The sequence below is a fragment of the Mobula birostris genome, chromosome 25, assembly GCF_030028105.1.
Source record: "Mobula birostris isolate sMobBir1 chromosome 25, sMobBir1.hap1, whole genome shotgun sequence".
NCBI classification, from domain to species: Eukaryota; Metazoa; Chordata; class Chondrichthyes; order Myliobatiformes; family Myliobatidae; genus Mobula; species Mobula birostris.
The window spans coordinates 37,097,021-37,169,109 of record NC_092394.1 but is presented as its reverse complement, the minus strand read 5'-3'; the positions used below and the strand labels follow the sequence as shown (position 1 = coordinate 37,169,109).

General features: G+C 42.4%; 1 protein-coding gene and 1 non-coding gene across 2 annotated transcripts; both read left to right on the top strand.

The window, feature by feature from the left end:
* The first annotated feature begins 29,001 nt into the window (after nt 1-29,001).
* Nucleotides 29,002-70,704, top strand: LOC140187861 (eosinophil peroxidase-like). Its single transcript, XM_072243655.1, is given in 13 exon segments — nt 29,002-29,066; nt 38,297-38,472; nt 39,574-39,706; nt 40,132-40,261; nt 41,059-41,265; nt 43,520-43,874; nt 47,315-47,475; nt 48,278-48,533; nt 52,842-53,012; nt 59,282-59,519; nt 60,482-60,684; nt 69,731-69,892; nt 70,616-70,704. Coding segments are annotated over 13 exon segments (2,316 nt in total). The 5' UTR covers nt 29,002-29,031.
* Nucleotides 36,103-36,176, top strand: trnat-agu (transfer RNA threonine (anticodon AGU)). The gene has a single exon. It is a non-coding gene; the product is annotated as a tRNA-Thr (tRNA).
* Nucleotides 70,705-72,089: the final 1,385 nt, after the last annotated feature.

The window sequence follows — 72,089 nt, the reverse complement described above, 5'->3', positions numbered from 1 at the left end:
AGTTAGCCATAACATGACCAGGTTTCCTACAATAGTGACAAGTAGGACCAGAGAGCTCCTCCTTTAATTGTTTCCCTTCATCCTTACCTTTGGCACTAGACCCAGATTTGATTTCTGGTTTACCCTGACTATCAATGCTACTCTTTTGGAAGGTCTTACTCGGGGTAAACTTAAACTTGGGGGTTAAGGGAAACTCTGTCATGGTCCAGTCCATGAAGTCTGCATTCCGGTTCATGGTCCGGTCCATGGACTCAGGACTCCGGGTCTTCCAGCTGTCCCTTGTTTGAGTTAATCACAGGCACCTGATTCCCATTTTGGGGCTTGGAATATAAGTAGCCTTAGGGTTGCGTGTGAGCTGCTGGTTTGTTTTGTCAAGATCCCCTGGGAGCAACCTGCTGGTGGAAGGCTAGAGCAGCCAATTGTCATCTTTAGGCTGTGTTGGAGAACCATTGTTTCATGGAGACTTGCTGTTGGTAGTTGAAGCTGTCTTTGTGGTATGGATTTGGCTGTTTCCTGGGCCAGCTGAGTGGTTGCCAGCCACTCTGAGCTATGTAAGGATCTGGCTGTTTCCATAGCCAGCTGAGGTTGCTGGTTGAACTGGGACTTGGAGCTTCCCCAGAGCAGAGATGGAACTGTCTATTGTTCTTTGGTGTTTGTCTCTTCTTGTCCTTGCCTCTCTGGGGTAAGTCAGGCTGTTTTGCTGTTGCCCTCTGGGGGGGGGGTGCTCTGTCTTGTCTTGTCCTCACCTCTGTGGGGTAAGTCAGGTTGTTCTGTTGCCCTATGGAGGGTCCTGTCTTGTCTTGTCTTTGCCTCTGTGGGGTAGGTCAGGCCATTTTTCTGTTGCCCTGTGGGGGTGGGGTGGGATCTGTCTTGTCTTGTCCTTGCCTCTGTGGGGTAAGTCAGGCAGTTTTGCCATTGCCCTGTGGGGGGATCTGTCTTGTCTTGTCCTCACCTCTGTTAGGTAAGTCTGGCTGTTCTGCCATTACCTGACGGAGGGACCAGTCCCACCTTGGTGTGGAGATGAAGTTGAGTCCTGGCTTGTCTTAGGAAAAGTCCTGGCTCTATGTCTATGTTCTGTCCTGTCTCATGTTAGTGTCATGTTAAAGATGAGTCATAGCTTGTCGAAGGATAAGTCCTGGCTCTGTTGTTCAGTTCCCAGTCTGTCTCCAAGCTCCAAGACTTCAAGCCGCGACAATCCCGCAGCCAAGCTCAAGATCCCAGACCCCAGCCGGCAGCCAAGCTCCAAGAACACTAGCCTCGAGGATCCCAAGCCAAGCTCAAGATCCCAGACCCCAGCCAGCAGCCAAGCTCCAAGAACACTAGCCTCGAGGATCCCAAGCCAAGCTCCAGACCCAAGACCCCAGCCTGCAGCCAAGCTCCAGACCCAAGACCCCAGCCTGCAGCCAAGCCATGTCCTTGCCTGGTTCTGGGGTCTTAGCCTGAGGCAAGACCCAGGTTCTGGGTCCTTGTTCAGTCTCGGGCTTGGAGTCCAAGCCTTGTCTTGTCTCCAAGCTCAGGCCTCTGGACCCCAGCCACATCCTGTCCTGTCACATCCTTGCCTGGTTCTGGGGGCCGAGCCCGAGGCAAGACCCAGGTGCTGGATCCTTGTCCAGTCTCAGGCTCGGAGTTCAAGCCTTGTTTCCTAGTCCATGGTTTCTAGTCCTGGTCCCGCTTTCCCTAGCCAAAGTCTGCGTTCTTGTCCCTGCTCTTGGTCTGAATCCTGTCACGTCCCTACCCTAGTCAAGTCCTGTTCCTTGTACTTTGGTGCCTGTCTTGCATTTGGGTCTGTTCCCAGCAGCCCATTGTGACAAACTCATCTGCTAAATTTAGCAGACTCTTGCAAAGTGGCAGCATCCTTTTCATCTAAATATGCCTTTATATCATTATGGACACACCTTTTAAATCCTTCAATTAAAATTAACTTTGTTTCTCAAAAATATCATCCACATCCTTAGATGTGCACCAGCTTTCAAAACGCAGATTTCTCATAAGCAAGTTCCACATGAGTCTGGTTCACAGATTTCTTCAAATTCTTAAACCTTTGCCTATAGGCTTCTGAAACCAGTTCATAGGCTTAAAGCACAGTTTGTTTCACGGCCTTATAATTAGCTGCATCTTCAATTGATAGGGCAGAATAAGCCTGTTGAGCCTTGCCCTTAATTATACTCTAACAAGAGGCCAGCTTCCTTCTGGCCACTTTCTCAAAATGCTGAAAGTGCCTATCAACCTCAGTTTCATCAAAAGAAGGGACCAATTTAACTTCCTGACTGGCAACAAACTTATCACCAGAGTCAAATGCTAGACCCCTTTGCTGCAACTTCTCTATCTTCTCTAACTCAAACCTGCTTTGAATTTCTGCTTTGACAGCTGCAAACTGCCTCTATTTTTCTGCATCCTCAGCCTGAAGTTGTTTTTGTCATAACTCAACCTTGAGCTGTTTTTCTCTTAAATCAGCCTCAAGCTGTTTTTGTTTTAACTCAGCCTCCATCCTTAATTTTTCCAACTTGTACCAGAGCTCAGGATCACTGGGTTTACTTTCAGGAAACCTTTCTGACACCCCCTCTTTAAACTTCCTCGAAGAACTATAATGCTCAGCTATTCTCCTCTGAATCTGTACCTTTTTCATATCCCATTTTACCACAGTAAGTCCAGGCTCCTTAGCAATGACTAACAAGTCATCCTTTCTGGTATCCCCTAATGCCTTGGGGTCTGGTGATGCCAGCAATTCCCCAATATCCATTGCTGCTGGTTTCCCCATACAAGTCAATCAAAAGTGGAGTATCCAATGAGATCGATAATCAATCAGTAAGATCCAATTTTGCTCATTTTGTGGACGAGCCCCCAATTTTCTTCCAATTTTGTAATGTACCAGCAGCAAGGGATGACAAATTGAGTCAGGTTTTAATATTAAAACCACTATATTTATTTACATCTACTCAAAAATATAGAAAATTAAATAAACTACTTAAACAGAAGTTAACAGTGTTATGTGTCTATAGCTCCCTTACAGTCAAATTAGAACCCGTTCTTAACAAATCTTAGTCAAGCACAGTCGTAAAGTGGCAGCTCAGAGTCCCAATAGCTCACGAAATCGGTGAGAGGAGAGACTTGTGGGTTCCCGGTGCAACGACAAGGTGATCATGACGAATTCCAAAGATTCCATAGCTAGCGAACAAGGAAATGGTTACCAAAGATCCCAGCCGAGGAATACTGTTCTGAAGTCCACGAAGAGCAATTTCATAAAGTGACTGTCACAAGATCCACACCCATGGATCATATGAAGGACAGACACATCTCCACAATGCACAGTGTGCTGCTGATTAACTCAATGCTTTGGGTATGGGTAAGCATTAGACTTTACCCTTCTCGATCGTGGGCTGTTCCCAGATAGCTCGATGACTGCAGTCTTTCCTCTCTCTCCTTCCTTCTATTCCTCCTCATTACTATGTCCACATTTCTTTTATACCATCGGCATACGTCATAAGGTAACGCTCACAGAAACAAAACTGTGGACTCCCAGTAAAATGAAACTGGGGACACGTGATGTCCACAGTAAACAAAACTATGGACTCCCAGGAAAACAAAACTGCGGATACGTAACAGTCCCATCGAGTTAACTCCGTTACTTCATCATGGCTGATTCAATTTTCCTCTCAGCCCTAATTGCTGCCTTTTCTTCATATCCCTTCATACCCTCACTAGTCAAGAATCTATCAGCTACTGACTTAAAAATACATTAAGACTCAAAGCCTTCACAGCTGTCTGTGGCAAATAATTATGGAACTATGAATTGTGTTTCTTATTACACTATAATGATATGAAGCCACACTATTCAAGGCTCACATATCCACCCTTGGTATCACTCAATAGTTCTTTATACATGAGGAAATAACATAAAGAAAGGGAAGCGAATTCAATAATCAGACCTCATGTTGGTGGGAGTGAGGGTGTGGTCAAAATAGCACATCACTCACTGACAGGAGGGTCAAAGGTTTATTTATTATGTATATAAAACCCTGAAGTTTGTCATCTCCAGATAACCATGAAACAAAGAAAGAACATGAAAGTTATTCAGAGAGAAACATCAAACCTACCCCCACCTTTATACTGAAAAGAGGGTGGGCATCCTTTAGTCTTGCGAGACCATAGATCTGCGCCTGGAAAGTCTTCACTCTCCAGGGCGCAGGCCTGGGCAAGGTTGTATGGAAGACCAGCAGTTGCCCATGCTTCAAGTCTCCCCTCTCCATGACACCAATATTGTCCAAGGGAAGGACATTAGGACCCATACAGCTTGGCACCGGTGTCGTCGCAGAGCAATGTGTGATTAAGTGCCTTGCTCAAGGACACAACACGTTGCCTCGGCTGGGGCTCAAATTCACGACCTTCAGGTCGCTAGTCCAATGCCTTGCCCACTTGGCCACGTGCCCACACTAAAAAGAAGGGCATCCCAATCACCAAAAATACCCCCCGGCACAAAACAGAACAGGAGCATCGACCTCCAAAAAAAAATCCCTCCCCACACAAAAAACTAACAGAACATCAAACCCCAAACATCCTCCCCTCGCATGACAGAATAGAAAAGGAACGGTGCGATGAAAAACTAAAAATATAAATACCACAAGTCTGTAAAGGTCCACAGCCCATAAACACAGAACCATGACATAACCTTTGAATGAACCTGTAATGTTTTCTGAACTGGGTCCTATGACTGCATTTGACTCCTCAACAAGTGATGATGAACTTGTTTGTTGCAGTGTTGGTTGCCTTTCCCTTGTGCATGAAGTCATTGTCCTGGCCCCGTAAAGAATACTTTTGTTTAACAAAGTTATCATCCACCACTCAGCAAATTAGCCAGTGCTTTCAAGTCAGATCTTAAGAGACATGCACCAGAGGGCATTTTTTCCCTGTATTTGATAAAGGTCCTCTCTTTATTATATTGATATGAAGATTAAAACACTAAAATATGCATTGCTCAGCAACCTCTTTAAATCCTGTAACAGCAAATTGGGTTCCATTATCAGACAGTATCTCAGGAACTCTTTGTTTTGCAAATAGTTTTGAGATAGCTGTTACAGCCCTTGGATCTTTCATCTGTCTGCTGAATGGGAAATCTGAGAAGTGATTTGTAATTTTGCTGTCTATTCATGGTTGTGAGTGAACAAACCAGTTGGTGGCCTTAATGACATCTCTACCATAATCATCTTCCTGTTGTGTGTTTCTGTATTCTCCGAATATGAAAATTATTCTTTCTTTACTGTTGTACAGGTCCAACCAGTTCACTACCAATCTAGCTCTTAGCTTGTATTTCCTTGCACATGTGCCCTTCATGAACTTTCTGTAGTAAACCTGCTCATTTTGGTAAAGGATAATTCAGGATTTAACTATTAGATCATAATCCTCCAGTGGAGTGTCAAGTCTGATTGGCTAATATATTATTGCTTTTATAATTGTTTCATTTGTTGTACCCTATTAATACTTACTAACTTTCAAGTTAACTCCTCACTGATCATACTCTGTGTCATTCCACTATCTTATCTGCGCCGTGGAAGACACAAACTGGGGAATTTCAATACTACATAATACTGTTACTGTGCTAAAGGTTCAGGTCTAAGATATTCTATCTTACACCTAAATCTCTCAACTCATGTCTTCTGTGGTGACAGACATTACAGTGCATTTGTTGCCACTATTTCTTGTCCTGATTTGTATTTCATATTGAAATCGATATTCTAAAACATCAATGCTAGTTAATGTAATACACATAAAATACTAGAATAACTCAGCAGGCCAGGCAGCACCTATGGAAAAGAGAAAACAGTCGACCTTTTGGGCCAAGGCCCTTCATCTCGACTGGAAAAAAAGATGAGGTCAGAGCAAGAAGGTAGGGGGAGGAGAGGAAGAAGTACAAGGTGGTAGGTGAGATGTGAAACCGGGAGAGGCAGAAGGATAAAGTAAAGAGCTGGAAAGTTGATTGGTGAAAGAGATAAGGGGCTAGAGAAGGCATCTCCAATAGGATCCCACCATCCAGTACATCTTTCCCTCACCTCTGCAAACTGCTTTTCACAGGGATCACTCCCTACGTGACTCCCTTGTCCATTCATCCACCCCCCCCCACCCCCCACTTATCTCTCTCCTGGTACTTATTCTTACAAACAGAATAAGTGCCACACCTGCCCCTATACCCTCTCCCTCACTACCAGGTGAGGCAACATTTTACCTATGAACTGCCCAATAGTAACAGGGATATCAAGGAGCAGACAGGGAAACAGATCCTGGAAAGGTGGAATAATAACAGAGTTGTCGTGGTGGGAGATTTTAATTTCCCAAATATCGATTGGCATCTCCATAGAGCGAAGGGTTTAGATGGGATGGAGTTTGTTAGGTGTGTTCAGGAAGGTTTGTTGACACAATATGTAGATAAGCCTACAAGAGGAGGGACTGTATTTGATTTGGTATTGGGAAATGAACCTGGTCAGGTGTCAGATCTCTCAGTGGGAGAGCATTTTGGAGATAGTGATCATAATTCTATCTCCTTTACAATAGCATTGGAGAGAGATAGGAACAGACAAGTTAGAAAAGCGTTTAATTGGAGTAAGGGGAATTATGAGTCTATCAAGCAGGAACTTGAAAGCTTAAACTGGGAACAGCGCTGGAGGATGAGAGGTGACCTGATAGAGGTGTATAAGATGATGAGAGGCATTGATCATGTGGATAGTCAATGGCTTTTTCCCAGGGCTGAAATGGCTGCCACAAGAAGGCACAGGTTTAATGTGCTTGGAAGCAAGTACAGAGGAGATGTTGGGTTAAGTTTTTTATGCAGAGAGTGGTGAGTGCGTGGAATGGGCTGCCGGCGACGGTGGTGGAGGTGGATATGATAGGTCTTTTAAGAGACTTTTGGATAGGTATATGGGGCTGAGAAAAATAGAGGACTATGGGTAACCCTAGTAATTTCTAAGGCAGGGACATGTTCAGCACAACTTTGTGGGCTGAGGGGCCTGTATTGTGCTGTAGGTTTCTACGTTTCTATGAATCTGCTGGGGTCATCCACAGTATCTGGTGGTGCCAGTGTGGCCTTCAGAATACTGATGAAACCTGATGTAGATTCAGAGAACACTTTGCCCAGTACCTACTTTCTGTCTGCCGGAAAAAAACAGGATCTCCCGGTGGCCACAAACATCAATCCTACTTTCCATTCACATTCCAACGTATCAGTCCATGGCCTCCTTTCCTACAACAATGAGGTTCGAGGAACAATACCTTATATGGTATTCCATCTGGTTCCTCAGAATTTCTCATAGTGAGAGTTCGGCACGGACTAGAAGGGCCGAGATGGCCTGTTTCCGTGCTGTAATTGACATATGGTTATATCCAAATGAGTATCTCCTCACCTTCTCTGAATAAGAATCTGGTTTAATATCACTGGCATATGTCAAGAAATATGTTGTTTTACGGCAGCAGTACATAAAAACTATAAATTACAGTAAGAAATATATAGTATATTCCTAACCACACTGGCATGGGTGTAGAGCAAGTAGAGCAGTGGGCTAAGCATGCATCCTTGAGGTGTGCCAGTGATGATTGTCAGCAAGAAGCAGATGTTATTTCTGATCTGCACTGACTGCAGTCTTCTGATGAGGAAGTCAAGGATCCAGTTGCAGAGGGAGAGTTGCAGAGGCCCAGGTTTTGGGAGCTTGTTGATTATTACTGAGGTATGATGGTGTTGAACACAGAGTTATAATCAATAAACAGCAGCTTGACATATGTATTGCTATTGTCTGGCTGATCCAAGGCCAAGTGGAGAGCCAGTAAGGTTGAGTTCTATTGTGGCAATAGGCAAATTGCAATGGTTCTGGGTCCTTTCTTGGGCAGGAGTTGATTCTGGCCATGACTAACTTCTCAAAGCTCTTCGTCACAGTAGATGTGAATGATAGTCATTGAGGCAACTCACCCTACATTCTTGGGCACTGGTATGATTGTCACCCTTTTGAAGCAGGTGGGAAGCTCTGTCTGCAGCAGTGAGAGAGTGAAGATGTTCTTGAACACTCCTGCCTGTTATTTGGCACAGATTTTTAGTCCTCTACCAGGAACATCATCAGGGCTTGATGCCTTGTGAGGGTTCACCCTCTTGGAAGATGCTCTGATGTTACCCTCAGAGACAGTGATTATGTTATGACTAGATACTGCAGCGAGTTGCACAAGTGTAGTATTAGTCTTCCTTTCACAGCATGCAGAAAAGGCACTTTGCTCATCTGGGAGTGAACTTTTGCAGCTATTCGCCTTGTAGGAAATAATGGCCTTCAAACCTTGCCAGAGCTGACATGCATCTAATTCTGTCTCTAACTTCAGTTGGAATTTTTTTCCTGCTCTTAAAATAGCCTTCTGCTGGTCATACCTGGACTTCTTGTACAGATCTGGATCACTGAATGTCACAGACCTAGTCCACAGCAGACTACAAATCTCTGGGTTCATCCAAAACCTTTCGTTTGTGTATGTCAGCGAAATACAATGACTAACAAGCCACATTGGGTTTGTATGTGGTAAAAACTGGAGGGCTAGCAGTGTGGTGTCATGAGTTGCTGAGATAACTGCAGATTTGAGATTCAACCACTATTTGCATACCACATTTTTTGCAATAGAGTCAACAGACAACAAATTAAGAAAGTTACTGGACGATGCCACAACAGTGTTCAAACATGGCACTGGAAAACTGAAACACATCAGGGTAAAACAGTGTGAACTGAAAGTGCCACACCCAAGTTTTGCAAAACACACTAGGTTCCTTATACCAAGGTAGCCAGTAAGCTAGATTGCATGAAGGCTGAAGGAATTTGTTCCAAGATGGAATGGAGCGTATGGGCAACCCCAGTGGTCTCAGTAACCAAGAAGGATGGGTCTGTAAGGATCTGTGGTGATTTTAAGGTCACCATTAAACCAATAAGGAAGGTAGATCAATACCCTCTGCCCAGGGTCGAGGATATATTTGCAAACCTTTCTGGAAGGAAACGGTACAGCAAATAGACTTATCTAAGGCGATGGAAGAAGGGTCCAAAGTATTTCTCACCATAAACACTCACAAAGGGCTTTATTATTATAATAGGCTTATTTTTGGAGTAGCATCTGTACCTGCACTCTGGCAGAAAGTGATTGACCACCTGCTGCCCGGGTGACATCTTTGTTACTGGTGAGGATGACAAGGAACATATCCAATTACCCTATTTTTGCCAGTGCCGGTATGAACTTGTCCTTGACGGGTGTTGAGAGTTGTTGTACCATCCAAGCTGAGAGCTAATGTGTTGGAGGAGGAATAGGCTGGCCATCCAGGCCATGGTCAAAATTAAAGCCTTGGTCAAAGCTTTACTTGAGGCCTGTGATAGATCAGCATATCGAGCAGCTTGCCATGCACTGTTCAGGATGACAACAGGTCCAGAGGAAAAGTGTCCAGAGCTTTCAGAACCACTTCCTGCAGTCCCAGAGTCAACGCTTATAACCACTATGGAGGGGGACCCAGAACCTGAGATTGTTTCACAGCCAGAAGTCTCACCTACCAAGCAGAGTGACACCCAGCCCCATCAGAAAAGACGTTATCCCACAAAAGTAAGAAATCTTCCATAGCAATTTAATCTTTAGGCCTGAATGGGACAATTTAAAATATGTTATTCTGTGGATGGATGTCTGCATTGTAGTTGCAATATATATATTCTGTGTAAATAAGATGATATATAAGATGACTAGAGAGCAATACATTACATATTTGAGTTGAGATGCATTCTATATTGAGTTGGAGTTTATAGCTAAGCTGGGAGAGTGTTCTATATTTAATATTTTAGTGATATTTGAATGATATTCTAAGTATATTGCAGGAAAATTGTTTGATTAAGCATTCTTTGTTGTTAACATAATTCTTTATAGGTTATATTTACATGAACGGTGTACATTGCCACAAAATCATAAGTGAGCACTTTACTTAAGTAAAACAAAGTAGATATGTCTATCCCTGGCTCCCGTGTTTTTCTTTCGATTAGTTTCTAGAGTTACAAAACATAACAGATAGGTCATTGGGTATATTTAAAATGGAAGTTGATTAGTTCATGATTAGTAAGAGAGTCAAAGGTTATGGAAGGAAGGCAAGAGAATGGAGTTGAGAGGGATAATAAATCAGGCATGTTGGAATAGTAGAATAAACTCAATGGACTGAATGACCTAATTTTACTTCTTTGTCTTATGATCTTATGATCTAAGCCCTTTAAGGAAATTGACTGCAAGTCAATCGAGTTCTTGCCTTGAACTTTGTAAACTCTGTGGATCTGATAGCTGAACTTCCACATGTTATGCATGTTGAAGATTTCAAATATTTTGCTGCAACTTTATTATTTGACTCACATTTTTCCTAGCCATTTGAAAATATACAAGGTTTTCGCTTTCACCCATGACAGAATGCAGTTTGACCGTAACTTTGTCAGGCCTCTCAGAATGGAAAGGTTGCATCCTTGAATTTAAAAAAAATTGCTGACTCGCCAGTGATCACATATACTTTTATATTCAGTTTATTTAAACACTACAGATCCACGTTGTGCAAGGGCCAAAATGCATTGTGCCAATGAAGTAAAAAAAATCTAATTAAAGTGCTTTTAAGTACCATAGCAGATCTTGTCTATATTTATGCCTCTGATTACCAGAAGCTGAACTCCCATAATAGGTGTAAACTAAGAGTCATGAAACACTGTAGTATGGACGTCAAGGGGTGATGGACAGTCTTCTGAGCAGACAGGAAAGGAAAAAACAAAATTTAACAATTACTTCTGTTGATACCAACACTTTATTCAAATTAATATTGGCAGATTATTTAACCATGAATTTAGAAAGGGATTGGTCCTGGGAAAGCTTTATACTTAACATATACATGGAGTAGATTGCCTGTCTCTTCACATTTCTCATCAAGCTTCATTTATAATGTCTGTCCATCCTAGCAGCCTGTTTATATCCTGCTGCAACCTTTTAATAACCCTATTGCAACTTTATAAGACTGTGAAGTTTAGGAATTATGGCCAGCATCCTCAAGAGCTGGTTATGGACACAGATCATAAAAAAAGCAAATGGCTCCAACTTTGACCTTTGAGTGGAGGAAAATAAAAAGCGACATTCTTCAGAAAAAAGCTACTCACTACGTTGTATGTTAAGCCGATTTGATATCTATGAAATCCAAGTGCCCTTTATGTTATATTTTTGATCATTCTTGTTTAGCCTATTAGGTGGCATCTTGCGAAAAATCCTCACAGAAGTCCACATCTATCACATTCACTAGATCATTTTCAACTCTTCCACCTCAAAATGTGAGTTAAAAATGAATTGCCCTTAAAAATATGCTGGCTTCCTGAATTGACTTACCCTTTGGTGACTTTCGGGTCAATGTTTCTAGAAGTTTTCCTATCACAAATTGCTGACCTCATTCTTAATTCTTGCTTAAAGAGTAGTATTTTTTACATTCCAGTACTCTTACGCGGCCACATGATCCAAAAAGCACTGGAAGACCGGTTTCTCTGTAATTTCCTCCTGTATGTCCCTCAATACCTTAGGATCTATATTATTTGACTCTGAAGAATTACCTAGTTTATACATCAATGAGAGGAAATATAGCTTCCCCTTCGTCTGGAGTCTGGCACTCACACATCTTATTTGTGTTGCATAAAACTGTTTGCTCAATTCTTCAGGAAGGATGAGCATAAAAAGGAGTAAAATTGTCAGGCTGTGGAGATTAAAATGTTCCTTTACTTCGATGACAATGTCATTTTCTGCTTGGATCCACAATAATTTTGCAGATTCATTAGCATCTGCAACTAGTTTAAGTTGGCATCAGGGCCAGGAATAACTAGAAGAGCAAGGCCATATGCTTCAACAACTGCCCCAATTGGCACACTGTCCATAAGACCATAACACTTAAGAGTAGAACTAGGCCTTTCAACACATTGAGTCTGCTCTGCCATTCCATTATGTCAGATCAATTATTGCTCTCAACCCCATTCTCCTGCATTCTCCCCATAACCTTTGATGCCTTTGCTAATCAAGAACCTATCATCCTTAGATTTAAATATACCCAATGACTGGGCCTCCACAGCCATCTTTGGAAATGAATTCCACGGATTCACCACTCTCCAGCTAAAGAATTTCATCCTCACCTCTGTTCTAAAGGGAAGTCCTTGTACTCTGAGGCTGTGTCCTCTGATCCGAGACTTCCCCTCTGTAGGGAACATTCTCTCAGTGTCTACTCTACTGTATTTAAGCCCTTCAATAGTTGATAGGTTTCAATGCGATCCCCCTCAATCTTCTAAATTCTATCGAGTACAGGCCTAGAGCTATTATATGCTCCTCATACGTTAAACCTTTCATTCCCGGGATCATTCTTGTGAACCTCCTCCGTACCCCCTGCAAATTCAGCACATCCTTTCATAGATAAGTGGCTCAAAACTGCTCACAACATTCCAAGTGTGGTCTGACCAATACCTTATAAAACCTCAGCATTACATCTTTGCTTTTATATTCTATTCGTCTCAAATAAATGCTAACGTTGCATTTTCCTCCTAACCACCATCTCAACCAGCAAGTTATCCTTTAGGGAAACGGCACAAGGACTCCCAAGTCCTTTTGCAACTCTGATTTTTGAATTCATTCTCCAATTTTCTTCTTATTTCTGTTCCCTTCACTGTCAGGCCTGACTATATGAAAGTGCTGGGGCAGACACGAGGAAATCTGCAGATGCTGGAAATTCAAGCAACACACTCAAAAATTGCTGGTGGAATGCAGCAGGCCAGGCAGCATCTATAGGAAGAGGTACAGTCGAAGATTTGGGTCGGTACCCTACGTCAGGACTAACTGAAAGAAGAGATAGTAAGTGGGGGAGGGGGAGGGGGAGATCCGAAATGATAGGAGAAGACAGGAGGGGAGGGGTGGATCTAAGAGCTGGAGAAGGGAGAGGATTGTGGGACTGGAAGCCTGGGGAGAAAGAGAAGGGGGGAGGGGAGCCCAAAGAGTAGAGAGTAGGCAAGGAGTTATGTGTGGCCATTTTAATTCCATGTCCCATTCCTATTCTGATATGTCTATCCACGGCCTCCTCTACTGTCAAGATGAAGCCACACTCAGGTTGGAGGGACAACACCTTATATTCCATCTGGATAGCCTCCAACCTGATGGCATGAATGTTGACTTCTCTAACTTCTGTTAATGCCCCTCCTCCCCTTCACACCCCATCCCTTATTTATTTATTTAATATTTTTTTTTAAATTTTATTTTTATTTGGATAAGGAATTCACAAATATCATGTACTTTTTTCACACATATAACCTTTTCCATTTTTTATATGTATAAAACTACAATTATTTATATATTCTTAAGTACACATTGGGATGATATAAAAGGAAAATAAACATTTAAGTTGATAATTATTAATATATTTTTATTTTTTTCCCCTTTCTTTTCTTCTCTTTTTTCTCCCTCTGTCCCTCTCACTATAATTCCTTGCCTGCTCTCCACCCTCCAGGCTTCCCTCCCCTCTTCACTTTCTCCCCAGGCTTCCCATCCCATGATACTCTCCCTTCTTCAGCTCTTAGATCCACCCCTCCCCTCCTGTCTTCTCCTATCATTTTGGATCTCCCCCTGCCACTTTCAAATCTCTTACTATCTCTTCTTTCAGTTAGTCCTGTCGAAGGGTCTCGGCCCGAAACGTCAAATGTACCTCTTCCTAGAGATGCTGCCTGGCCTGCTGTGTTTCACCAGCAATTTTTGTGTGTGTTGCTTGAAAGTGCTGGGGATTTGGTTTAGAGAGTCCAAGGAAGGTACTGAGAGGTGAATACAGCAGATAGAAAAAGTCAGACAAAATTTGAGACTATGGAAATAGTACCCTGTATCAACAACTAGGAACAACTTGGTTATCGGGTGTGATATGATCAAAGTTGCTATACTTGGCAAAGGTGGTGCCCATCCCTCACCTTGGAAGTCATCTAAGCCACCTTCCAGCTCATATGGGGTTCCTAGCTGGAATAAATCCAATTGGCCATGATGCAGCAGACCCCAGATAATGGGGGAGAAATATAGACAACATTGCCCTCCTCCTGATTATGACCTTAGCGCATAGCTGCACCGGACAGTGCTCGGAACCAAAATAAGTAGGCATCAATGTCATTTCATGCTGGGGTTGTACCTGTCCCTGGTGTTACAGGGGATGCGTCTGACCTTGTTGGCATACAACCAGCTGGTCATCGCCACACTTCTTCCAGGCAAACACCTTTGACTGTGTCCATCAGGCAGCATTAGCACAGAACATCCTGCAGGTACTGCAGGGCAGAATCTCAGTGGATAATGTGGAGTGGTTCCCCAAGTAAAATATCCAAATCATCTAGCAGGATGCCGCATCGTCAAAACTCACCAATAAGACCTTCCTTGGCTAGCAATTAGTTGGGCCCTCCAAGTCAGATTCTTCTTTTAAAAGGAAAATAGTATTCTCAATTCACACTGCCCTTGCATTAGCATGTAGGAAGAGAAAAAGCTCTTTGCAAGCTATATTGCAGAGAAAAATGCAAGGTCCTCGTCTCTTTTCATCCTGAGCAACTGTGTACAGAGGACTCTTATCAAAAAGGTTCTTCCCAGATGGATGTCAAGTTGAGTCATGATGAAGAGGTGCAAAATGCGACTCTTCATTTCTCTTCATGAATGCTATGTGACCTGTTAAATTCCTCCAGCATTTTTGGTGTATTGTTTCAGATTTCCAGCATCTACAGTGTCTTGAGTCTCCCTTTGTGCGCAGTGAAGGTACTTAAGTAAAGCTGCTCAGCAGGGAGTAGCAGAATGTGACACAGATTCAATGAAGAAATTATATTTTCAGGAACGTATCCCGTGTCCTTGCCCCTCTCCTTTAAGATGGTAGAGATCACATAGATGTTAGCCTTAGGAAGCCCTTTGATAAATCATTGGCACTCAATACCTAGTGTCTGGCCTGCCTTAAAGAAGTTATGGTCTAAATTTACTTTTGTACTCTATACCTCTATTGATGAATCCAAGGTCCCATGTGCTACATACATTCATAATGCCTACCACCAAAAACATTTTCTACACAAGAACCTCAGGTCTCTGTTCAGAACACTGCTGTCATGGTCATTTTAATCCTCCTCCCAACAATTTGCATTATGTCATGTTCCTTTGTCCTACTTGCCACATTTTCTGTTCTGCCCACTGGCAATATTGAAGTGAGTCAAGTGCAGCTCCCTGAACACTCCTTGAATAATTACCTGAAGTTTTTGGCATCCTTTGTGAGAAAATGAGGAACATGTCCAGAACATGTAATTGATCAAATAGTTATGGGATAACCTCACTCACTCTACGTTGCATCTGATGCCAAGAATCCAAATAGTGACAAAATTAAAGATGACTTGATTCTACTCCAGTTCTGTAGATTTCGAGGTGTCTGAAGAGGCTAATGTTGCCCAGGAGAAATAGAAGGTATTTGATAGTATAGGCAAGTGGGTAATTCAGGAGGCAGTGCACTTCTGCAGTTTGCTCCGGGTTTCTGTGCAATTGTAACAAATAGAATTAAGGTTGCAAGGGTTCAGATGGCCTCACAAGTGTAACCCTCCCTCCCACTGGTCTGATACACATACTTGGCTTGTTAGCCAGCTCTGCTAACAGTCACGAGACTCAGTGGTGAGAAGACCACCTTTCATAAACAATATATGTCCAGGGTCTGTATGATTTGGGGTTCAACCAAACAGGAATGTTGTAATGTTCCAATTAAAGAAACCTCAATTTGAGCTAATACTGTGCAAATGCTGCCCAATTGTCGGTCGGCCAGAAATAACAGACCATACACTGCATAAAATTATAAAGAAAGAATATTTACAAATTTCAGCTTTATCAAAGTTAGCAGAAAAAAGAAATGAAAAATACAATAAAAGGGCCCATTACAGTTAAACCAATTCAATGTTCACAAGACTGTTGGAGTTCATACTAGAGTCATCGTTTACTCACACACAGTGCCCATGGTCTGTGTAAAAGCACACAGAACTTTCCCTCAAAGTCCAACTCAAACAAACTGGCTCTCTCTCAGGAGTATTGGCCCTTCCACCCTGGAGCCATTCATCTGCTCTAAGCACTGTTCAACAGGGTCATAGTGGGGAGTGCTGGTGGCAGACCCAAATGCAAGACACAGACACTGAAGTACTAGGAACAGGACTTGACTAAAGAGCTGGGACAAGAACACAGTCTTGGGCTAGGACATTGGCTATGCAAGAGGGACCAGGACAAGGAACTGGGAATTAGGAGCCTGGGCATGGACTCCGAGCCAGAGACTGGACAAGGACCCAGAACCTGGGTCTTGACTCGGGCTCGGACCCCGGAACTAGGCGGGGACATGACAAGGCTTGGGTTCCTCGAGGCGGGGACATGACAAGGCTTGGGTATGGATGTGAGCACGTGACCAAATGGTCAAGGCATTGGACCAGCGACCTGAAGGTCATGAGTTCGAGCCCCTGCCGAGGGAACGTGTTGTGTCCTTGAGCAACTCACTTAATCACACATTGCTCTGCGATAACACTGGTGCCAAGCTGTATGGGTCCTAATGCCCTTCCCTTGGACAACATTGGTGTCATGGAGAGGGGAGACTTGCAGCATGGGCAACTGCTGGTCTTCCATACAACCTTGCCCAGGCCTGCTCCCTGGAGAGTGAAGACTTTCCAGGTGCAGATCCATGGTCTCGTAAGACTAACGGATGCCTTTATTATTATTATGGGTATGGACTCCGAGCCAGAGACCGGGCAAGGACCCAGAACCTGGGTCTTGACTCGGGCTCGGACCCCGGAACTAGGCAGGGAGGTGTCGAGGCTTGGGTTCCTCGAGGCAGGGACATGACGAGGCTTGGGGTCCTCGAGGCGGGGACATGACGAGGCTTGGGGTCATGACGAGGCTTGGGGTCCTCGAGGCGGGGACATGATGAGGCTTGGGGTCCTCGAGGCAGGGACATGACAAGGCTTGGGGTCCTCGAGGCGGGGACATGACAAGGCTTGGGTTTCTTCAAGGCTTGGGTATGGACTCCGAGCCAGAGACTGGGCAAGGGCCCATAACCTGGGCCTTGACTCAGGCTCTGACTTCAGAACTAGACGATGACATGACGTGGCTACAGGACTGGATGAGGCTTGGATTCTTCGAGGCTTTCCTGGGCAGGACAAGGTACTCCTGGGCTGGGCGAGGCACAAGAACAGGATGAGACCCCAAAGCCTTGACTTGGTTTTGGGAGAACAAGAAACACAGAGCCTTGGTCTTAGGAGAAACAGGAACATAGGGACATGGAACACAGAGCTGGGACCCCTCCCTGGGAGCAGGACTCGGGGCCAGGACTCGTATACAGAACACAGAGAGACGGTTCCCAACAGAAGGTAGCGGCAAATGGCTGGACCTACCTAGCGAAGGCATGGCCACAGAGACAGTTCAAAACAACGACAGACAGTTCCTTATCTTGCTCCGGCAGTAGAACTTGACAGCAGTGCAGGTGAGGGTTACAGGCGAGGTGAGGCGAGGCTTCAGGCAGGGCTCCGGAAGGAAGGTGAAGGGAAGAGAAAAGTCCAGCCACTGAAGCTGAACCCAGGAGCTGTTTATGTAGCCAGCCGAAGAACAGAATCATGTGCCTCAATCAAGGCACACACAGGACAAGGGAAAACCCGAAAACCTGGAATATGGATTGATGGACCAGACCGTGAACCGGAATGCGGACTTCACGGACCAGATCATGACATCCCCATGATCCGGATTGGCTGACTCACGTTCCTAAGTTGAACAGCAGGGCTTCTTATTTTAGCTGAAACCAAAACGTTTACCAGCAGGACACACTGCTTTTGCAGACAACTGCTGAAATTAAACACTTGCAGCATAGCAGTAGAAATCTCAACCAGGGTGTTACACAAGATAATGTGGTCTGCCCATCTGAAATTTTGAGTGTAATTAGTGCACAATGCTGAGACATTGATCTTGGAGATGTAGCCAATTTTAGTTTACTTACCATGTGAGTGGATGTAGAGGATTTTGTGAAGACTGCAAAGGTGATACCTCTCCAGTAACTTCAGCAGTCTGAAGGTGCGCTGAGTCTCAGAAGCAAATGGGATGGCAGGGATTACTGATGCTTGTTAACCTAGGAGATTTGTCTCAAGTTTAAGATCTTAATATTTGAATACCATGTTTTGTGTAAAGCTTGAGTTTCACCTTTGACATTTATTTTTTTTGTGAGGTGGTTCCCAAAATGTAGGAAATGATCCCTGTCTTCCAGATCTTGATGTGAATCTTTATTGCTAGTTATGTGCAAGGCCCAAACTCTTGTATGCCGCAATGAATGAATCAAAAACTGTTCTGAAATGTGCATATATACAATCATTGTCAGACCATGGTCAAACGAGCCATACATATAGTAGTAGTGTTAATCTCCAGTTAGCAGGAGCTGAGATTTGGAGTGAGAGGCAGGAAATTTTTAACGTGGTGAGCTTTGGGACTTCGTTCATTTCCAGGTAGCATGGCAGGATAGAATGGGCTAGATGGATTAGGTCGATTGGACTAGCTGGGCAGAGTGGACTCTTTCTATGTCACAATACTCCATGTCTCTATGAGTGAAAGAACTCCTTCACCAAGGTGCCACTTAAACTAGTTGCAATTTCCTGCATTTGGGCTATATCCCCTTAAACCTTTCCTATCCGTGTACCTGTCCAAATATCTTTTAAATATTGCTATTGTGCTTGCCTCAACCATTTCCTCTGGAAGATCTTTCCAGTTCCACAGCACTCTGGTTGAAAGAGTTGACACTCAGGTCTTTTAAAAATTCTTTCCCATTTCACCTTAAACTTGTGCCCTCTGGCATTACTATTATTCCTTTTCGCTGGAGAAGAAAGACTGCATTCAACTGATCTATGTCCTTCAAGATTATATAAAACTTTAAGAAGGTCTCTACTCACCTATTCTCTCCATAGCCACTTTTTTATTCTTAATATACAGTACCTGTAAAGTCTTTTTCTGATTATCCTTCATCTTGCTACCACAATATCCTCTTTTGGCCCTCCAGATTTCCTTTAAATGAATACTTAGAGGAAGAATGAATTGCTTGATCCCAACTGCTTAAACTTGATGTATGCTTTCTCTTTCTTGAACAGAACTTCAATATCTCCTGTCAACCAAGTTCCCCAAAATTTGCAAGGTTTTCCCTTCACCCAGACAGAAACACTCCGCTCCAAAATCTTGACATTGCATTTGAAAGCTTCCCACTTGCCAGATCTTCCTTTACCAGCTAACAGTCTCACTAATCGATCTTCAGACGTTCCTGCCTAATGCCTCAGACATTGGTCCTGCCCCAAATTTAAAACCAATCTACCTTTCTCATTAACTATTTTAAAACTAGGTCCTAATGTGCACTCCCAGTGACATTTCAGTCATTTGCTCTGCTTCATTCCCCAAGAGGATTTCAAGTTTTGCTCTGTCTCCATGTTAAGAAAGTTGTCTTAACCACATTTAACAATACCCCTTCTAAGCCCTGTGCACTATGCTGACCCAGTCAATATTAGAGAAATTAAAATCTCCCACCAAAACTACCCTATTATTCTTACAGCTATCTACTATCTCCCTAGACATGTGCTTCTCCAATTCCTGTTGACTATTTGTGGGGTTGAATAGGGTTAGTGGGGGGGGGGGGGGCGGGGTTACTTTATAACTCAGACCCAAAGTGATCTTTCCCTTCCTGTTTCTAGTAAGTTCTGCCTCACTAGACATTCCCCTAATAATATCCTCTCTAAGCGTTGTTGTTACTTCATCAAAAAGGCAGCCTCCCCTCTTCTCTTAATAGTGCCAACATAGTCATAGTCATAGTCATAGTCATACTTTATTGATCCCGGGGGAAATTGGTTTTCGTTACAGTTGCACCATAAATAATTAAATAGTAATAAAATCATAAATAGTTAAATAGTAATATGTAAATTATGCCAGGAAATAAGTCCAGGACCAGCCTATTGGCTCAGTGTTTCTGACCCTCCAAGGGAGGAGTTGTAAAGTTTGATGGCCGCAGGCAAGAATGAATTCCTATGATGCTCTGTGTTTCATCTTGGTGGAATGAGTCTCTGGCTGAATGTGCTCCTGTGCCCAACCAGTACATTGTGTAGTGGATGGGAGACGTTGTCCACGATGGCATGCAACTTGGACAGCATCCTCTTTATCACCCCTGGAGCACTGAGTTGCCAGACTAGCCCTTCTCTCTTTTATGACTCCTTGATATTTTGCAGTAGCAGTGAACCAGATGGAGTCAATGACATGTTAAGGATAGACTCAATGTGGAGGATTTTTACAAAACACCATCCAATGGGTACTATCTGCCCTTGTCTTTGTTTAGTTTGCTTCTGTTTGGCTCTCCTCATGTTGGTGGGCACCTGGTTTTACGGATGGCCTACTGGCTTTGTCTGTACTTACTCCACATAACAAGGCAATTGTGGCACACAATGTGGTTAAGGTTCTCTGCTATACATGTAGGATTTAGCATCAAATTAATGTGGCAACTGTCTCTCCTGTAGACTGGTGCATCTGCAATGGGTACCTTGAGGGTGAAGTAACCATTTCCCTTGCATTGGTTCTCTGAACATCTGCTTGAAGCTCAGTCAGGGGCTGTGCTTCCCTTATTAGCCAATGTAATCAAGGTGGCATTCAAAACCATTCTCGTTCATGGACTCTGATTGACCTTTGGTGATTGACCTTCAGTCAAGGTCTGTTCTATGTCCATTCAGCTGGTGTTCAACATGGAGAAGCCATAATCCCTTGACTGAGAGAATGCAATGTGTGGAAGTTGGGTTTCCTTTACCACATGCCTGAATGGATGTCACAAGATCGTATGGATTCAGAGTGATTGCTGAATCCAAGGGTACTCCACTGTGTTGTTACCCACCATGTCTCTATCCTTTGAATGGAAGATAACAACTGATTAATGCCAATGAAGTAGCTGGAGTTGAGCGGTCACAAGTAAAGTAATTAAGTCATTATCATAATGCCATGTTGTTTACTCTCTCTAAAATCTAGTTCACAAGCTGTAATAGTGTGATTTGAAGTCAGATCCCCAAATAGCAATAGACAAGTTTGGTTTGGTGGCAGATAGTAAAGATGTTCTGAATATGACAGTGTTAGGTTGTTTGACTCTGTGGATTCAATTTCACAAACTGCATGCTTCAAACAGAAACTACAGGATGTCACAAAGGACATTGACCACAAAAAAAAAAGATTTAAGTGTTTTTCAGAACTATGCTGCCTGACTTGTATGTTTTCAGCATTTTCTGGTTATAAACAATCAGAAGACTTGTTGGATAATATAACCATTATGCTACACTGTATGAACTCACTGTTTCAGTAACATTTTCATCATTTGTGGTCCTTCACTGGTTGCTGTCTCTACAGAACTTGCAACATCACTTCAAAGTTTGAGAGCAGAATTGTAGTCAGAACAGGTAAAGTCAGCAGTCTTCACTAAATTAAGTTTTAAGGCAGTCTGCTTTTGCTACACTCCCAACAACTACTGTACGTACATAAGAATAGTTAACCTGTTTGACCTCAGCAATAACATAGCATGGGAGAATTTACTCTTGCACTGCAGCAAAATTATACAGCTGTCAAATAAACTTATAAAACAAAATCAATTTTATGTACTTTAAATAGCAGCCTTCCTAACCAAAAGATGACAGAATAGTTTTACATGAAATGTTTTTGTTGAGATGTACTCTCAATCTTTTCCAGTGGCCTGGCTGATAAATAATGTCCCAATACCAGAATTAACTTTGAACTTTAAATAATGGCATGTTTTTCCCCATGCGGTATTGAGGCTTGCCTCATTAAATGAGTTGGCAGGCTGATGGCAAAATAAAGGAAACTTCAACAGAAGCAAGAAATGTAAGCAACAATTATCTCAAAATGATGACCTTCATTACATACTACATTGTTCTGTAATTATAAAATTATGGAAGTTTATATATACAGGCAGCAATCAATCTTAGGAGGCTTGAACATATAACCTTCAACTGACAATAGTGTAAACTGGTGATTTGGGGACACATTTCTTGACACAAATATGATGAAATGCGAAAGAAACTCATTTGTGGGGTGAAATGGTTCTTAACAGAATTCAGCAGACCAAGTGGAAAATGTTCAGGCCCTCATCCAGGTCTCACTGTTTTCAAGTTACCTGGTTACCAAATCAGGGTGGTAACCAAACTCTCAATTCCAGGCACTAGGATTATTGTCACGACATGTGACAATCCTTGTGATCACAATTTAATTCCTTCACAATAATTATTTCTTAAAATTATACCTGTTCGATTACGAATGTCCTCGTTCCACGTGATCAAGAATCCAATTATAAGTTTTGAAAATTTGCTGGAACAGGATGCATTACATAAGCATTTAAATTACACTTAAATGCTTTTTAAGCAAGTGCCTCAGATGACTTCTTACAGAAGGGGCTGAGAACCCTAAGGTGACTGACATACAATCTCCTCTCAGGGTGGCTCTTGGCTGGGAAGCTCCAATGTTCAGAAGTTACTGTTTTGTGTTCAATCTTAGTGAGAGTTTTTTCTTCCATTTGCCTCACTTAAATGGGCTGGGAGGACTTTCTTTTTCTAGATTTTGCACTGTTTTTCCAATTACAATTTCAAATGTCTTTCTGTTATACCTTAAGAAAAATTCAGTTGTTAAGTCTGCGCCGCTTCCCCCACTTATTTTCCCTTAGATTTCTTTATTTAAGGCAACATTGTTCTACAAGAAATTGATCCTGGCTAAATATTTGTAAGTAATTTATGAAGCATTAAGTGCAGTCTGTCTCCTTCAGCCAATTTTTTTCCAGACCTTTGATTTTGCATCCAGTTCATGTTGAACTTGATCTTCCTGATATCACTCTTTCAACCCTATGTACAAACGTTTGTAAGTTAGCATCTGACTGTTTCAGATCTTTGTGATATAGAAATTCAGTCTTGTGTTCATGTAGGTTTATCACTACCTTGCGTCGCCACCAAATCTCAGAAGTGTGCCAGGAGAGATCAAATTTTACTTGCATTAAACACATTATCCAGAGACAGCATCTGGAAGAATGCAGCACTCCATCAGTCCTGCACCAGAATATCAACCCAGATGCTTGTGCATAGGTCTTTGGAGTAGGACTTAAATGTACAATCTTCTGACTCCAATTGAAATACCGGAATACATATTATGACAATGGATTAATGCCTTGGGGTGTAGGAAACACACAGTGTACTTAGCACCAGAGAGGGTACACAAATTCCATATTGCAGCACAAAGCCAGGAATGAATCATAATCCCAGAGGGTGCTGGGCAGCAGTGCCAGTGGTCCACCCAAATGATGCCGTGGATTACATGGTTGGGTGTGTAAGTGTTAATGTCTGGCTCTATGCATCTCTGTATAGTCTAGGTATAAAAGTTTAGCTAGATATTTTTGCTGTACTATTTAGCTTTTGAAAAATGTCTGTCCGTCTAGGTACCGTATCCGATGCGGACGTTGGTGACCATGGTTTTCCATGTAGATCTATCCCTTGCTCTTTGGATGACTTCCATTTCCTCGATGTGTAGCCACCTGGCTAGGCTTTTGATGTACATAAACCGAGGTCTTCCTCTAGGTTTGCTCTCCACGATCTGTCCAGAGAGTATGAGTTTTTTCTAGTGCATCTTTCCACATGATGTGTCCTAGGAATCTGAGTTGTCTTTCTCCTCTTGTTGGTACGAGTGATCTAACCTCTTGGGCTCTTCTGAGAACTGTGTGTGTGGTCCATGCTATTTTTAACATTCTCCTGTAGAACCATAATTCAGCTGCTTCTATTCTCTTTTCCATTGCTGGGGAAATGGTCCAGCATTTACTTCCATAAGTTAGAATAAAATAAATGTAGCACTGCAGTATTCTGTTTTTAGTGTACATGCTCATCTTCCTGTTTGTTAATGTGCTCTTCATTTTTTGGAAAGCTTCTTTCACCATTGCTATTCTCTATTTGATATCTGTGTCGCACCTGCCATCACTTGTTATTAGGCTGCCAAGATATCTGAATTTGTTGACTTGTTTGATGTTTGTATTTCCGATCTTGATCATACATTGTGGGATGTTTGTCTTTCTGGAGATGACCATGCTTTCTGTCTTCTTGGTGTTGATTGAGTGGCCTCTGCGATTACTTTCTGCTGCCACTATAATGAGTAGCTCTTGAAGTTTTATTTCTGAGTCAGCTATTAGTATGATGTCATCAGCATATCTGATGTTATTTATATTATTGCCCCCAATTGTGAATCCTTTGATGTCTTTGATACTTTGCAAGATATTTTCACTATATAGGTTGAATAAGTCTGGTGAAAGGACATAACCTTGCCTAACTCCTCTCATGATATTCATATACTCACTCACTTCTCCTTCTATTCTGATGGATACTATCTGGTCCCAGTATAGGTTTCTTAAGAAACGTATATCTTTCCTATCTACATCAAGATCTTGAAGCATTTCCAGAAGATCTTGGTGTCTGCAAGTGTCAAAATCTTTTGTGTAGTTGATGAAACATAGGCAGATGTCTTTTTGTACCTGGGTGGCTCATTCACAGATCATCCGTAGATTTTTGAAGACTGCTCACATTATTTTATCTCAAGCTTCAAAGGCTCATCTCTGATTGATGTAACAAATGTCTTTCTTTCAGAATGGCATCACTGTGGCCCCTGGGTATTCTCCTCCTTGGACTTGTCGTGCTTCATGGAGCTCAAGCAGGTAAGAAAGCAACTCCTGTAATATATTTGTTTAACAACTCACTTATCTTCTACAATATTCCAAAAATAAGCAAATATTGAGATAGCAAGCTTTATCTTACTAGACCTGGAGACCAAATACGTAAATGGGAAAAAAATCACCATCTTCTCAATTTTACGATAAAAACCATCATCTGAAACATGAACCAGTTCTGGAGGGAGCTAAAGATGTGTTTGGTGATAGGATCCCTCTGAAGATAAACTTTGGACATGTGAGCTTACCCCATCTTTCCACTATCTTAATAGTGATAGAGTTTCTCTTGACCTTACCCATCACCCCAAGAGACTTCACATCCAACACATCACTCTCCACAACCTCTGCTATCTCCAAAGTGATCCTACCACCAAACACATCTTTACCTTCCACCACTCTCTGCTTTCTGTAGGGATTGATCCCTCCATGAATCCCTTGTACATTCGTCCCTCCCCACTAATTTCACTCCTGACACTTATCCCTGCAAGATGTCAAAGTGCTACACCCACCCTTTCACCTTCTCCATTACCTCCACTCAGGGTGCCAAACAATCCTTTCAGCTGAGGCAACACTTCCGCTGTGAATCTTCTAGGGTTGTCTATTTGTCCAGCGCTCCCAATATGGCTTCCTCTACATTAGTGAGACATGTTGAAAATTGGAGAACCACTTTTTCAAACACCTCTGCTTCATCTGCCAAAAGTGGAGCTCCCTGGTTGTTAAAAATTTTAATTCTAATTCCCAATCCATTTTCAACATATTGACCCATGGACTTCTCTTGTGCCATGATGAGGCCACCCTCAGGGTGTACGAGAATCACCTTATATTCCGCCTAGGTGACTTTCAACCTGATGGCATAAATATTGATGTCTTCTTCTGGCAAAAAAAATTCTCCCCCATCCTCTCCGCTCTTCTTCAGTTCCCCACTCTGGCCTTCTACCTCTTCTCACCTTCCCCCTGGTGCCCCTCCTCCTTCCCTTTCTCCTACGGTCCACACTCCTCTACCGTCAGATTCCTTCATCTCCAGCCCTTTACCATTCCTACCTAACTGGCTCTACCTGTCACTTTCTAGCTATCCTCCTTCCCCCCCTCCACCTATTTTATTCTGGTGTCTTCCCACTTTGTTTCCTGTCCTGCAGAAGGGTCTCAGCCTGAGGCATCAGCTGTTAATTCAATTCCATTCATGCTGCCTGACCTGCTGAGTTCTTCATGCATCTTGTGTGTGTTTCTTGATATGATCGTGTGTAAACAGTAATAGAAGTACTGTAGATCTTATCAACTGCTAAATAGTCTTAGAGCTATTCTTTCCATTGTTATGCCTGGTCTTAGGAGAGTTCAACAAAGGAGACAGAAGAGCTTGTAAACGATAATAAGCTTTTTAACTGTCAGAGTTACACAACAAGCGCAGTTTTCTACAAGATTTGTATACTGACAAGTTTTGAGCATTATTAGAAAAGACACATTCAGCAAAGCCACCATTTTACTGTCAAAGAATTATCATGGGAGGTTGTGCTCACTGCAACACAAATGACCATTTTTTGCTTTTTTCTTAAATTAGCATTGAATAGATGCTTTTTCTAGGTCTGCCAAGATGAAGTAATACCGGAGTTTCTACATTAATAAGCATCCAATGTCCAGGAATTAGTACACGCTTGGAACACGATCCTTCATAGCTGATTTCGAATTGAAACAGGATACTGTAGGCAGTATGAGGAAATGAGCTGAGGCAGAGTTCATGCTCTTGGTATAAATAGTTAGTTGTTTGAAATTTTCTGTTGGGCACTGCTGTGGTAAATAAAAGCAGAGTAGAACACACCAATTCCACATGGAAGTTTACTAGGCACCCATTCAGGGTAAAGACATATGAAAATGAGCAAGAATGGGCAATGTGGCCCTTAATACGATTATGATTCAATCATAGTCACCATTCCACTTCATTCTGTGTTTCCATTACATCCTGACATCACAGTGGACCAAGGTCTCACTACTTCGGCAGATAACATATTTGACAATTCAGTGTCCTCAGGGTAAAGATTTTCAGGGAACCACAGCTCTGGGATAAGAAATTCTTTCTTCTTTGCATCAGTTCCTTGGGCCCCTATTGTGAAATGCTATTCCATAGATCTATATTCTCCTATGAAAGTAATTATCTCCCTCATCTAACCAATCAATCCCCATCCAAATGTTATTTAGTTCAATAAGATCATTTCTCATTTCGTCAAAGGCCCACATATTCTATCCCTATATATTCGGCCATATCTCCTTCTCAATTATCCACTTCTCAACAATCTGCAATGCACAAATACCCCTTCTTATTTTAAGAGACGGAATTTGTAAATACAGTAGATCATGTGCATTTGTACCCACCTGTGTTAAGTGGCAAGATTTCTTACTTTATATTCCATCTTCTTTGCAGTAAAGACCAAAATGTATTCACCTTTCCAACTACTTGTATGTACATGTTAACGGTGTTTGATAAACAAGGGCATCTGGATCCACCAGTACTGCAATATTTTGAGCTCTCCCTATTCAATCAAAAATTCTGCTTTATTTTTCTTTCTACCAAATCAGCTGTGATGGAATAGCAGAGCAGACCCGATGGGCTGAATGGCCTAATTCTGCTCCTAATGTGGTCTTAATGGATAATTTCACTTTTCTCCACATAATACCCCATTTGCTAACTTCTCTTTCCCATTTACATGACCTGTCTCTATCTCTTCGAAGACACAAATCTTCCTCACAGCTAGTTGCCTCACTCATTATCATAGTGTTAGCAACCAATAGTGTACATTATAAATCTTTGAGCCCCTAGTACAAAGTCATCTAGTACCCATTAGTTCTAGTTTTACCAACTCGAAAATGATAATAAAGGTTCTCCAGTTCTGGTGGTGTTTGGGGCTTCCTTTGTCATGCCAGTTGCTTCTTCTCGGTTTTCATTACTGTCAATCATGCAAGTTCCGGGTGGAGACTTAGGAATACTATCACACTCAGATGTAGAAGGATTCATTGCTGTTTCTGTAACAATTTTGTTTCACTAGTTAGGAGTGTTAACATTGAGTTGAACCCCTGAATCTGGAGGAGCAGTGGACCAAATGTAGTCTGGCATCTACCCTTTGACCTGTTTGGCATGGGTGACCCTACCAAGAGCCAAAGCATAGCACCCTGACTCCAGCCAACTTAGCTCTCTGGGTTATTGAGGTAGGCAAGTCTCCAAACCCAATGATAAGTTTGCAGTCCTCTTGAAGGTCCCCTTAAGTGTGTTCATGGCTTAAATATTACAAAGAAGCAAGTGGAAAGGATGAGGGATGTAAAATCATCATCATCACATGCCGTGCCTAGTTTGAGCTTTGACTGCCATGGCCCACACACTCCTGTTTTGGTTCAAGTGGATCAATTCATTGGTATTCATTTCCAGTTCTCTGGCTGCTGCCTCCATCATCATTTGTCTTTATTTTCCTCTTGCTTTCTTCCCTTCAATCTTTCCCATAATTACCGTGCATTCTAACTCCTCTTTCCTAATCACATGTCCAATGAAGTTACATTGTCTTTTCATGATCTCATACATTATTTCTCTTTTTGTGTTTGCTCTGTTCAGGACATCCTTGTTAGATGTTCATTTCATCCATGATAATCTTTGCATCCTCCTCAAAACCCACATCTCTGCTGCTTCAATTCATTTCCTCATGTTACTAGCTGTTGTAAAATACACGTGCTGAAATATCATCAAGCTGCATGTCTCTTATGTATAACTGTACATTTTCTAAGTAGTAGTTGCTGAATCTCAGGTTGCATCAGTATTTTGAGAAAGTTCATGAAGCTGAGATTAACAGTTATAGATGCAGTGAAATTTTGTTTTAACTTTTTCTTGCCGGATTGAGATGTCCAATATACTTCTGTATCCCTGGGAGGTGACACTTGCCCCTCAATTGTGCTGTCTCATTTTCTAATATCACTCAAAAAGGTGATAAAAATGATTTATAGGCATAAAAGCAGCTCATCCTTCTCTACTATGTTATAATTTATTCAATTAATTCCTTGCATCTCTTAATGTCCAACTATGTAAGTTCATTCCATATGCATTACTCATCTCAGCATAAGTTACTATTGAAGCCTATTGGCCACTTAGCCTTTGTGAGGTTGTGCAGCTCAGAGCTGTTGTCTTTTTTATTGCAGATATTACAAAATGCTAAGGCAGACCATTCTTGCAAGGAGCTCTACAGAAAGCCATTAAAATGGTGGACAATGCATTTACTAAGACCAGAAACCGGTGGGTACTCAGTGACAGTACTTGGCTAGCTTCCTATATATGTAATGAGAGTCCTTGATGAGAATGGTTTGGACCCAGATTCTGGGGTATCCGAAGCAAGTTTCGAGACATAGTATCAAATTGGATCTACTCACAAAACAAACACTAGATGATATTACTAGTAGGCTTAGGACTGAGCACTGAGCCTATGATCAGGTGTTCCGTAAATACTCAATTCTTGGCACCCAAAACGTGATTATCAATTAATGGGAACGTCCTAAGCCCTTAAGGAGGCTGCACCAGTTATCTGTGGTCCAGAAAGTTGGAGCCGTTTAAATCTTGGAAACTGGCATGTTTGGGAGCGTCTTGTAACAATATAGGGCTCAGGAATGAATTAGTATAAACTAAACTTTGTCATATTCAAAATGAGAACTGTTCCTGTTTTGGTTTTGTTCATGTGAATATTTGGTGTGGTTACATGTTAAAGTTCTACACCTTGTATTGACAATGATAAGTGGATGATCTGCAGAAACTATGATCTTCATTGTGCTTCCTTGCATTATGTGATCTGATACCATCCAAATTGGTGGCTTCCAGGAGTGATTGCTAATCTTACAGTGAAGAAAATGTAATTACTCTCAGCATCCCAAATTTAGGGACGATCAATAGAAACTAAGGTAATAATGTACTATTACTCATTATTTATTCCTATAAGACGGCAAGTATTTTGGGTCCCAACAGAACATCCATGAGACCATAAGATATATGATCAGAATTAGGCCATTTGGCCCATCTAGTCTGCTCCGCCATTTCATTATGGCTGTTCCATTTGCCCTCTTAGCCTCAATCTCCTGCCTTCTCCCTGTATCTCTTCATGCCCTGACCAATCAAAAATCTATCAACCTCTGCCTTAAATATACATAAGGGCTTGGCCTCTGCAGCTGCCTGTGGCAACGAACTCCACAGATTTGCTGCTGTCTGGCTAAAGAATTCCTCTTCATCTTCATTCTAAAAAGGATTCTCCTCTATTCCGAGACCTCTGGTCCTAGACTCTTTCACCATATGAAACATCATCTCCACATCCACTCTGTTGAGGCCTTTCACCTTTCAATAGGTTTGAATCCCGCTCTTAAATGATGAACATTTTAAACTTACATGTAAGAATTGCCACAATTTTGAGATCTCAGAAAATATCATTGAGCTGAGAGCCTCAAATTAGAGGAAGAAAAAAAAAGGAAATATAAGTTGAAAAAGGCTTGAGTGCTTTAAAGATGTTTCTATGAAGGTCAGGTGCTGTCTGCACCATTCCTAACTGAGTAGAAAGAAGTACTAACTGCATTGCTATGCTGCCCAGTACCACAAATGATGAGTGACAGAGTTTTGTAGCTGCTAGAACCATTGCCTCACAGTGGCAGAAATCACACTTCATTCCTGATTTCTGATGCTGTCTGTATGTTCATCCTGCAACTGTGTGGGTTTTCTCCAGATTCACTGCTTCCTTCCCATATCCTAAAGATGTGAAGGTTGGTAAAGGTTAAAGTCAAGTTTATTGCCACAGACACAGGTGCATGTATGCGTGGGTGCAAAAAAAGATCTTACTTGCAGCAGCATCACAAGAACACAGTATCAGTTACACAACGATTGCAAGAACATAAATTAAACATCATTTTTGGAAGGAAAAACGCAATTAGAACAAAAGCATTCTGTGGCAGTTCAAGGTTGTAAGTGTTGCTTTACTGAAGTCGTAATGATGGTTGCACGGGTTGGTTCAAGAATCGAGTAGTTAAAGACAAGTAGTTGTTCTTAAACATGGTGGTTTGGGTTAACTAACTACTGTAAATTGCCCATGATGTAAAGGTGAATGGTAGAATCTGATTAAAGCTGATGAGAATGTGGGCAGAGTAAAAACTAAATTAATGTAGGATTGGAGTAAATAGGTGTTTGAAAGTTAGAATGGACTTGATAGGATGAAGGGCCTGTTTCTATGCTGTATCTTTCTATGACCCTAAATCAGGCATGTTGACCACACCAGTTTCTCAATCTACATTCTACTGCATGAAGAGAATCTAGGAAGTTTCTGCCCCATTATATTCACTCCACCTACCCTCTGTAACATCTCTGCCCTGTAAATATTTGTAATGACATTTTGTAACACCACTCTTCCGAGTCAGCTTGGAGATGATCAGGCAATTCCAGTGTCCATTGCATCCAGCAGCAGCAGAGCTGATGTAGCATAAATTGATTTTGCAAGCATAATGTTAGAAGTCTTTGTTCAAGATTCAATCTTGTTTAATGTAATTTCCAGTACATAAATGTAAAGGAGAATGAAATAATTGTTACTCCAGATCCAATGCAGCGGAAAAAACACAGTAAGATAAAGAATACAATAATAAAAAAAACACAATATAAATACATAAGATAGCTTATACTGGAGTCCAAAGCAACACACACAAAATAGTGGAGGAACTCAGTAGGTCAGGCAGAATCTATGGAAATGAATAGATAGTCTATGTTTCTTCAGGACTGACAAAGAAAGGGGAAGATGCCAGAATAAAAAGCTGGTAGAAGAGAGGAGGCTAGTTGAAAGGTGATAGATGAAGCCAGGCATGGGAAAGGTCAAGGGCTGGAGAGGAAGGAATCTGATAGGAGAGGAGAATGGATTATAGGAGAAAGAATAGGAGGTGGGGACCCAGGGGAAGTAATGGGCAAGCGAGGAGAGATAAAAGGTCAGAGAGCAGAATGGAGGTGGGGTGGGGGGGCATTTATTTACCTGAAGGAGAAATCGATTTCCTGCCATTAGGGTAAAGGTGACCCAGACCGAATATAAGATGTTGCTCCTCCACCCTGAGGGTGGCCTCATCTTGGCACAAGAGGAGGCCATGGACTGACACATTGGAATGGGAATGGGAATTAAAATGTTTGGCCACTGGGAAGTCTCGCTTGTGATGGATGGTGCTCAGTGAAGCAGTCCCCCAATTTACAACGGGCATTACCACTGTAGAGGAGGCCACATCGGGAGCACTGGACAAATGGATGACACCAGCAGATTCACAGGTAAAGTGTTGCCTCACCTGGAGGGACTGCCTGGGGCCCTGAATGGAGGTGAGAGAGGAGGTGTATGGGGAGGTTAGTAGTTAGGTCACTTGAAGGGTTAAGTGGCAGGAGGGATATTAGTGGGGTGGGACAATTGGACAAGAGAAGCGATCCCTGTGGAAAGAGGAGGGGAAGGTAAAGATATTTTTAGCGGTAGGATCCCTTTGGAGATGGTGGAGGTTGTGGAGGATAATGTGCTGAATGTGGAAGCTGATGGAGTGGTAGGTAAGGACAAGAGGAACTCTATCATTGCTAAGGTGGTGAGAAGATGTGGTGAGTGTAGATGTATGGGAAATGTAGGAGATGGAGGTGAGGGCAGCATTAATAGTGGAGAGAGGGAAACCCCGTTCTTTAAAGAAGGAGGTCATCTCTGATGTCCTGGAATGGAAAGCCACATCCAAGGTAGGATGGGAAGAGGTATCGTCGAGATAAGTGTGGGAATCAGTAGGCTTATAAAATATGTCAGTTGATAGTTTGTCTTCAAAGATGGAGAAAGAGAGATCAAGGAAGGGGAGGAAAGTGCAGGCAAAATTGATAAAACTGACAAGCTCAGCATGGGTGCCATGACAGCTTATACACATAGGTTAACTGTATGTCCATAAAATGACACTAAGCACAGGAGTGTCTGTGCATAAGGCGACTGACAGGAAATGATAACATAGTAGTGGTGGGGAATGTGGAGGGGTGGGTTAGTGTTGATCAGTCTGTTTTTGAGTCTGGTGTCCCTGGGTGGGTGTTACATAGCCTCCTCCCTAATGGGAGTGAGGCAAACAATCCATGAGCAGGATGGGAGGGATACTTCATGATGTAACTGGTCCTAGTTCAGCACCTTTCTGTATATACGTCCTTGATGGTGGGTAGGTTAGTGCTGGTGATGCATTGGGCAGTTTTAGCTATCTGTTGTAGAGCTATCCTCTCTGTCACAGTGCACTTTCCATACCAAGCAGTGATGCAGTTTGTCAGGATGCTCTGTACTGTACATCTGTAGAATCAGATGAGTAGAGATGTGCATAGTCCAGCTCTTTCAGCCCCCTCAGAAAATAGAGGCATTGGTTAAATTTTCCTGATTGTTTAGAATGTGATCTGCGAACATGGGAGGTTGTGCAAGATGTGCACTCCCCGAAATTTGGAACTGCTTGTAGTTTCCACTGCTATGCCAGCAATGTAAGAAGGCGTGTGAGCAGTGCGCGTTCTCCTCAAGCCATTAACCATCTCCTTTGCCTTGTTGACATTGAAAAAGAGGTTATTTGCTTGACACCAGGCCTTGAGATCTTCCACCTGCTCTCTGTAGGCCATCTCATTGTTGTTGGTGAAGAGCTCCACCTCTGCCGAGTCATCGGCGAACTTGACAATGTGATTACTCAGGTATTTGGCCGTGCAGTCATGTGTGAGCAGAATATGCAGCAATAGGTTCAGCATGCAGCCCTGGAAGAGGGAGGGCATCCATTTTGAGGATGATGAGGACTGAGCATCCTGACTATCTGAGGTCTGTTAGAAAGTCCAATACTCAGTTACACAGTGGTATATTTAGACCACTGTGGTGTAGGAGTTTGTTCCCCAAGGTCTGTGAGACAATAGTGTGGAATCCCAAGCAGAAAACCAGGAGCAGCATTCTGACTTAAGTCCTTGTTTTCTAGCTGTGCCAGGTTCATGACAGATGCTATGGCAAATGTTGTAGAGAGGTTCTGTCAATAAGCTTATTGCTGAGTGTCCAATGTTGTAGGATTGGAGTTTTTGACATGCACCATGCCATCCTTTCAAAGCTTTCATGATAATTGGCCTCAGTTCCACAGGCAGTGGTCATTTAGTTTTGAAGGTGTAGAGTTATTTGATATAGGGATGATGGTTGCTGACTAGAAGCATGTGGGGACAACAGCCTGGATGAGTGAAGTGTTGAAGATATCAGTGAGCTGGAATGCACATTCCCTGAGTACTCAGCCTGGAATGTTCTCTGGCCCGGCTGCCTTAAGCAGGTTGACTCTCTGCAGAGTTCTTCTCAAGTTATAAAAATGAGCTACCCTGCTGTTGTTATAGAAACCATTTCAAATAGGATGTCCCTTTCATAATTAGAGCAGCACAGAAATTCCAGGCAAGTTTTTCCAGAAGGGTATCCTATCCTGCATTGTGTCTCCATGTTCTCTCCTTTAAGCAACCCATATCTATCATGATAAAAGGGGTCATTTAGATCTTCAAGTATATGCCAGGTCTCAGAGCAATTACATCAGTCCACTCCCTCACATCTCCCTGCATCATATCATATATATTCATTAACACCAACCTGATTCCTCCACCAGCCACCAACACAGGGGATAATTTAATAGCTAACTAACTAACGAGCAAGTATTTTGGGATGTGGGATGTGGGAAGAATCTGGAGCATTTGGAAAACTCCTGGGATCAAAGGGAGAGTATGCAAATACCACTCAGCCAGCAGCAGCTGTCAGTATCGAAACCAGATTATTGAAATTGCATGTCTGCAGCACTGCTTGGAACTTCCACTGTGCCACCCTGCAGAAGAAATCTCTTTCTGTTCCTGCAACAGTCAAAGGTATGCCTTCCATAAAATAATGCCAATACTACCAAAAGCACATTGTACCTCATTCACAACAGCACATACTCCACTGACTGCTCTCTGCATGTTGATTACTTTTATTTCTTGTCAAAGTTCAAAAAAGTTTGAAGTAAGTTTACTATAAACATGCACATATATCACCATGTCTTGAGGCCCTCCATTGGTCAAGGTTGACCATGAATGTTGCACCCAAACTGTCTATGTGATTCACAAGCCAGGGCAGTAGTATGGAGAGCAAGCTGTAATAATAGGAGGGAGGAGAAGATGGCGGCGCGATGCAGCGCGCGTGGCATTCCGAATGAATATCTTATGTGTAACTAGGGGGGCCATGCGCAATCTGGATTTGATGGAGACGGCCGTGAGAGTATGGAGGAACACCTGGAGTAACTTCTGAAATGCCTGCTTCGCTGCCGCTGCTACTGTGCGATCAAGAATCTCCGGAGACGAAGGCCCCAAGTCCTCGGCTTTGCCCATTGCTTGTTGCTAGGGCCAGGGTCGAAGTGCTTGGCAGAGATGGTGCTTGGTGCTCGGTGTCGGAGAGGTGGTCGGAGGCTCAGAGTTTTCGGATGGACTCGGAGTCGGCTGTGGTCGGATGCTTCCAGGATGCTGCGTCGGCAAGTTGGCGGCGCTGGAGGTTTACCGTCTGTGTGAGGTGATGGGATTTTCGAGAGACTTTGAGATTTTACCATGCCATGGTCTGTTCTTATCAAATTACGGTATTGCTTTGCACTGTTGTAACTATATGTTATAATTATGTGGTTTTTGTTAGTTTTTAAGTCAGTTTGTCATGTGTTTTCGTGATATCATTCTGAAAAAACATTGTATCATTTCTTAATGCATGCATTACTAATTGACAATAAAAGAGAACTGCGTGTCCTCATAATCTAATCTAATCTAATCTAATCATAATCTAATGTAGCAGGGTCCCCCTCTCCATGCAGTTGATGAATCCAAAAGAATGGTAGAGACCGATACAATTTGGTAGCAGTGGCATTGCAGGAGCTGACAGTCAGCATTGAGCTCTACATTGGACTGCTTTAAGGACTAGGATCAAAATTTTTCCTTGGAATTTGTTCCCAAAGCCTTCCCTATGAGTGGATATAGCTGCAAGGCAGAGGAGGTTTGAGATCAGAGTTTTCCTTCTAGATGAGCTGCCAACTGCCCAAACAAACCCTATCTACTCAAAGTGACTGTTCTAAGGTGTTGGTAACCTGCTCTTTCCCCTTCTCCCATCAGTAGAAATGGTTCCACTGGGTTTAGTAGCTAAATACATGTGAAGGCCAGGAGTTGGACTTGGTTGTCAGACACTGGTTGAGATGCACACCATTGGGAACATTTAATACTGGCTATGTATCACAACCATAAGGAACCATTTCTTAAAGTTTCTTAAGCCAGCACTGTGGCTTAGTTGGTTAAAGTGTCTGTCTAGTAAACAGGAGATCCTGAGTTCAAATCTCAGCAGTGCTTACTATGGCTAAGTAGTACTTCATCCAATAATTGTTGGGTTATTCAATCTGTCTGGTCGCATGCCACTGGGAGTCTGTTCTTTGTACTGGCGTGCTCCCAGACTCTCAGCATGTGGAATGTTGTCAAAAGCCCTGTGTAACCATTCTAACCAGTTTCTCTGGTTCATAGGGCCTTTCACAGGGAGTGAGCCCAGCACATATATTACAGAAGTCTTGGGAAGTATTTTAGCAATTAAGTTTTGCATTCAATTTGTCACGCTGATTCTTGCTGTGCTTTTGTGTTGTCCTTGAAGTACATGCCTCGAAATTATCATAAAATCAATGAAAAACTACACACAATGGCTAACAACCAATATGCAAAAGAAAGTAAACTGTGCAAATACCAAAGAACAAATAATAGTAAATTAAATAATAAATAATACTAAGAACATAAGCTGTTGAATCCATAGGTTGTGAAATCAATTCAGTTTTGTGGGTGAGTGAAGTTATCCTCTCTGGTTCAGAGCTGATGGGTGAACAGCAATAACTGTTCCTGAACCTGGTGGTATGTGACCTAAGGTTCCTGTACATCCTTCCCGATGACAACAGCAAGAACAGAACATGGCCTAGGTGATGGGGGCCCTTGATGATGGATGCTGCTTTCCTATTTGAGCTCTCTTTAAAGATGAGCTCAGTTGTGGGGAAGGCTTTGCCTGTGATCGAACTGGGCTTAGCCATGATTTTTTGTAGGCTTTTCTGTTCTTAGACCACACCAGGCCGTGGTGCAACCTGTCAGGATACTCTCCGCTGTGTATCTATAGAAGTTTGTTGAAGTTTTAGATGACATGCCAAACGTCCACAACTTCTAAGAAAATAGAGGCACTGCTGTGCCTTCTTTGCAATGAATTTGAGTGCTGGTCCCAAGACAGACCCTATGAAATGAAATTAAAGTTACTGACCCTCTCCACCTCTGGACCCCGAATGAGAACTGGTTCATTGACCTTCGGCTTCTTCCTCCTGAAGTTACTAATGTTCAAAAGGAACCTTCCTTCTGAAACAGCAGGGAGCAAACTTTCAACAAAGGCATGTTCAACTGCCCCTTCTGCACATGCATTTTATTTTGTTCCCTTTGCAGGTATGAACATAGCTTAACGTACAACCTAACTGTTCTTGGAAAGGTGACTGAGCATCACCTTCCAGAACTGCTACAGTCCTTCTGGTATAGCTGCTTCCACAATGCTCTGAGAGAGAGTGAGTTCCAAGATTTAGACCTAATGGTAATATATTCGCAAGTCAGGTCAGTGTGTGACTTTGAAGAGAAACTGTAGGTGGTGGTGTACTGTTCACTTGTGGTCCCTTGTCCTTCATGGTGGTAGAGGTTGTGTGTTTTGGGAGGTGATGTTGGAGCAGCCTGGAAGAGTAACTGCAGTGCATTTGCTATCGCTGTCCACCATTGCTGAGAGGAATGCAACTTTAGACTGGTGCCGATCAGGTGCGCTGGAAGATGTCACACTTCTTGAGTATAGTTGGATCTCCACCAGTTCTGGCAAGAAGAGAATATACCACCAAGTTCTTGTGACTTAGAGATGGTGGAAAGGCCTTCGAGTGTCAGAAGGTTAATCACTTTTTCTAGGATACCCAGGCTCTGAAAGTTCCCTCTACAGACAATATTTATGTAGTTCATTCAGTTGCATTTATTGTCGATGATAACCACTAGGATGTTGATGGTGTTGGACTTGGTGATGTCACTATATAACATTTCAAAGATATACATTTGGTGTGCTTGGATATGGTCATTGCCTAGCAATTTTGCAGTAAGAATGTCACTTTCTAATTAAAAACCAATTATTGGCAAATAACGCAAACACGAGGAAATCTGCAGATGCTGGAATTTCAAGCAACACACATAAAATTTGCTGGAGAACGCAGCAGGCCAGGCAGCAACTTTTATATTGGCAAATAATATTCCTTCTAACCAGCTCTGTATTAGTGTTCATGTTGCTCCCTGCTACATTGTTGAACGTCTAAATATGAATCCCTGTTTATTGTGATATGGTTTCCCTGATTCCTGGGTTGACTTCTTCAAGTTAAATTTCTGACCAGGCTCATAACTTCCAAATATTTTGGCCTTTGTACTTCCAGGCAAGAAGAGCACCTGCGCCAGAAAACCTTGACTCCAGCTGAATTATTGCGCTTCTTCAAGCAACCTTTGGCCCAGACCAGGACTGCAGTGAAAGCAGCAGAGTACATGGAAACTACACTGCAAATGATCCAACAGGATGTTCACAAAACTCATAACTGTGCTCTCAATGTATCAGGTTAGTTGAAGAACGATGCTTCCATTAACCCACCGTCCTTGTTTCAAAGCCAATGAGCCTTTTCTCGGATTTTTATTTGTTGGTGCTAATGTCCGAAAGTCCAGAGTCATCTGAAGGAAAGTTGCATTTATCAAAGTGCTAGTGGAAAGTGATGGCACAGGCAGAGGCCAGCTGGTTTTGTTGGTGAGGGAAATGAGCCAACGTGCCTGGACAGTGCTGGTGATTGAATGCTGCAAACCAACATTTCCTGCATTGAACTCAGATTGGCTACTTAAACACTTTGCTGAAAGTTTGAGTTTTTGCCACCTTTCAGAGCTGTGCATCAGTTCTTTCTGTCCTTCAGAATGAAAGGTTTTGTTATCACCATATTTCTATTCCATCTGCCTGTTTAAGACCTTATTTTAGACACTTAATAGGAGCGGCTGAGTAGAGCTTGGATTGATCCAGCTACCGGTGGCTAACTGAACGGCTTAGGAACAATGCTATTAACTACCACTACAGCTACTGCCACTCAAAGGAAGGCAATGCAGCAGCACAAAGCCAGACCTGCAGCAGGGCAGTATGGAGAGCAACTACCCTGCTTCATCACCAGGACCAAGCGACATGGTTAACATAAACTAATTAAAAACATTTCTATCATGTGCAGTTGACATGATATTCTCAGCAGGCCAGGACGCACCTGCGGAGAGAGAAACAGAGTTAATGTTTGAGCTGAAACATTAACTCTGTTACTCCAACCATAGACAGCTTAACAACATATTATTACTATCAATAGTTCAGTGCCGTGCAGTAGGAAATGCAGGTCTCTTACCGGTACTATAGCCCAGATTCAGATTCTGACATCAGTTTCTGTTCTGTGTGGAGTTTTCATGTTTCCTCTTGGTCCTCTCAAAATGTGCTGGTTGGTAGAGTAATTGACTGCTGCAAACTATAGGTGAGTGATGAAAGGAAAAAACAGAAAGTGCTGTATATATTTAACAGACCGGGGATAAATTGTGTAGAGAGAAACGGAGTTAATGTTTCTGTTGGATGAAAATGAGGTATTTAACAGGACTGTAGGCATCTGAATCTTTTGCTAACTGTGGCTGATATATGTTACAGATATGCTAACACAATGTGACATGGATAATGTTGCACAAAGCACAGGGTGTGAAACTATACTCCTGACCCCTGTCTGTGCTAATGACTGCTGGTCAAATCAGTTCAGGACCTTCACCTCTGTATGCAACAACAGGTGAGACAAAACGGCTACCTGTCCCATGTCAGTTTTTAACTCTCATTGATTAAACAATTTTAACTCTATACTGATACACATATTTATTCATCGTGAACTCAACCCCGTCCTCAGAAGAAAACTAGCTGGTTATATGTCAGGCTCCTACTTTACAACTAGTTGGATCTCCCGTTCATTGAGGTCAAAGTAAAGACAAGTCAGATGGGCAGTAAAGCCAAACCCAAAGTGAAAATGAGTCCAGTTAACTTACATCTGCGAGTTATAAAGTTTTAATAAGTTGAAACCTATTATAGTTTGTGTGCTCAATATTCAAAGTTCCTCTCAGACTGGGAGTATAGGATTATGGAACTACCACGTGAAAGGATTGCTTTTTGGTTAGATGCATTGAGAGAGAAGAAATCATCTTCAGCTTTCTTAATTTCCAGGAAGAATCCTCACTGGGGAGCCTCCAACACAGCACTTGCCCGATGGCTTCCCGCTCGCTATGAGGATGGGATTTCACTTCTACTGGGCTGGACTCCAAACAGATTACATTCTGGATTTCCTGTACCTTTGGTAACTATTCGCAGAGTTAGCAGTGACATATCAGACTCACTGATATTGAGGACATCAGTGATACCTGTCATTCTAGGGATAGGTGCATGAAGATAATTCAACCAGTCAAAGAGGGTGAAACTCTCTTTTCTGTTTCCATTGTTTACCATTACAGGTTATCTTTGCACCAGGCCAACCCAATATCAAAATAGCTCATATGCAATACAAAATTACTACTGCATATATTGGCACTCATTTAGTACATAGCTGAAATAGTACTTTTTGATGGAATTTACAAGATGGAGAAGTACAAAAAAATTTCAACCTCTTAATGGGTCACTTTAATGCACTTCATCTTTGAGTGTGAACAAGTGGGATAAAATCTAAAAAAAATAACTGATCAGTAAGATTTTGTGCAATATAAAGGGCTTAGAATACAAAATTATGAGATGGAGAAGGTGGATAGTATGAAATGTTTCCCTAGGGCAGAGGGCATATATTTAAGGGAAGGAGTCAGAAGTTGGGGGGCATCTGAGGGAGGTTGTTTTCACAAAGAGAGTGGCTGCAATCTGGAACATACTGCTTGAGATGATCGTAGAGAAAACTACTCTCAGAACATTGAAGAAGCTTCAGAAAACACGCATGAATTGCCAAGGCATTTGCTCTGGTAAAGAACTGATAAATTTAATTGTACAGATTGGTACTTTATATTCAGCATCAACATGGCAGGTTGAACTGCCTGCTGTGTGCATCGTAATGCTATCACTCCACAGCCTGGCCTGGTTTCACGTAATGAATAAATTTCATATCTGCTTCAGGTTCAACAGGTATCTAACACAATCTTGAGAATTCTCAATATGGAGGTAACCTCGGATACAGAGTTAAGTAATTTGTTTATGCAGTGGGGTCAGTGGATCGATCACGATATGAGTTTAAGCCCTCTGGCTGGCAGTATCGAAACATTCGATGGTGGCATTGACTGTGAAAGCACTTGCATTCAGAGAGATCCCTGTTTTCCAATTAAGGTGAGATCTGCATTCTGTATTATTCTGAAGTTATGTTTGATGCTAAGCCGGAACAGTACAAATGAAATCCTAAACCAACAATATACATATTGAGCAAAAGTCTTAGGCACACACAGACACTCACACACATATATATATATATAGAGAGAGAGAGAGAGAGAGAGAGAGAGAGCGCTCGCGCTAGGGTGCCTAAGACTTTTTCAGAGTACTGTAGTAATTTTATGTATTGCGCTGTACAGCTGCCACAAAAAGTGGGAAGCACAGAGAGACATTCTGTAATGATCAATTAACCAATTGCTTGGAATCAAATTATTGTTCCTGATATCTCAGGTCTGGGTGTGTCTGCATCCATTCCACTCCTCCACCCTGGCACTCCTTCTCTGCCTCCTTTCCGACACCTCCCCCGTTGTGCTCTACCCTCATAATTTCCAACATCCTTTGCTCCTGCCAGATTTGCACAGTACTGTATCTAAATGCCATGTATAGAAAAGCCCTACATTATTTAAGGGCTTATTGAGGATTTGTTCCTCCAGGCATGAGAGTGATTAGTCTGAAAATTCCCTCTTCTGAATAAGGGAGAGAGTGTTAATTTAGAAACTTTTCATGGTACTTTGAGCTAGAAATTCGTCAATGTTTGTTTTCACACTTTGAGAAGGTGTTGGTGGAACATTAGTTTGATGTGGGAGCTTGAGGATCCGATGTTCTGCTGTATATGATAGAATCAATTCCCTCAGCATTTGAGGAAACAAACTTTCGATCTCCAGGAGGTGTTCAGGATCCACAGTGACCACAAGACCTTAATCCCTTTGAAAAAATTGCTTGAATAAAGTCAGCCATTCATTTTATTGCAACTGAGAGGACGGGTCATGTCCAGGAACCCTGCATAACTGCTTGTTATACAGTTAAAGGACTTGATCTAACTTTCAGGAAGTGCACAAATTACACAATCAGGAACATGCTTCTTCAGCCAGTAAAATTGGTGTGCTCTGTGGGGGGTGGGGAGCATCACCCTGGTGCAGGGGTTAGTGTTGCTGCCTCACTGCTATCAAAAGCCAGGTTCAATCCTGACCTTGGGTGATGCCTTTGAGCAGTTTACACATCAATCCTGTGACCAAATAGAGCTTCCCTTGGTTTTCGTCCCACATACCAGTGCTGATCAGTGGGTTAATTGGTTACTCTCAATTTTTCCTAGCACAGGTGGCAAGTGAATTGAGGAGGGAGGGAAGATGGTGGAAACAAGAGGAAAATTAAGATCAGTATAACATAGGTGTCCAACGGCTGATGTAGAAATGATGGAGCAGAAGGCTTGTTTTCATGTTGATTGACTTTCAGAATATTTCTATACTCCTGTTTCACAGAACATTAGCAGTGAATCAGCCACATTTGTCTGAATTCACATTATGAACTTCAATTAGAACAAGATTCATGAACATGGAGCTGCAGAAGTCAGCAGTACTTCATGGGAAAATCAGGGATTGCTTAGAGAATTCATCCCAGCCTTTTCCTCTTGGCTATACATTTAGATGAACAGATTTTAACACCTTACTTCTATGGTTTATGACTTAATTGCTAGTGTCTTTTAATGCCTTTTGATTGGCTGCTGTTCATTTTGATTTCCTAAGATAAGTTAGCATGGGCTACCTTAAGACACGCCAAGAACCCATGATTTGAATCTGGAGAAGATCCAACACCTATTTTATGTGTGGACACCCCATATTGAATTATTTATATTTTAATATTTTTTGGATGTGGCCACTACAGATACAGCCAGCATTAATTGCCCATCCCAAGCTGCTTTTGAAAAGTAGGTGGACAACCTACTTTCGCTGCCCTTCTGATAGAGGTAATCCCATTCTGCATTTGGGGTGATAGTTCTCAGTTTTAGACACATCAAAATGAAGGAGGAATTATATATATCCACGACTTCAACGGGAAGCTAAAAGTTGATCATATTCTTCCTAGTAACATGGCAGGAAGTGCAACTCCAGCATACAATAAGCTATCTTGATGCCTTTTGCAAGTTTGGTGCCCATAAAAATATAATTGCTGATTCTTTTTCTTGTTGTTCACTAACTGTTGACAAAGATTTTTCCAATTATTATTCTCTACATTCTAATCCTAAATAGTGTTAAATCTACCTAGATAAAGACTTTATTCTTTTAAGCATTAAACTGGAAAGCCTTCCTCTCATTAGATTTAGTAAAGCCATTTGAATTTAATCGTCCCTAATAGAGCTTTGAACCCACACTTACAGATACCTCCTAATGACACCAGAAGAGGAAGTGACAGAGAATGCATGCCCTTCTTCCGATCGGCTCCTGCCTGTGGTAGCGGTAATCAAGGCACGAAACCTAGAGATCCACACACTCGTCAGCAGATTAACTCTATTACTAGTTTCCTGGACATGAATGAACTCTACGGCAGTACCGACTGTCTGGCCAACAGCCTCAGAAATCAAACCAATGAGCGAGGTCTGATGGCTGTGAACCAGGAGTTCTCTGACAATGGACGAGAATATCTGCCATTTAGCACCATTTTAAATAACTCCTGTGGCAGCATTGGAGAAGGCTGTGACAATGGCCCGGAAAATACTCTATGTTTTATTGCTGGTGAGTATCAGCTCTGTGGAACACTTCTGCACAAATCACTTTTCATTTTACTAATAAAGCTCCTTCCTGAAACAAGGAACACACACAAAGTGCTGGAGGAACTCAGTAGGCTGGGCAGCATCTATGGAAAAAAGTACAGGTGATGTTTTGGGCTGAAACCCTTCAGCAGGACTACGGAAGGGTTTCAGCCTGAAACATCGACTGTACTTTTTTCATAAATGCTGCCTGGCTTGCTGAGTTCCTCCAGTATTTTGTCCGTGTTGCTCGGATTTCCAGCATCCACAGATTTTCTTTTCTTTGTGCCCTGAAACAAGGAATTTAGATGGAAATGTTTTACGTGAAATTGTCTCAGCGGTAGACTGACGAGCTTAAAACAGGCGCTAAAGTGAAAGGCTAGGTGTACACCAATTCTGGAACTTGCTGTAAGTCCATAACACCATACTACCTGGCATATTGTTAACGGCAACAAAACATGCTGAGCCAATTTCTTGGCCATAGTCTCGTAAATTCCTCAGTATCTAATAGTTTCTCATGTATGTTGTGGAATGAGCTTCCAGCAGAAGTGGTTGAGGCAGGTTCGATGTCATTTAAAGTTAAATTGGATGGATATACAGACAGGAGAGGAATGGAGGGTTATGGGCTGAGTGCAGGTCGGTGGGACTAGGTGAGAGTAAGAGTTCAGCACGGACTAGAAGGGCCGAGATGGCCTGTTTCCGTGCTGTAATTGTTATATGGTTATATGGTATATTTTTAGCTGCCAGGCTCGCTCTTAGAACGCCCATCCTATTATATGACTGCTTTGTCTGTGCTCCAAAATCAAGAATAAACTGCTACATTCCCTCCTTTTCCAAACCCAATGGACTACTCTTGGTATAGTTTCCAAACTAGAACCCAGTTTATTCCCTAAGTATATTCTTTCTCCCTCTCACTCTATATTCATGTCTTTCAAACCTATGTCCTAAACCTCTGATCCTGTTCCCATTAACTCAATCTCCCCAATGCAAAAATTAGATATTTTTAAAGGACTTTTTTTTCCCTGGCTGCTGCTCCTTGAAAGCTATCATCATCACTATCCTTCCATACTAAATCAACACTTGTTCGCTCAGTCCTTGCAAACTCTTCAATGTCCTTTAAAGTGTTCTGGCCTCCTTGATTCATAATTATCTTCTTCAAAATTCTGCACTTCATTCTGTCCCCATGTGTTTTTACCTCTTGCGTAGTGACCAGGCATCTGTGAACAAAATCACTGATATTTGATGGGAATGTGACACAGATAATCTATCTATCCTAACCCCCTTGACCTCTGCAGCCTGTGATACAATTCCTCAACAGCTTCCTCTTTTCCCTCCCCAGGGATGTACAACTGGAGCAGTAGCTATGATCTTTGAATCCTCTTTGGCTGCAGGGGAGGTGCCGGAGGATTGGAGAATGGCAAATGTAGTTCCCTTGTTTGAAAAAGGTAATAGGGAGAATCCTGGGAACTATAGACCGGTGAGTCTTACATCAGTGGTCTGCAAACTACTGGAAAGGATTCTTAAGGATAGGATCTACGAGCATTTGGAGAAGTACAGTCTACTCAAGGATAGTCAACATGGCTTTGTGAAGGGAAGGTTGTGCCTCACGAGCCTAATTGAGTTTTTTGAAGAGGTAACAAAAGAAATTGATGAGGGTGTGGTGGTAGATGTGGTCTACATGGATTTTAGCAAGGCATTTGACAAGGTCCCCCACGAGAGACTCATCCAGAAAGTCATGAGGCATGGGATCAGTGGAACCTTGGATGTTTGGATAAAAAATTGGCTTACAGGAAGAAAGCAGAGGGTAGTAGTGGAAGGAAAGTATTCTGCCTGGAGGTCGGTGACTAGTGGAGTGCCACAAGGACCTGTCCTGGGACCCTGCTCTTTGTGATTTTTATAAATGACCTGGATGAAGAGGCGGAAGGATGGGTGAGTAAGTTTGCGGAGGACATGAAGATTGGAGAAGTTGTGGATGGAGCTGTGGGTTGTCGAAGGTTGCAAGAGGATATAGACAGGATGCAGAGTTGGGCAGCAAAGTGGCAGATGGAGTTCAATCCGGATAAGTGTGAGGTGATGCATTTTGGAAGGGCAAACCAGAAGGCTGAATACAGGGTTAATGGTCGGTTACTTAAGAGTGTAGATGAACAAAGGGACCTTGGGGTTCAAATCCATATATCCCTCAAGGACACTGCACAGGTTGATAGGATAGTTAAGAAGGCCTATGGGATGCTAGGCTTTATTAATAGGGGGATTGAGTTCAAGAGTAGAGAGGTCATGTTGCAACTCTACAAATCTCTGGTGAGACCACACTTAGAGTATTGTGTTCAGCTCTGGTCACCTCATTATAGGAAGGATGTCGAAGCTATGGAGAGGGTGCAGAGGAGATTTACCAGGATGTTGCCTGGATTGGAAAACAAGTCTTATGATGCAAGGTTAGCAGAGCTGGGACTTTTCTCTTTGGAGCGTAGAAGGATGAGAGGGGACTTGATAGAGGTCTACAAGATTATGAGAGGCATAGATAGTGTGGATAGCCACTACCTGTTTCCCAGGGCACGAATAACAAACACCAGAGGGCATATGTACAAATTTAAGGGAGGAAAGTTTAGGGGAGACATCAGGGGTAAATTTTTTTTACACGGAGGGTTGTGGGTGCCTGGAATGACTTGCTAGGGATGGTGGTGGAGGCGAAAACATTAGGGGTATTTAAGAGCCTTTTGGACAGGCACATGGATGAAAGAAAAATAGAGGGTTATGGGGTAGTGTGGGTTTAGTACTTTTTTTTAAGGAATATATATGGATGGCACAACATCAAGGGCCAAAGGGCCTGTACTGTGCTGTAGTATTCTAGTGTCTAGTTCTAGTGTCTAGGATGATTTTCAGTTGTTTTGGGTACAACCATAAAGGAGCACTGGAATCTTCCTAGAGAAATCTCTATCTAGTTGTTGATGAGCTTAGGGATTGGTCCAAAACAATTCAATATTTCTGCTTTAGATGCACTGAAGAAGCCCATTGCTGGGAACACTTCTAAAGGTTCCAACCAAAAGGGAGCTAAATGGAAGCGTGTAATAATTTGACTCACTGATTTCTTTGTTCATTCAATAAAAGGCACAATGCCCAGTTCTTCCACCTCTAATTTAAAGATGCACCTAGAGTAGAAACCCTTGTGAATTAGTTCTTCTTTCCATTCCCACATTTCCTTAGAACATAGGTGGCCATTTGGGCTATTAAATCTATGACAGCTCTCATACAACCTCATCAATCCTTATTCTTTCATTCATTTCAATGGAGAAATAACAACGTATCCTTTTAGATAGATAAAAAGTAATGTTGTAATCATATTGAGAATAACCATTGTATTTTGCAGTCAATTCAGACCCAACCAAACCACACTAATAACACTTGATAACCTTCCCATGTCCATCCCAGGTGATGTACGTGTGAATGAACAACTGGGACTGTTGTCTTTCCACACAATGTTTCTGCAGGAGCACAATCGCATCGCAAGAGAGCTGAAGACTATGAACCAGCATTGGAATGGTGATAGGATATATCATGAAACAAGAAAAATCTTAGGAGCTTTTCAGCAGGTACAGAAAAAATATCACTAGTAAAGTACTGGCTGTATTACTGACAGAATAACATTTAAATCTCAGCACAACAAATAAAATTGAAGTTCCAAAGCTTAGCAATCATACCATATTTTTGGGATTGAAAATGCAATCTTTCAGGTGGGCCACTGTCATCATTCCTATATCTGGCTGACATGTGTTTCCAATCCTACTTCGTGTTTAAGCCTTGACAGTCAAATAACAAACACAAAACACTCTGCAGATGCTGGGGTCAAAGCAACACTCACAACACGCTGGAGGAACTCTGCAGGTCGGACAGCATCCGTGGAAATGATCAGTCAACGTTTCGGGGCTGGTCATTTCTTGGTCTTGACCTCTTGCCCATCAGTGTCTCTAGACTGTACATCAGGTACTGATTAATGTGAATTATAGTCACCTGATCACAGAAAAAAATAATGCAGAAAGGACTACAAAAGTGTCACAGGATAAAGTTAAGTCTATTTTATCAAAGGGTGACTTAGACAATGGTTCTTTCCAAAGGTGACAGACAAAAAAGGGTAAAAGTAATCAGCAGAATTATTCCAGACAAGTGTTCTTTATTCCCCATGGTTATCTCAAAAAATAAAGAATAGGCAGAATCAATTGGTAAAATGTTTTTATTCAAAGATTAATACCATTGTGGACCATGCTTGCAGGAAAGAATTACATTGGATGTGAAGTGAAAAGGGAAGGTATTTTTCAAAAGAGAGAGTGTGATGATTTTCATTGAATTTGCTGTTTTTTTTAATGAAACCGCAGTGAATGACAGTTTTTATTGCAGATTATTAATCACTGAGACTATGTTCCCTGGGTACTTGGACCAGAAGCAACAGCAAGATATCTCCCAGAATACAAAGGCTACGATGAGTCTGTCAATCCCAGTATCGCCAACATTTTCTCATCAGCACTCCGTTTTGGGCACCTTACTGTTCAGCCGTTTCTGTTTCGTCTTGATGAAAACTTCCAGGATCACCCACAGTTCCCAAGTCTGCCTCTCCACCAAGCCTTCTTCGTACCCTGGAGAATGATAAGGGAAGGTAAGGAACACACTCTAATACAGGGCTCGGCCTGAACCGTTGCTCAGATCCTGAGATTCGGGTTGGAGTTCACTGTTGTGCTCATGTTGGTTGTAACTGGATTCTGGCTGCGATTAAATTAAGTACAAAGTAGAGCTAATTATTGTACGGCCATTTTAAGATGGTCCTCCCTGACCCTGCAGATGGCAAGGGGTGGGCATTACTCCTTGTCCACCTTCCCTTGATCTTGGGGAGAGAGAGACTCAGGGTCGTGCAGCAACAAGGGCCGAAGGTGACCTGATTCAGGTCTACTGCAGAAATGTCTGCTGCTTGGTCTGACAGAGGAATGCTCACTGCATTTGTAAGCCTCAGAGTTGGATCCTCCAGAGTATAATTCTCACAGAAGGGCACAGCGACCTGAGATCACTGGTTTCTTTAAATGCCTCCTTGGAATTTCCTTGATACGTAGATATCTTTCAAAACCAACATCCAAAGAGCTGAAAGAAATAAAAAGTCATGGGTGGCCAGGACCATCTCCTCCCTCTCAGGACCATCCCTGCCTCCTACCTACCCAACAGAACACCTTGGGAATAAGAATTCTCTAGAATCCATCATCAGGGAAATCAAGCTCCTGATGCTTTCTTTTTACAAAGAATTCAGCTCATATGGATAACGAGGCACTCAAAGGAAACCTATCTCTAATGCTCCAACATTCCAGGGTTGGAGGGGTCATCATCAACACTGTAACTCATGTCAATAAGAATTGGTTTGATACAGTTATCCATATCAATTTAATAAAATACATTTCTGCACCCTCATTTTAATGATGCTATTGAATTTGGTTTTGGATTTCATAGCTTTAGTGGATTTAGCCCAATGGTTGCCATCTAACAATGAAGCACGTTGTTAGAGTCACTGCTTCTGTCACATGGAGCTGGATTTGTTTTCACATGGAGCTAGACATTTCATGAACTCCATACCCAAACTTCACCTAGTAAGTAGGATTAGTATGCAGTAGACAGATACTTGATAGGCTGTATAGGCACATTGAGATAAAGGGCCTACTTCTCTGTTGTATCTTTATGACACATGACTCCACCTTTGAATTGATAATTATCTTTTCTTTCCAAAAATCTTGCATGACCCTAATCTGGCCAGCTGATGTCCCCCAACACATCAAACCTCAGCAGGCAGCACGTAATATTTCAGCTCGCTTGCCATCTCTGAAAATCAGAATCAGTGCCAAAATTGATGTGCTAAGTCAGTGCAGAGCCCACAGGAAGGAAGAAGATTGAGAGGTGAACAGCTCCACAAGTACTATCTTGCTCAGGAGTCATTTTCAATCATTTAAATGCTCAGGAACTGCAGCTTGAGATACTGTTCTCTAAATTTGAATGAGCTTCCATTGGGGTTCCCATTGTTTCTGCATTTTTTTGGGAAAGGAAGGCATGGATATTGAGAAGGAAAATTGGACACCAGGGAATAACAGGATTCTGCACGGATTGGGGAAGGATAGTTGATGAAAGATTTGCAATACCCAACTTAACCTTGCCTGATGAAGCCATTTTAAAACATATTTCCAAGTGCATCATGTTAATAGATATCCCAGTCTCTTATTGTACCAATAAGATCAGACCAAGCTATTATTGCAAAAGGAAACCTTGTGTGATCTCTTGTATTTTACGCCACTCTTACTTACTTGAGTTTCAGATACTATTACCGACTCTGCGCAAGTTTGACTTATGCCATGGCTGTATTTACGCTTCTGAGTTGTGCAGTCTGATTAGGTTTCTGAGCTCTAACATCTCATGGAGCTTAGCAAACACCAGCTACTGTAACAGGATTGGGTTGGTTTCCATGCATGAGCTTGGCGTTATTCTGCTTTGCCGGTGCAAATTAAGTATCAGATATCATAAATCCACTCATCAGTTGCTAATCCATGTGAAAGGTCGCTTTTTAACCTGGATTAATTGTACTAAAGCATCGTATCTTATTTATTCTCTGCTTGCTTTTGTTCATGTTACAATGAATGAAATCTCAGCCCCTTTCCTCGGGTTCACTGCAGCTTTTGATTACGTGCAACCAGCTAATGGACAGTTGTAGTTTACAGACAAAATGCATTGAAACACAGTATGTTCTCTGACTTCTGGTTTTCATAAAAACAGAAGAAATGGAGCTGTATCATGCACCATCAAATTTACTGCACCTTTGAACAAGATCATAGCTACCCTGAGGCAAAGGCAAGGAAAAGCAATGTTCGAGCTGTTGATCATTCTTGTATCATTGTTATTTAGGAATCACATTTACTTAGCAAGTTTGTACATTTTGGAATATATATCCAAGTAAGCATGGTATGTGACTGAGAATGGGGCTGCAAGAAGTTGCCAGCAACCAATGCAGCAAGCTCACAAAGCTACAAGAAACTCTTCTAGATATACGACTTCTTCTGAACTCCGATTGAGTACAGTCTGTAATTTTCCTTCTAAAGATGCACTTTTGAGTTAACTAACTGATCTGACATTTTGCGATCTCCTGGGGGATTCGGTGAACTAGACTCCCAAGAATACGGCCATCACTGGGGGTGTATGCTGTGTCGAACCCGTGGTCAGCTCCATTACTCTGCACTGATGAAAGGGTCGAGCAAGGTTAAAATTGTCAAGGATGAGAGTGGAAATGAACAAGTGTTTGCTGCCGTCTGCCTGCAGCTGACTGGTCTCCTTCTCTTCTGATGAAGGGAGGAGAAGATGGCAGCGCAGCGTGCGCAGCCGCTCCGAATTGATATCATATTTGTTAAATAGGGGCCGTGCACAATCCTGATTTGATGGAGACGGACGTGAGAAGCAAGGAGGAACATCTGGAGAAACTTCTGAAATGCCCGCTTTGCTGCTGCTGCTACTGTGCGATCGAGAATCTCCGGAGCGAAAGGCCCCAAATCCTCAGCTTTGCCTATTGCCTGTTGCCGGGGCCCGGGTCGAAGCACTCGGCAGAGATGGTGCTCGGTGCTTGGTGTCGGAGGGCTGGTCGGAGGCTCAAAGTTTTCGGACGGACTCAGAGTTGAACTGTGGTCGGTGCTTCCAGGATGCTGCATTGGTAAGTTTGCGGCGCTGGAAGCTCATGGCAGGGAGCGTTTCTCCCTTCAACCGTCTGCGTGAGATGATAGGACATTCGAGAGACTTTGAGACTGTTTTTTACCATCCCCATGGTCTGTTCTTCATCAAGTTATGGTATTGCTTTGCACTGCTGTAACTATATGTTATAATTATGTGGTTTTTGTCAGTTTTTTTAGTCTTGGTTTGTCTTGTGTTTCTGTGATATCATTCTGGAGGAACAAATTGTATCATTTCTTAATGCATGCATTACTAAATGACAATAAAAGAGGACTGCGTGTCTTCACAATCTAATCTAATCTAATCTTCTTGCTACTACTGTCATACCACGCCACCAGGTTGGGGAGCGGTTATTGCCTGGCAGTCATCGGTCTCCTGGATGAGCCTCACTCACCTCAATGCTGAACAGGTGCCGCAGCTGTGGACTCACTCTCAGGACTCTGCGGTTCATGCTCCATGTATTTGATCAAGGTGCTTCGTTGCTGACCTCCTCCATGACCTAGATCAACATGTTGACGTTGTGTGTGGAGACTTGCATCCTTCAAGTACTCCTTCAGGCGATGCCAACTCAGGGCCACCCATGTTGGAAAGGCTGTGGATGAGACGACATGTGAAAACTGATCCAACCCCAGATCCCAAACAGACAGACTCGCATCTGCCCCTCCCAGGACAAGCCATACGAAACAACAAGCGCTGAACTGGCTTGGCACTTGCCTTAGCAGTGAACTAGCTCCATGGCAGTGAACTCACTTTCGGGGACTCTGTGGTTAATCTTCCATCTGTTACTTTACTTTTTTTTTACTGTTTGCATGATTTGTTCTTTTTTCACACATTGGGTGTTTGATGGTCTTTGCTGTGTGTTTTTTTTAAAATGGGTTCTAATCTGTTTCTTTGTTTTGTGGCTGCCTAAAAGAAGTCAAACCTCAAGGTTGTATACAGTGTAAATGCAATTTGAAATTTGAACTTTGAGATGGGAAACTGCAGATGATAGTGGTGGTCCAATGCTTGGTTGCCCATGTTCTTCTCAGCAGTATAGATTCTTGATCAACATGTCTTTTTCTTTGGGGGGAGGGTGATTAACAAGATTGTCACTCTATTTGTATGCTGTATATTTAGGAAATGTTCAACAATTTGTCCTCTCTAGCATAACTGCATTTTAGAGAGTTGGTTGAAGTGCCAGGAAGATGATTACCAATGTGTGTTTTGCTTTGTGTTTTGGTAGGTGGTGCCGATCCAATTGTTCGAGGACTGATTGGCAATCCTACAAAATTGCAAAAGCAAACCATGATGATGACAGATGAACTGCGGGAGAAGCTCTTTGAGATGGTTAATCATTTAGGGCTGGACCTGGGGTCTCTGAATATGCAACGTTCCCGTGATCATGGAATAGCAGGTAGGAGAAAGTTAGGGAGCGTAGAGTATAACTCCGAAAGCCATTATTGAAATGTCAGTTAATTCAATGGTTTTATTGTCTAATATTTCCAAATCAAGAAATTGGCTGATGCTCGAAATCTGAAATAAAAAAGGGAATAGTCTGAATACACAAATAAATCAGGCAACATCTGTGGAAAGAGAAACTCTTAATGCTTCAGATTGAAGACCTCTTATCAGAACTTGGTTGGTGAACAATATACAAGTTCATTTAAGGTATAATGAGGGTGAAAAAGATTAGGAGGGAGAAAGTGCATCTCTTTAATAGGGTATCTTCACAGTTTCTAAGCCACATGGTTGATAAATTGGTGAGGGACAAAAGAGATGTGTTTGGAGGCAAATTTTCACCTACTTCTTTAGCTGGTTCTCCTCTATAAGAGAGGAGATCTTATAGAAACATAAAATTATGAAAAGGGATAGATAAGATAGAGGCAGGAAAGTCGTTTCCACTGGTAGGTGAGACTAGAACTAGGGGAATAGCCTTAAGATTCAGGGGAGTAGATTTAGGATGGAGATGAAGAGGAACTGCTTTTCCCAGGGAGTAGTCAATCTGTGGAATTCTCTGCCCAATGAAGCGGCTGAGGCTACCTCGGTAAATATATTGAAGACAAGGTTGGTTAGATTTTTGCATAGTAGGGGAATTATGGGCTGTGGAGAAAAGGCAGATAAGAGGAGATGAGTCTATGGCCAGATCTGCCATGATCTTAGTGAGTAGCAGAGCAGGCTCAACGGGCCAGATGGCCGACTCCTGCTCCTATTTCTTATGTTCTCTGTGAATTTAGTTTTTCTTTCTGATCTGCCAAGTGTTTCCAGACTCTTCTGCTTTAGTTTCACTTTAACAAGAAACAAACAGGAAAATATTCACCTCGCTCAGGGAGAATAGGCATAGTCATAGTTATAGTCATGCTTCATTGACCCTGGGGGAAATTGATTGTTGTTACAGTTGCACCATAAATAATAAATAGTAATACAACCATAAATAGTTAAATAGTAATATGTAAATTATGCAATGAAATAAGTCCAGGACCAGCCTATTGGCTCAGGGTGTCTGACCCTCCAGGGGAGGAGTTGTAAAGTTTGATGGCCACAGGCAGGAATGACTTCCTATGATGCTCAGTGTTGCATCTCGGTGGAATGAGTCTCTGGCTGAATGTACTCCTGTGCCCAACCAGTACATTATGTAGTGGATGGGAGACATTGTCCAAGATGGCATGCAACTTGGACAGCATCCTCTTTTCAGACACCTCCGTCAGAGAGTCCAGTTCCATCCCCACAACATCACTGGCCTTACGAATGAGTTTGTTGATTCTGTTGTTGTCTGCCACCCTCAGCCTGCTGCCCCAGCACACAACAGCAAACATGATAGCACTGGCCACCACAGACTAGTAGAACATCCTCAGCATCGTCCGGCAGATGTTAAAGGACCTCAGTCTCCTCAGGAAATAGAGACGGCTCTGACCCTTCTTGTAGACAGCCTCAGTGTTCTTTAACCAGTCCAGTTTATTGTCAATTTGTATCCCCAGGTATTTGTAATCCTCCACCATGTTCACACTGACCCCCTGGATGGAAACAGGGGTCATCGGTACCTTAGCTCTCCTCAGGTCTACCACCAGCTCCTTAATCTTTTTCACATTAAGCTGCAGATAATTCTGCTCACACCATGTGACAAAGTTTCCTACCGTAGCCCTATACTCAGCCTCATCTCCCTTGCTGATGCATCCAACTATGGCAGAGTCATCTGAAAGCTTCTGAAGATGACAAGACTCTGTGCAGTAGTTGAAGTCCGAGGTGTAAATGGTGAAGAGAAAGGGAGACAAGGCAGTCCCCTGTGGGGCCCCAGTGCTGCTGATCACTCTGTCGGACACACAGCGTTGCAAGCACACGTACTGTGGTCTGCCAGTCAGGTAATCAAGAATCCATGACACCAGGAAAGCATCCACCTGCATCGCTGTCAGCTTCTCCCCCAGCAGAGCAGGGCGGATGGTGTTGAACGCACTGGAGAAGTCAAAAAACATGACCCTCACCGTGCTCGCTGGCTTGTCCAGGGGGGCATAGACATGGTTCAGCAGGTAGATGATGGCATCCTCAACTCCTAGTCGGGGCTGGTAGGCGAACTGGAGGGGATCTAAGTGTGGCCTGACCATTGGCCGGAGCAGCTCCAGAACAAGTCTCTCCAGGGTCTTCATGATGTAGGAGGTCAATGCCACCGGTCTGTAGTCATTGAGGCTGCTGTGGCGCGGTGTCTTCGGCACAAGGACGAGGCAGGATGTCTTCCACAGTACAGGAACCCTCCGGAGCCTCAGGCTCAGGTTGAAGACATGGCGAAGTACTCCACGTAGCTGAGGGGCACAGGCTTTGAGCACCCTGGTACTGACACCATCCGGTCCTGCAGCCTTGCTTGGGTTGAGACGTTTCAGCTGTCTTCTCACCTGTTCAGCTGTGAAGCCCACCGTGGTGGTTTCATGTGGGGAAGGGGTATAGTCATGAGAGCAGGGTGGGGGACCGTGAGGAGGGGTAGGAGGGGAGAGTGGAATGTTTGCTCCCCTGGGCGAATTAATGGAAATATTGCAGAGAGACTGATTTGAATGGGTTGTTATCCATTAAGGTGTAGCAGAAGGCTGACAATAGACATGAACTACGGAAGTGGCCCTTAGGATCACTGTTCAATTACTGGAAACAAGACCAAAGTTACATTTCTTGTCGTATCTGCTTCCTTAGAATATACATAAATCATACTGCATTGGTTCATTTTGAATTGCCAAAGTGCCATCTGAAAGGAATTGTTAGCAGAGTGCACTGTATGGGAATATTTACTACTAGACAGTTAACAACTAGATTTAGTTGGAAAGATTTACTTGCCAAGGAGAATTTGTGAAACCGTATTAGTTTGTTTGACATTACAGCTGTAATTTAATCTAAAGTGTTTACTGTGAAATATCCATTGAGTATATTCACTGCTGAATGTTTATTGAGAAATACTTCATGTGAAATATTCGCTGGTTAAATGGTGGTGATACTGTGAAGTACTGCCATTAGTTTAATACGGGGGATTTGCACACAGTAAGGGCCTACAAACAGCAAAGTTAAATGCTTCCAATTAATATGGAGTGAGAAATACCTACTTTTCAAGACACCTGAGGGAACTTTGAATATTGTCATTGGATGTCTTGGAGAGAGAACATCTGCTTAGCCTAACATCCAAAGGCTGCTATCTTCAATATTTCCTCAGAACTTCAAACTAGCCATACATGTCGCCTTACACAAACAGATACCAAAAATTGGGCTTGGAGTCAGAACTTGAGAAGCAAGTGTACACTCATACATTGTGGCTAGAAAATTGCTGTCTATTGTACTCTTACTGCAATGACTATTAATATGGCTAAAGAATAATTATGGAACATGTTGTAATTAGTACAGTGAACCCTGCATCATGGTGTCATTTTTAATCATATATTACCGCAGTGTTCTCTGAGTAGTGTGGGATTCTCCATAATTATCCAAACAAGATAACTTCAACTTTCTTTATTTTTTCAGATGATGGAATATTTAATTACTCTGTATATTCTGCAATAGCTTAAATTACCACGTGCTTGGCTATTTTGCTGGAGAGAATTTGCAACACAAATTTCACAGAATATCCTGTGAAAGAATTAACCTGCATTTATGTAAATGAGACTGGTTGACTTCATGGACTTTGGAAATTAGACAAGACCATAACACACAAGACACGGGAGCAGAGTTAAGGCTGATTTATACTTGTGCGTACCAGTTTACGCCATAGCCTACTCAAGTGGGCTACGCCGTTGTGAGCATTTATACTTGTGCACTGGTGTGTCTGAGTAACTCTGCAATTTGCGCACGTCACGCATGCGCACACACCTGCCCCTGCAAGGCTTCATGGTCACGGTAGTCTTTCTCAGGGTAAACAAGTTTAAAGCGAGCATCTTTTTTTGTAAAAGCGAAATGTGTCCTCCATAATTTCGGAGGTCTGTAAAGCTTTATGGAAAGCATTGCAGCCAGAGTTCCTTCCCTGCCCTTCAGTTGCCCAATGGGAAGCTATTGCAGCGTAGGAGGAAATACAATGCTACCAAACGGACCAATCACAGTTGTTGCAGCCTGCGCTGCCACGATGCTTAGTTATATTTTGGGAGAGGTGCGCATCAACTATGGCGTAGGGATCTGTGTAGGCACTGTGTAGGGTTGGTGGCTACGCCGTACCTATGACTTCGATTTGACGCACAAATATAAATCAGCCTTTAGACCATTCAGCCCATTGAACCTCTTCCAACATTCCAACATGACTGATCCCGGATCCCATTCAACCGAACACACAGACCTTCTTGCCACATCCTTTACTGCCCTGATCGATCAGGAAACGATTAACCTCCACCTTAAATACACCGACAAACTTGGCCTTCACCGCAATCTGTGGCAAAACATTCCACAGATGCACTACTCTCTGGCTAAAAATATTCCTCCCTACCTCTATTCTAAAAGGTTCTCCCTCAGTTTTGAGGCTTTGCCCTCTAGTTCTGGATAACCCCACCATAGGAAACAACTTCTCCACATACACCCTATCCAGTTCTTTCAACATTCAGTAGATTTCAATGAATTGACCCACCCCCATTCTTCTAAATTCCAGTGAGTACAGGCACAAAGCTGCCAAAGGCTCCTCATATGTTAACCCCTTCGTTCTGGGAATCATCCTTGTTAACCTCCTCTGGACTCTCTCCAATGACAAAACATCCTTTCTGAGATATGGGGCCCAAACTGTTGATACTAGTCAGGCTGCACTTGGAGTATTGTCTTACAAAGTCTCAGCATTATCTCCTTGTTTTTATATTCTATTCCTCTTGAAATAAATGCCAACATTGTATTTGCCTTTTTTACCATGGATTCAACCTGTAAATTAACCTTCTGGGAGCCTTGCACAAGGACTTCTAAGTCCCTTTGCACCTCTGATGTTTGAATCATCTCTCCATTTAGATAATAGTCTGCACTATCGTTCCATTTACCAAAATGCATTATCATACATTTCCCAGCAATGTATTCCATTTGCCACTTTTTTGCCTATTCTGCCAATTTGTTTAAGTCCTGCTGCAATTGCATTGCTTCCTCAGCACTACCTACCCCTCCATCCCTTCGTAATGTCAGCAAACTTTGCCACAAAGCCACCAACTCCATTATCCAAACCATTGACAAACAATGTGAAAGTAGTGGTCCCAATACTGATCAGTGAAGAACACCAGTAGTCACTGATAGCCAACCAGAAAAGGCCCCCTTTATTCCCACTCACTGCCTCCTACCTGTCAACCATTCCTCTGTCCATGCCAGTGTCTTTCCTGTAATACCATAGGATTTTATGTTGTTAAGCAGTTTCATGTCTGGCACCTTAGCAAATGCCTTCTGAAAATCAAAGTAAATGACATCTACTGCCTCTCCTTTGTCCACCCTGCTTGTTACTTCCTTGAAGAACTCTAACAAATTTGTCAGGCAAGATTTCCTTTGACAGAAACCATGCTGACTTTGACTTATCTTACAATTAGTCTCCAAGTAACTCGAAACCTCATCCTTAATAATAGACTCCAACACTTTCCCCAACCACTGAGGTGAGGCTAACTAGTCTATAATTTCTTTTTTTTTGCCTGCCTCCTTTCTTAAAGAGTGGAGTGACATTTGCAATCTTTCAGTCCTCCAGGATCAAGCTAGAATCAAGTGATTTTTGAAAGATGATGACCTATGCATCCATTATCTCTTCAGCAACCTCTCTCAAGCCTCTGGGATGTGGTTCATCTGGTCCAGGTGACTTATCCTTCTCAAGACGTTTGAGTTTGCCTAGCACTTTTCCTTTGCAATAGCAATGACGCTCACTCCTGCTCCCCGACACTCACAGACCTCTGGCACACTGATAGTGTTTTCCACAGTGTTGACTGATGCAAAGTACCCAGTAAGTTCATCTACTATTAAGATAGTGGATTAGAATGAAGAAATCTATTCTGCATGACACAAATTTTGCTCAAGTGAGACTCTGCACTGAGTTACCAGGGTGATAAACATTGAAGTAGCTGTCCTTGCTAGTCCCCCCCACGCACCTTTCAACCCCTCTCTCACAAATTAGAGTGATCCAAAATTAAAACATAGAGAATCTACTAAGCCAACCACGAGCTTCCATTTTCTTAGCTTCAAGGGGCAACCACAGATTTGACTAATCGCTTTCTCTGACTCTCATAGGCTACAATGCATGGAGAAAATTCTGTAATCTTTCACAGCCCAAGAACAAGGCTGAACTGTCTGACGTGCTCAGGAATTCAGAACTTGCCGAAAAATTCATTGAACTGTATGGGACTCCTGACAACATTGACATCTGGATAGGAGCAATCTCTGAACCATTCGTGGAAGGAGGGAGAGTCAGCCCTTTGTTAGCCTGCCTGTTAGGACAGTAGTTCCAGAAACTGAGAGATGGAGACAGGTAATAGGCAAAATTAGCAAAGTGGTAAGCTTTGGTCATTATTACATTCTTGCTTTTTCCTTCTTAATCAAGAAATCTGAATTCAGAAATCCCAAACCTCTTGACTGCTGGCCTGGAGTTTGATGGGTTCATTCAGTGATATTGAATCTGTTGAGGTTACAATGACTTACCCTAAAGTGAGGTAATGAAGGGAAGATATAACTCAAAGGTTAATGATAGGACAGCAGAAAAATAATTAAATAATAAAAATAATCATTTATGACCTAAGGAGGAGGGAAAAGCATTTCTCCTACTCTAGTTTGGGCTCTGGCAAATGGCAACAGAGACAATATTTATTGTCATTTATTATTTGCTATTGAGAAGATGATGAAGAGCCACCACATTGAATCGCTGCACTCCCGCTGGTGAAGGTGCTCCTGCAATACTGCTAAATAGGGATTATTCAGGATTTAGTGACGATAAAGGATCCACCATATGTTTATGGCAGGAATTTTAGCTGAATGGAAGAACAGAGGGATCTTGAGGTCCATGTCCATGGATCCCTTACATTTGCTGCACAAGTTAATAGGGTTATTAAGAAGACGTACATTAGTTGGTCTTCATTAGTCAGAGGATTGGATTCAAGAGTGGCAAGGTCATGTTGCAGCTCTATAAAACCCTGGCTAGACCACACTTGGAGTATTGTGTTCAATTCTGTTCACCTCACAGTACTGAAAAATCTTGTCTAGATGTAGAATGTAGTCACACAGTTGGCAAGTCTATTTGGTCATCAGACTGAGAAACTAATTCTGCAAAGAGAAGATCACATGCACCCCCATATTCCTCCTCAATATACCTCTGAAAAATGTGCCCTAGGAGACAGTCCACCTCCCTGTGTAGCCGTTGTCCTTGGAGTCAGTGGATCAGGATACTTTCTTCATTCATTTGAATGCTTAACAATAATGTTTCTTATTTTTTTGTAGGTTCTGGTGGGAAAGTGAAGGAGTGTTTACTCAGAAGCAGCGCCAGGCTCTTGCTAAAATCTCCTTATCCAGAATAATCTGTGATAACACTGGGATTCAGCAGCTCCCTGAGAATGCATTTCAACACAACTTCTTTCCAGAAGGATACGTACAATGCAACAGAATACCAACAGTGAACCCGGAGGACTGGAAGGACAGGCCAGGTAAGATATTTTTCTTCATGTGTAACACCACGGTTACTGTACATGTGGCCATAAAGCTCACCAAATTTGTTGGGCTGGAAGGGTTAAAAGCTGAGATCAAGAGATAACCATTTGAACATATTTACTTTCTGAGCCTCTTTATCTTTCTGCTTTTGTTGCCCAAGTACAAGAAACAAAATAATTAGAAACAAGAAAATTAGAGTAAATTAGATACACATACTGCAACTTGTGTGACACAGGTGTGTAGTTATAGCTGGAGTGCAGAGGGAGAGACACTGAAGCAGACAAACAGTTCACTGACTTTTAATGAGAACTGTGCAGAGTTAAAGGAGAAACAATAAATCCTAAGCCAATAGGGTCGTTAACTAAATTAAAGTGAAAGCTACTGCTGACACTGTGGCAAGGAAGAAGTAACTTGATACTAAATGAATACCACTCCTTTGCAGTGTCAATTTAAATGGCAGTCTTCATTCCCAGAACAAGGATGAAGGTAAGCAAAGAGTGTAGATGTTGCTGTGCTTTTGGTCAAGTCTCAACAAGACTAGAACGAGAGGAAGGGAGTCAAATACCATCACAATGATACACTAACTGGCTGGAACGTGCATACCCGTGAGTGTGATTGCTGAGACCATTCCACAACCCGCCTGCCTATGTGACAGTGCCCCACTTCCCTATGTGCAGCTCCTGAGGTACCAGAGACCTGTGCCTGCTGGAAGTCCCGGATGAGGGACTTATTTAGGATGCCATGGGCTGGTACCCAAGAATGCTCCTTAGGGCCATACCCCTGCCAATCCATGAGATACTGGACCCTGCCCTGTACCTGGCAAGATGTACAGAATAGATCAGGAAACCATTTACTAAGCAGGGAGGAGGGGCATGATGGGGGTGACTGGATCGAGGGGGGAGGTAGTCACTGGCTTGAGCTGGGAAACATAAACCAGTGAGTGAATCTTCATTGATGATGGTAGATGAAATCTATACAAGACCTTGTTGATGGCCTTCTCCACAATGAGTGGTCCCTCGTAGTGTGGCACCAACTTTTGGCTCTCAACTTTTAAGGGAAGATCCCTAGATGGCAGCTAGACTTTCACCCCGGCTTGAGATATCTTAGCTGTAGGCAGGGCTGATCAGCCTGCTGGGCATGTTGTTTCTGAGCACGCAGCAGAAAAGTCCTGGCCTGTCTCTACATGTGCTGGTAGCATTAGACCAACCGTTCAGCGCAGGAACTCCCACATCGATCTCTTGGTCAGGCCTGACTGGTAGCTGGAATCCCTTCTAACATTCAAAGGGGGGCATGCCATTAGAGGACAGCTGGAGTTTATCTTGGGAAATTTCTGCCCAAGCCACTTAGGAGTTTCAGGATGTGGAGTTGGAAGAGACAAGGCAGCAGCCTACTGATTCCATCAGACCATTAGATTGGGGGTTAAAACCAGAGGAGAGTCTGGCTGTGGTACCCAAATGAGAACAGAAGGCCTTCCAAAAAAGTGGTTCTCAATCAGACACTACGTGCTGAGGGAAGCCAAACAGCCTGCACAGGTGTTGAACCATGACGGTGGAAGTCGCACAAGCCAACAGGAGTTTAGGGAGAGCCATCTTGGAGAATCAGTCCACAACCACCAGAATGGTAGTGTTTCCATCAGACAGGCAGACCAGTGATCAAATCCACAGAGAGATGGGACCATCGGTGGTGAAGCAGCCGCAGCAGGCATAGAAGACCTGCAGGTTGCTGGCATGATGACCTGTATTGGGACTGAGCACAACTGGGACAGGCAGAGATGAAGTTGTGAATAACCTGGAACATAGATGGCCACCAAAATTATTTCTTGTTAAATTCCAGGGTCTGTTGAATTCCTGGATATCCAACCAGGTGGAAGGAATGACCCCCATTCCAACACTCTGGAGTGCACCATGGCAGGGACAAACAACCGGTTGAGAGGTCCCCCACCTGGGCCTGGATCCAACTGCTGGGCAGCCCTCACCTCTGCCTCTATTCCCCAAATCACCAGGTCAGCAATGAACGAGTGAGAAAGGGTGTGCCCAAGATTGGCATTGTGCTCAGACACATCAATCTGTCAGGAGAGAGCTTCAGCCTTGGTATTCTTGCTGCCAGGATGATAGATGAGAGTGAAATTAATCTGGGTGGAGAGTCCAACGAGCTTGATGTAAGTTGAGTCTTTTAGCTTCCTGAAGGTAGGAGAGGCTCTTGTGATTTTTCCATTCCAAAAGGGGATGCTCTGCCCTCCAGCCAGAGTCATGATACTTCCAGGTCCTCCTTGACAGTTAGACGTTCTCGGTTCCTGACATCATAGCTACATTTGGCAGGAGTCAAATGACGGGAAAGAAAGGCACGGGGTGCAGCCAGTTATCCACAGCAAAACACTGGGAAAGAATACTCCAATGCTGACACCTTGGGGCAGTGAAGTGTCACTTTAGCTCTGAGACTGCTTGGTTAGCTTTGCTTGTCCAATTAATTCCTACAGAGGTCTTCTTGCTTGTACATTTATGGTGGCCACAATGTAAATGAAGCTTCTGATAAGTGGCAATAAAAGTTTGCAAACCCCATGAAGGGCTGCACCTGTTTGACCATAGATCGGTTGGACACTCTGTGACTGCCTGAACTTAACATAGGTCCATTTGAACACTGGAAGGGGTGAGTATATAGCCCAAAAATGACACCTGACATTTATGGAACTCACACCTCTCTGGCTTGGCATAAATGTTATTCTTGAGGAGCGTCTGAGAACCCTCTGGATGTGCTGGATGTGTTCCCAGCAGTAGCGGGAATAGATAAGAATGTCATTCAAAGCACGGAACGTAGGCATTGCTGTGCTTTTGTCAAGACTGCAATGAGATGAAAGGAGTCAAATGCCATCACAATGCAACATTAATTGGCTGGAACGTGCATTTTCATCAGTGTATTTGCTTAACCCATTCCGCAGCCTGCCTGATTGAAATATGACTGTCACACAAATCAGCACGTAGCAATGTTACATTGCACAATACATTTCATAAAGTGGAATACTGCAGAACAATATTCCAGAAGGATAATGTAGTGGGGCCAACAGCACAATAATTACCCTGCTGATGGGTAGTATGTCCAAAACATCTGAAACAACTGTTCACTCTGATGTCTACACATCTTAAAGCCAAGTACAGATGTCAGTTGTAACAATTTCTGTTGGCTCTGCCTTAGAAGCTGAAGATTTCATTTTTAATGGATTTTGACAATTGACAATAGACAATAGGTGCAGGAGTAGGCCATTCGGCCCTTCGAGCCAGCACCGCCATTCACTGTGATCATGGCTGATCATCCACAATCAGTATCCAGATCCTGCCTTATCCCCATAACCTTCGATTCCGCTATCTTTAAGAGCTCTATCCATCTCTTTCTTGAAAGCATCCAGATACTTGGCCTCCACGTCCTTCTGGGGCAGAGCATTCCATATATCCACCACTCTCTGGGTGAAAAAGTTTTTCCTCAACTCCATTCTAAATGGCCTACCCCTTATTCTTAAATTGTGGCCTCTGGTTCTAGATTCACCCATCAGCGGGAACATGCTTCCTGCCTCCAATGTGTCCAATTCCTTAATAATCTTATGTTTCAATATGATCCCCTCTCAGCCTTCTAAATTCCAGAGTATACAAGCCCAGTCGCTCCAATCTTTCAACATATGACAGTCCTGCCATCCCGGGAATTAACCTTGTGAACCTACGCTGCACTCCCTCAATAGCAAGAATGTCCTTCCTCAAATTTGGAGACCAAAACTACACACAGTACTCCAGGTGTGATCTCACCAGGGCCCTGTACAGCTGCAGAAGGACCTCTTTGCTCTTATACTCAATTCCCCTTGTTATGAAGGCCAGCATGCCATTAGCTTTCTTCACTGCCTGTTGTACTTGCATGCTTGCTTTCAGTGACTGATGTACAAAAACACCTAGGTCTCGTTGTGCTTCCCCTTTTCCTAACTTGACTCCATTTAGATAATAATCTGCCTTCCCGTTCTTACCACCAAAGTGGATAACCTCACATTTATCCACATTAAACCGCATCTGCCCACGCACCCAGCCTGTCCAAGTCACTCTGCATTCTCATAACATCCTCCTCACATTTCACACTGCCACCCAGCTTTGTGTCATCAGCAAATTTGCTAATGTTACTTTTAATTCCCTCATCTAAGTCATTAATACATATTGTAAACAGCTGCGGTCCCAGCACTGAACCCTGCGGTACCCCACTGGTCACCGCCTGCCATTCCAAAAGGGACCCGTTAATCGCTACTCTTTGTTTTCTGTCAGCCAGCCAATTTTCAATCCATGTCAGTACTCTGCCCACAATACCATGTGCTCTAATTTTGCCCACTAATCTCCTATGTGGGACTTTATCAAAGGCTTTCTGAAAGTCCAGGTACACTACATCCACTGGCTCTTCCTTGTCCATTTTCATAGTCACGTTCTCAAAAAATTCCAGAAGATTAGTCAAGCACGACTTCCCCTTCGTAAATCCATGCTGACTCAGACCAATCCTGTTACTGCTATCCAGAGGTGTCGTAATTTCATCTTTTATAATTGACTCCAGCATCTTTCCGACCACTGACGTCAGGCTAACAGGTCTTTAATTCCCTGTTTTCTCTCTTCCTCCCTTCTTGAAGAGAGGGACAACATTAGCTACCCTTCAATCCACAGGAACTGATCCTGAATCTATAGAACATTGGAAAATGATTACCAATGCGTCCACGATTTCTAAAGCCACCTCCTTAAGTACCCTGGGATGCAGACCACCAGGTCCCAGGGACTTATCAGCCTTCAGACCCAACAGCCTATCCAACACCATTTCCTTGCCTAATATAAATTTCCTTCAATTCATCCATTATGCTAGGTCCTTTGGCCACTATTACATCTGGGAGATTGTTTGTGTCTTCCCTAGTGAAGACAGATCCAAAGTACCTGTTCAACTCGTCTGCCATTTCCTTGTTCCCCATAATAAATTCACCCGCTTCTGTCTTCAAGGGCCCAAATTTGGTCTTAACTATTTTTTTCCTTTTCACATACCTAAAGAAGCTTTTATTATCCTTTATATTCTTGGCTAGTTTACCTTCATACCTCATTTTTTCTCCGCGTATTGCCTTTTTAGTTACCTTCTGTTGCTCTTTAAAAGTTTCCCAATCCTCCGGCTTCCCACTCGTCTTTGCTATGTTATACTTCTCTTTTATTTTTATACTGTCCATTACTTCTCTTGTCAGCCACGGCCTCCCCTTACTCCCCTTAGGATCTTTCTTTCTCCTTGGAATGAACTGATCCTGCACCTTCCGCATTATTTCCAGAAACACTTGCCGTTGCTGTTCCACTGTCATCCCTGCTAGGGTATTGTTCCATTGAACTTTGGCCAGCTCCTCTCTCATAGCACCATAATTCCCTTTGTTCAACTGTAATACTGACACTTCCGAGTTTCCCTTCTCCCTCTCAAATTGTAGATTAAAACTTATCATATTATGGTCACTACCTCCTAATGGCTCCTTTACCTCGAGGTCCCTGATCAAATCCGGTTCATTGCACAACACTGAATCTAGAATTGCTTTCTCTCTGGTAGGCTCCAGTACAAGCTGTTCTAAGAATCCATCTCGAAGGGACTCCACAAACTCCCTTTCTTGGGGTTCAGTACCAACCTGATTCCTCCAGTCTACCTGCATGTTGAAGTCCCCCATAACAACTGTAGCATTACCTTTGCGACATGCCAATTTTAACTCTTGATTCAACTTACACCCTACATCCAGACTACTGTTTGGAGCCTGTAGATAACTCCCATTAGGGTCTTTCTACCCCTAGAATTTCTCAGTTCTATCCATACTGACTCTACGTCTCCTGATTCTATGTCCCCCCTCGCAAGGGATTGAACATCATTCCTCACCAACAGAGCCACCCCACCCCCTCTGCCCATCAGTCTGTCCTTTCGATAGGACGTATACCCTTGAATATTCATTTCCCAGGCCCCATCCACGTAGCCATCCTCTGTTATTCCCACAACATCATACTTACAATTTCCAACTGTGCCTCAAGCTCATCCACTTTATTTCATATACTCCGGGCATTCGTATATAATGCTTTTAATTCATTACTCCCCTCACCTCCCATATCAATTCCTATTTCACTTGGCCATACGGTACGATCCCTGTACAGTACTGTACGATTTTGCTAGCAAGTCCAGCATTTATTGTCTATTCCTGGTTGAATATGGTTGTGTGTTTTCTTCTTGAAATATTACTGTTCACCTGGAAAAATGTTTCCATGGAATTCAGGAAATTCCAGTGCTTTAACTATAAACTCATAAAGCACTGGGAAATATGTCCAAGTTAAGACTGACTGATTTGGGTTGAAAACTAGATGTGATGGTGTCCTCTTGTTCTTGCTGTCATTATTTTTTTGTAGGTAGAGGTAATGAGGAAATCATCTTTAAGTTGGTGGAGAAGTGATGTCCCATGTAATGAATTGTCAATTTTTGTTGAATGTTGTTTTAGCTGAATCTCTATCCAGAATTGAAGAATGATGTTTCACAGATGCAAAGATCATTCTTACGTTTGGCAGTCTCTGAGTTATGCAACAGTAATGCCAATCTTCCTCTTGAATAAGAGATCAAACCTGATATTTTCAATCAACTAGCTACTGTTAGCTATATTTACAAATGGTTGTATTTGCGCATTTTCTAATTTGAAGATGAGAAAGTCATCCTAATGTTACATACTTCCTAAGATGCAGATCATATCCTGTGTCGACTTAAGGCTGAGGTACAGAAATGGTCAGCATATAGGAGGGAGATTGCAAGTAAGTCTGAGTGGTGCCATGACAACAACCTCTTACTCAATATCAGCAAAACCAAGGAGCTGATTATCAACATCAGGAGAAGGAAGCCAGGGGTCCATGAGCCAGTCCTCATCGGAAGGTCAGAGGTGTAGAGGATCAGCAACTTTAAATTCCTCAACTGTTATTATTTCAGAGGACAGGTCCTGGGACCAGCACGAAAGTGCAATTACAAAAAAAATAAGGCAGCATCTCTACTTTGGGAGTTTGCAGAGATTCCGCAGGACATCTAAAACTCTGACAGTTCAAAAAACTAGATAATGATAGGAATCTAGAAGATTATAAGGCTAGCAGGAAGGAGTTTAAGAATGAAATTAGGAGAGCCAGAAGGGGCCGTGAGAAGGCCTTGGCGGACAGGATTAAGGAAAACCCCAAGGCATTTTACAAATATGTGAAGAGAAAGAAGATAAGACGTGAGAGAATAGGACCAATCAAGTGTGACAGTGGAAAATTGTGTATGGAACCGGAGGAAATAGCGGAGGAACATAATGAATACTTTGCTTAGATATTCACTATGGAAAAGGATCTTGGTGATTGTAGTGATGACTTGCAGCAGACTGAAAAGCTTGAGCATGTAGATATTAAGGAAGAGGATGTGCTGGAGCTTTTGGAAAGCATCAAGTTGGATAAGTCACCGGGACCGGACGGGATGTACTGTAGGTTTCTGTTGGAAGTGAGGGAGGATATTTCTGAGCCTCTGGCAATGGTGGAGCAGCAGTGGTGGAGGTGGAAATGATAGGGTCTTTTAAGAGACTCCTGGATGGTTACATGGAGCTTAGAAAAATAGAGAGCTATGGGTAAAGCCTAGGTAGTTCTAAGGTAGGGACATGTTCAGCACAGCTTTGTGGGCCAAAGGGCCTGTATTGTGCTGTAGGTTTTCTATGTTTTTATGACAGACTTCTATAGATGTGTAATGGACAGCGTATTGACTGACTGCATCACAGTCTAGTGCGGAAACATGAATGCCTTTGAATGGAAAATCCTACAAAAAGTAATGGGTATGGTCCAGTCCATCAGGGGTAAATCCCTCCCCAGTTATGAACACATCTACATGAAATAGTGTGGCAGGAAAGCAGCTTCCATTATCAGGGACCTCCACCATCCAGGACATGCTCTCTTCTCACTGCTATTGGGAAAAAGGAACAGGAGCCTCAGGATCTACACCACCAGGTTCAGGAACAGTTACTAGCCCTCAACATTAGGCTCTTGATCTAAGAGGGATAACTTCACTCAACTTCACTTGCCCCATCCACAACCAATGGACTCATGTTCATGACGTTTCAGATCATGTTCTTAATATTTATTGCTTATTATTTATTTTTTCCTTTTATATTTTCACAGTTTGTTCTCTTTTGCATTCTGGTTGAACAGCCATGTTGGCGGTCTTTCATTGATTGTTATGGTTGTTATTCTGTAGATTTATTGAGTATGCCCCATAAAAATGTATCTCAGGATTGTATATGGTTATATACATATATATATATATATATATATATATATATATATATATATATATATATATATATATATATATATAGAGAGAGAGAGAGAGAGAGAGAGAGAGAGAGAGAGAGAGAGAGAGAGAGATAGAGATACACACACTTTGATATTAAATTTACTTTGAACTTTGTTTGGATTAAAAGGAGATCAGGCATGAAAGAAGTTGAGTCAAGATCAGATCAGCTATGGTTTTACTAAACATCAGAACAGGCTCAAGAGTTCTTTGTCTTACTCCTGCTCTTTTCTCACATGTTCTTATCAACCTAATTTCATAAAGATTTTCCTTTTCTGCTGGAGCCATTGATGAATTATCAGCAGAATGCAAATAGATGGACTTGCCAACACGGATTATAGATGTATTAATATCCTAGCAGATTGTCTTGTTAGTTTCAAAGATCAAAAAGAGATGTTGAGTTCCTCTGTTTGGCTACTTGCTTGCATGATGGAAGAAATCTTCTTTACTTGTGGTGATTACTAAGTTGCTAAGCATCCTGTAGAACTTAAGTTATTTTCCTATTCCACATATTCTACCAGTGTGAATCATTTCATATTTATCTGTTTTTCCCTTTTCTTTAACTTGTCTGTTTCTCTGTAGCCTCAGCATCAGGCTGTCACTTTCACAAAACTTCTTCAAATGTTAAACTAATTCCACACTTGTATTTGCCTGATTAATGTCTACTCGCTTCTCTTACAAAACCCAATTGTGGCAAAATCCCCAAGGTGCCCAAAGCCTCTTTCTCGATATGCGATTCTTCAGTGAAATATACTTGTGAGCGCAGTTTCAGTATGGAGGAAAGTGATAGGATAGACTACATGAGGAACAAAAAATGGAATCATAAACCACCTCGCTGTTCAGGTAGGTATCGAAATCCACTTCCAGGGAAAAATTAATTAAATTGATTAACATTCTGCATAAAAAGTCTGAAAATAGCTCAGAAGCATTCATTTTCATAAATATCATTTGAGGGCTAATCTGGGAGAATGGGTAATCATTGTTTTAAAATCAATGAGATCTAACAAATGCCAAAGTTAACACCCAAACAGTGAAGTAGAAAAACAACCCAAATATTTCAAAGTTTTGGACACCGATATCTTCTCCACAATCTTTCTCAGAATTCTAAAGATATTCCATCATATTTTATCATACGAAAATCTCATAGAACATTCCCAATATTCACAATCCACTGGATTTAATTTTTCACTAAGCAATACTTTTATGTTGACTTTTCAGGAAGTAATAATCTACTTTTCTCTACTGCAGCATATGTCTCCTTTCAAACCAAAAATATTTTCCGCCTTATTCTCCTGAGGTTGATTTTATGCAACTGTAGCTCTGCTATTAAACTACACCCCCCCAAACCCCCACCTCCGCTCTAACATGTAAAATCAGTTTGATTTTGTGAACTCCTCTAAACCCACTGTCCAGTTTCCTGAATGCCATCACTGGGTTAAAATAGTCCCTGATGATGCCTTGCTTTGTTTCTCTGTAAATGTATTAGCATTAACTCCATATGACGAAAGCAACAGTGCTAATTGATACAAGGAATATGCAGATAAATATGGTGATTTTACCTTTCAGACTCCAAGGGATTCCAAGGAAAAGGAATGAAAGATAACGGAAAAGGAAAAAGAATGGAAGATAACAGAAAGGAAAAGGAAAAGGAATGAAAGATAATGGAAAAGGAATGAAAGATAAAGGAAGAAGGAACTAAAGAATCGGGAAAAGGAGAACTTGAGATACCAAAATTATCAAAGGAAAAATAAATCAATGTGTCAAGCTTGGAGAGGGAGCACAATCTGTCAATAATTTTAGAGAGGACTTGAATTTTATAGTTTAAAAACATTTCTTTATTTCCTAGTGTGGGCAATAATGTTTTCTGTTAGTTTTTAGAGGGGAGCTATTGTACTAAATTCACGTAGGTATTAGAGTTGCACCACGAATGAAAGGTACACTTAGCAACTTGTAACCATTCACAGCTTGCATGGTAAGCTACTCAGGTGGTGATCGGTCTCAATAAGATTTATGCCTTTCCTTCATTCTTCGAGTCCCAGACTTAGCCCTGAAGCCTTTGTGATCTTAGGTTTTCATGCGGCTGTAGCTTCAGTGGAAATTAAATCCTATTTCCAAGATCGATACCATTTCGGTCTGATACCTTCTGTTCTCCAGTGAAACAAGACATCAGGATCCCAATCCAAGTCCAAACCATTCTGGCCACATTAATCTGCAACAGTTAGATTATTGATTGCCAAGGAATTTTGGCGGGTCCTCAATGATCGTCACCACTTTTTACAGATGCACCATAGAAAGCAACCTATCCATAGTACGGCAGCCACTGTACCCAAAATTATAAGAAATTGCAGAGAATTGTGAAAACAGCTCAGTATATCACAAAAACTAATCTCCCTTCTAGTACACATCCCGCTGCCTCAGCAAATCAGCTAATACAATCAAGTACCACCCCAGACATTCTCTCTTCTTCCCCCTTCCATTGGGCGGAAGATACTAAACCTTGAGACCGTGCACTACCAGGATCAAGATAGACTCTATCCTACTGTTATAAGAATTTTGAATGAACTTCTTGAATGATGAACTCTTGATATCTCAATTTACCTTGTCATGGCCCTTTTTGTCCACGTGCACTGCATTTTCTCCGTAACTCTAACACTTTATTCTGCATTCTGTCTTCATTTCCTTTCGTACACAATAATATGCTTGTATATAGAATGATCAGCTTAAATAACATAGAAGCAAAGACTTTACACTGTATCTTGTTATATGTAACAATAACAAACCAGTTACCAGTTTTCCACCACCAAATGTGCAGAATTCTAATTATTGGTACTGATCTGATCAGATTGTGGAATAAATTGTTCATGAAAGTTCACACAAGTGCTTTATTCTCCACGTGGTTTTATGACCAAGTTCCTTTGCTTGGGTATTTTGCTGTCTCAATCTATCCCCCTTGTAATAACAAGTGTACCTCAACATTCTCACTGCTTCACTAAGCAGAGATGATGAACTGGAAAGTTAACTTCTACCTACTAATGACACC